This window comes from Brassica rapa, unplaced genomic scaffold (assembly GCF_000309985.2).
Source record: "Brassica rapa cultivar Chiifu-401-42 unplaced genomic scaffold, CAAS_Brap_v3.01 Scaffold0766, whole genome shotgun sequence".
Classification (NCBI taxonomy): domain Eukaryota; kingdom Viridiplantae; phylum Streptophyta; class Magnoliopsida; order Brassicales; family Brassicaceae; genus Brassica; species Brassica rapa.
In genome coordinates, this window is record NW_022610706.1 from 110,952 (window position 1) to 183,040 (window position 72,089).

General features: G+C 47.5%; 1 protein-coding gene, 1 long non-coding RNA gene, 1 other non-coding gene and 2 pseudogenes across 3 annotated transcripts; 4 read left to right on the forward strand and 1 right to left on the reverse strand.

Moving 5' to 3' along the window:
- Positions 1-13,505: 13,505 nt before the first annotated feature.
- On the forward strand, positions 13,506-13,611 carry LOC117130996. Its single transcript, XR_004454236.1, has one exon. It is a non-coding gene; the product is annotated as a small nucleolar RNA R71 (small nucleolar RNA).
- A 16,955-nt stretch (positions 13,612-30,566) lies between these two features.
- LOC117130992 lies at positions 30,567-32,487 on the forward strand (annotated as a pseudogene).
- Positions 32,488-32,562: 75 nt separating this feature from the next.
- LOC117130991 lies at positions 32,563-33,112 on the forward strand (annotated as a pseudogene).
- A 2,593-nt stretch (positions 33,113-35,705) lies between these two features.
- On the forward strand, positions 35,706-36,693 carry LOC103874874. The gene is made up of 3 exons (XM_009153300.2): positions 35,706-36,046; positions 36,158-36,305; positions 36,433-36,693. Exons 1-3 carry the CDS (start codon positions 35,706-35,708, stop codon positions 36,691-36,693), a joined length of 750 nt encoding a protein of 249 aa, XP_009151548.2.
- Positions 36,694-44,127: 7,434 nt separating this feature from the next.
- Positions 44,128-44,781, reverse strand: LOC117130990. The gene is made up of 2 exons (XR_004454232.1): positions 44,742-44,781; positions 44,128-44,407 (listed from the first exon to the last, which is right to left on the reverse strand). It is a non-coding gene; the product is annotated as an uncharacterized LOC117130990 (long non-coding RNA).
- Positions 44,782-72,089: the final 27,308 nt, after the last annotated feature.

Genomic DNA, 72,089 nt, shown 5'->3' on the forward strand with positions numbered 1-72,089 from the left:
GGTCAAGCCAAGGAGCCGTGAAGGCTCGGTCAGTGAGAGGCTGTGTAACGTGTGGTTAGATGATGCTAGGGATGAACTAGTGATTGTCTATGAGACTGTTAAGAAGTTGTGTATTGAATCTCATGTTTCTAAGTAATACAAAGTTTACACATCGTTATTCCGCTGTACAATCTGTTCCTTTGTTTATGAACCTCATATTCGAATATGACTTAGTAAATAAAAGACTTAAAATGGATCAAACAAGCAAAAAAATTAATAAGTAAGCATTTGTATCCAGTTGGGTCGAGATACCAGGAACGGGTCTTACAGGGCGGGTTGTCACAATGCGTCCCTGGGACAAGTCCAGGAACTGGGACTCCAGGCGGTCCCAAGCTTCAGCTGGAAAGTACTTGTGGTTGAAGTGAACCTTAAAGTCTGAAAAATGCTCAATAGTCCCATTGGTGCGTTTGTCCAAAGCCAACCACCAGTTGTGTGCGTCACCTTCCAGGAAGTGAACTGCAATGTCTTTCTTGCACTCCTCCGGACAACGAGTTAAACTGAAGTTTCGAGCCAATCTGCTCCTCCACTCGTCTGCCTCAATGGGATCGGAACTACCAGCAAACTGCTTCGTACCCAGCTTGGAGATGTTAGCTAGCAAGCTCAAGTAATCCACTCTCCTAACTGGACGAACAGGAGGATCGATCTCCATCACATCAGTCGCAACTGTTTTAGCAGCTGTCCTAGCTACATGTGCGGCTGCTCGAGCTACACCAGCTGTGGTCCCAGCTGTCTGAGATGCCCTCCAAGTAGCCTGAGCTGTGGCCTGAGCTGGTGTGACCTGGCCCACAGTAGAGTTCACCAATGGGGTGAATGCTTGAGTGAAAGCCAACATCTGAGTGCCCATGGCCTTAACCACGTCCAACACCTCGCGCATGGACGGGTCGGCCGTCTCCAAGGCACCAGTTCCCCGACTGGTCTGGTCTCCTGCATGGGAGGATTCACCTTCCTCCTCACGTCCCATCTCCTGTTGTTCGCCCAGGTTATCAACCTGAACCTTCGTAGGCAAGATTGGCGCCATGGGCTCCCCGGTCTCATTGTTAACCAACCCTACTTGGATAGGCAACACTTGGGTAGGATTGACTCCCTCTCCCACAACCGGTCCAGAAGCACCAGCCGCCTCCTTGCCCTTCCGGCCTTTAGCCCTCTTTGCTCCCTTAGGAGTTGAAAACACAAACCAGTTAGTCCCATCAACTTATACAAACCTCCGAGAACATACAAGGTTAAGCAAACAACCCTTTCTACCAACCTTACCGGGAGACCCAAAGCCAGAGGTTTGGTGAACACATAACCCAACCAAATCCTAGAATCAAGCATGCTCTGAAACCAACTTGTAAGGCCCGTTCCCGGCTCTTAAGCCCAACCATGAACCGCGGTCTTAACATCCATTCTTATACAAATGATTCTGGTCTTTTAAGGTCTTTTAGATGTTAAGTTCAATTTCGCTTAGGTGAGGTTCAAGTTTAACAATCAAGACAAGTGAACATAAAGGGCAAATAGATTTTATATATAACATAATGAGATCCATACATCATTCATAAGTTCATACTACTAGTTTACACACTTAGTCTATCATAAGTTCACAAGTTGCACAATAGGCTATCAATACTACACACTTATCAACAATGACCCATTCACCACACAACTTCCGATGGCCTGAGTCTTCACGGTACCTTTCCTTTACCACGGTCAAATTCTGGTCCTGAAACCACATAAATCACGTCATAAACACATGTGGCCGATAACCTAAGCAACAGGACTAGAATGGCATGGTTCGGCCCTTAAGAACTAGGATCTGTCCAGTTTGGACATACACAAATAAATTCCAAAAAACTAAGTAAAATCCATGACACTTCATGATAATTCCCAACTAGGAGATTTCCATAGTCAGATCTCAACAAAACCGACCCGGAATGTGAGATCCGACCATAGATCATTCCGGCCAATGCCTAGGACTTTACCCCTGGACCGGCCATGGCCTTGGTCCAGTGTTCCCTGTCTGAATCAATCCAATAACATCACAAAATACTATAGAACAGGCGATCCAGAAGAAGTAAAGAGAATGGATGCATCGGCCAAGAGAACCGGCCGCAAGGCCGCACGGATCATCTGCAGGCCTGGGGCCGTTCCTTGCAGTCTACACCACTAACCTTAGGCGTTCTCTCCCCTGGAGGCAAGTCCTTCTCCTTCTCCTTCTCCTTGTCTTTCTGTCTGGTATCCATCTTCACGGCCTGGCCTTCCCACGCTCAGAACACGCCGGCAAGCCAACACCACCACACATGGTTCTCTTTTCTAACCGCCGGTCTCTCTCTTTCTTTCTTTCTGTTATGAGTTTGGAAGAGCTTTGCCTAAGGAATTTCGTGCCATTTTCTGTGCCAGGGACTCTCCATTTATAGAGAAACCCAGCCCCAACTTGCCTGGAGAAACCGGCCAAGCAGTTAGAGAGAAAAGGCACAAAACTGCCCCTTTTGCACCTCTTCGGGAGTCACTGCCCAACTGCTCTTCCCTTCCTCTGGGCGGTCCGAAAATCAGGCCCATAACATTGTCCAGAGTCCCTTGTCGAGGGCCAAGACCCCACGGACCCTTGGTGGATCAGGCCAAGACCCCACCAGCCCATAACCGCCCATGACCCGGCCACGCCGGCCCGGACCATAACACTCCACTGAGCTGAGTTGAGCTGGTCACTAACTGGCCTCAGCTGAGTGAGCTAACCTATCAGCTCCAGTGAGCTACCAAGGACTGAGTGAGCTGGTTTCACACTGTCCCCAGCTGGTAGAGCTTGTTCCCGACCCTGTCCAGCTGCTAGATCACTCGGCCAGCTTCCCTAAGCTTCCTTCCGTTACATCCTGGTGAAGTCTCAGCTCCCTGATACCCTTAACCTTATTATTTGAGCCATGATACGCTTGTCCTTAGACCAAATGACCTGTCTGGTGCGTCTCCTCGCACCATGGCTCGTCCCAACGATCCTATCTAGGATCGGGGATGCTGCATCCTGTGTGTGCTGACGGACACCCACAGACGTCCTGTGTGTGCTGACGGCCACCCACGGATGTCCTGTGTGTACGGAACAGTCCATGCGAAGGGCCAGCGTGCTGAGTCCAAGGACCAGCGTGCTGATATGTGTATTGATGGACAGCCACGAAAGTCCTGTGTGTGCTGATGGACACACACAGACAGCCACAGATGTCCTTTGTGTGCTGGCGGACACCCACGGACGTCCTGTGTGCTGACGGACACCCACGGACACACACAGACAGTCACAGAAGTCCTGTGTGTGCTGACGGACACCCACGGACGTCCTGTGTGTGCTGACGGACACACACGGACGTCCTGTGTGTACTGAAAGAACAGCCCACGTGGGCCTAAATAACCCAAACAGTCCACGGGAAGGGCCAGCATGCTGAGTCCAAGGACCAGCGTGTTGATATGTGTACTGATGGACAGCCACGGACGTCCTGTGTGTGCTGACGGACACACACGGACAGCCACAGACGTCCTGTGTGTGCTGGCGGACACCCACAGACGTCCTGTTTGTACTGAACAAACAGCCCACGTGGGCCAAAATCACCCGAACAGTCCACGGGAAGGGCCAGCGTGCTGAGTCCAAGGACCAACGTGCTGAGTCGAAGGACCAACGTGCTGATATGTGTACTGACGGACAGCTACGGACGTCCTGTGTGTGCTGACGGACATGCACGGACACACACTGACAGACACAGACGTCCTGTGTGTGCTGCCGGACACCCACTGACGTCCTGTGTGTACTGAACAGACAGCCCAAGTGGGCCAAAATTACCCGAACAGTCCAAGGGAAGGGTCAGCATGCTTAGTCCAAGGACCAACGTGCTGATATGTGTACTGATGGACATCCACAGACGTCCTGTGTGTGCTGACGGACACACACGGACACATACGGACAGCCACGGATGTCCTGTGTGTGCTGACGGACACCCACGGACGTCCTGTGTGTGCTGACGGACACCCACGGCCATCCTGTGTGTACTGAACAGACAGTCCACGTGGGCCAAAATAAACCGAACAGTCCACAAGAGAGGCCAGCGTGCTGAGTCCAAGGACCAGCGTGCTGATATGTGTACTGATGGACAGCCACAAACGTCCTGTGTGTGCTGACGGACACACACAGACAGCCACGGACGTCCTGTGTGTGATGACGGACACCCAAAGATGTCATATGATTGCTGACGGACACCCACGGATACACACAGACACACACGGACAGCCACGGACGTCCTGTTTGTGCTGACGGACACCCACAGACGTCCTGTGTGCACTCAACAGACAGCCCACATGGGCCAAAATCACGCGAACAGTCCACGGGAAGGGCCAGCGTGCTGAGTCCAAGGACCAGCGTGCTGATATGTGTACTGATGGACAGCCACGGACGTCCTGTGTGTGCTGACGGACACTCAAGGACACACCCGGACAGCCACAGACGTCATGTGTGTGCCGGACGTGCTGTGTGTGCTGGCGGACACCCATGGACATCCTGTGTGTACTGAACAGACAGCCCATGTGGGCCAAAATCACCCGAACAGTTCACGTGAAGGGCCAACGTGCTGAGTCCAAGGACCAGCATGCTGATATTTGTACTGATGGAATGCCACAGACGTCCTGTGTGTGCTGACGGACACACACGGACACACACGGACAGCCACAGATGTCCAGTTTGTGCTGACGGACACCCACGGATACACACGGACACACATGGACAGCCACGGACGTCCTGTGTGTGATGACGGACACCCACGTACATCCTGTGTGTACTGAACATAAAGTTTACGTGGACCAAAATCACCCGAACAGTCCACGGGAAGGGCCAGCGTGCTGATTTCAAGGACCAGCGTGCTAATATATGTACTGATGGACAGCCACAGACGTCTTGTGTGTGCTGACGGACACACACGGACACACACGGACAGCTACGGATGTCACGCCCCCAATCCTGAGTAGGATTGTTGGGACGGCCATAGTTCGAGGAAACGTACAAGCCAGTCTTAGGACATCAAGGCAAGCGTTCCATGGTCGAGAAAGAAGGTTAAGGACATAAGGAAACTTAGACTTAACCTTACACAAGCTAAGAGACAGCTAGGACGAGTAAGACGGTAATTGGACGAAGTGGAAGAGTAGCTCGGCCAGCTCAATGAAGCTAGGTTTAGCTCACTCCAGCTCAGTCCCTACTAAGCCAGCTCCACTAGTTGGACTACTAGCTCACCCAGCTGAGGCAGCTGAGAACCAGTTCACCTCAGCTAGACGGACTGTTCGGGCTTTAGGCCGATGGTCCGGGTCTGGGTCAGTGGCGGGCTGTTAGGTCCGGCCATGAGGCCATGGGCTGTTGGGTCTATGGGCAAGGCCGTGGGCTATTTCCAGGAGGCTTGGGGCGTGGGTTGGGCTTATGACCGACCCCATACCCAATCAGAAAGGGCGAAGGGATGCAAGTGGCCGAAAGGGGACAACCCTTGGCCGATGGTGTCCATTCGCTAGCAAGTCGTGCCTGTTCGTGGGGCAAGACTTACCGCCTTGTTTTCTATAAATATGGGGGTCTCTGGTCTATTTCATTATCCAGTTCCAGCGTAAAATACTCAGAGAAAAACGTAGAGAGAAAGAAAGAGAGAAAGAGAGAGTTCCGGCCAAGAGAAAGGCCGAGTGTGGTGGTGTTGTGTTCCGGCGACTCTGATCGTTTGGGAACTAACTCCGGTCAAGAATGGGAGATCAAGACAAGGAGAAGAGCATGGAGAACCCAGACGTGGTTCACAAGGTATGTGATGGGATGTGGCTCCATCAGACCGAACGGACGGTCCATGCGACCGCACCGCGGCTCTGCTCGGTTCCGAAGTCCCATCCGGCTCTCCTTATCTGTTTCAATTCGTTTCTCTTCTCTTCTCTCTGGTTAAACACGAAAGGTTGTGTTGGTTGAGACCAAGGGACACGTCCCTAGGCTTTGGTCGAACATAATCAAACCGCTAGCCTAGACACGGGTCGGTTAGTCGGATGATCCGATCGCACCAAGACTGAGCGGTGAGGACGAACGGTTGGGAATGACCCAAAGGGTACGAGTTGTCAAGAGTCATGAGTGTCCAAAGGTTGTGAGTTGCCAAAGGGTGTCAGTGACCAAAAGGTACGAGATACCAAAGGTTACGAACATCAAAAGGTACGAGGACCAAGAGGCACAAATGACCAAAGGGTGCATGTTCCAAACGGTGTCTTTCGGGACAGGTTATGACCGATCCTTATTGATGAGCCTCTGGCTTGTCTAGTTAAGACAAGGTCACGGTTTGTCTAAGCCAACGTAGAGTCGCAAGGTCTGACCGGTTGCTAAGCTTTCCAGATTAGGCTTGAGGCCTACTCGGCCGATTGGATCCAGGCCTAAGGCCGGATAAGGGAAGGAAGTCCGTTGGGCCATTGAGCTGGATATCATTGGCCGGTCGCACCTAGATTCTATCCGGTTACACGGATCGGTCTTTGGGGACAATCCGGATCTGTTCGTGTGTTATGTTTATCTATTCTGGACTATCTATCTCATTCTAAGTCAAGGACCAACGTGCTGATATGTGTACTGATAGACAGCCACAGACGTGCTGTCTGTGCTGACGGACACACTCACACAGCCACGGACGTCCGGTGTATGCTGACAAACACCCACGGATGTCCTGTGTGTGCTGACGGACACCCACGGACGTCCTGTGTGTGCTGACGGACACACACGGACACACACGAACAGCTACAGACGTCCTGTGTGTGCTGACGAACACCCACAGACATCCTGTGTGTGCTGAAAGATACCCACGGACGTCCTGTGTTTACTGAACAGACAGCCGACATAGGCCAAAATCACCCGCACAGTCCACGGGAAGGGCCAGCATGGTGATTTCAAGGACCAGCGTGCTGATATGTGTACTGATGGACAGCCACGGACGTCTTGTGTGTGCTGACGGACACACACGGACAGACACGGACGTCCTGTGTGTGCTGACGGACAGCCACGGACGTCCTGTGTGTGCTGACGGACACACACGGACAGCCACGGACGTCTTGTGTGTGCTGACAGACACCCATAGACGTCCTGTGTGTGCTATCGGACACCCACGGACGTCCTGTGTGTACTGACGGACACCCACGGACGTCTTGTGTGTACTGAACATACAGCCCACGTGGGCCAAAATCACCCGAACAGTCCACGGGAAGGGCCAGCATGCTGATATGTGTACTGATGGACTGCCACGGACGTCCTGTGTGTGATGACGAACACACACGGACAGCCACGGACGTCCTGTGTGTGCTGGCGGACACCCACGGACGTCCTGTGTGTACTGAACAGACAGCCCACCTGGGCCAAAATCACCCGAACAGTCCACAGGAAGGGTCAGCATGCTGAGTCCGAGGACCAACGTACTGATATGTGTACTGATGGACAGCCATGGACGTCCTGTGTGTGCTGACAGACACACACAGAAGGCCACGGACGTCATGTGTGTGCTGGCGGACACCCACGGACGTCATGTGTGTACTGAACAGCCAGCCTAGGTGGTTTAAAATCACCCGAACAGTCCACGAGAAGGGTCAGCGTGCTGTGTCCAAGGACCAACGTGCTGATATGTGTACTGATGGACAGCCACGGACGTCCTATGTGTGCTGACGGACACACACGGACAGCCACAGACATCTTGTGTGTGCTGACGGACACCCACGGACATCCTGTGTGTACTGAACAGATAGCCCACGTGGGCCAAAATCACCCGAACAGTCCACAGGAAGGGTCAGCGTGCTGAGTCCAAGGACCAACGTGCTGATATGTGTACTGATGGACAGCCACGGACGTCCTGTGTGTGCTGACGGACACACACGGAAGGCCACGGACGTCATGTGCGTGCTGGCGGACACCCACGGACGTCCTGTGTGTGCTGACGGACACCCACAGACGTCCTATGTGTGCTGACGGACACCCACAGACGTCCTGTGTGTACTGAACATACAGCCCACGTGGGCCAAAATCACCCGAACAGTCCACGAGACGTCTTGTGTGTGCTGACGGACACACATGGACACCCACAGATGTCCTGTATGTGCTGACGGACAGCCACGGACGTCCTGTGTGTGCTGACGGACACACACGGACAGCCAGGGACGTCTTGTGTGTGCTGACGGACACCCACAGACGTCCTGTGTGTGCTGACAAAACCCACGGACGTCTAGTATGTGCTGACGGATACCCACGGACGTCCTGTGTGTACTGAACATACAGCCCACGTGGGCCAAAATCACCCGAACAGTCCACGGGAAGGGCCAGCATGCTGATATGTGTACTGATAGACAGCCACGGATGTCCTGTGTGTGCTGACGGACACACACGGACAGCCACGGACGTCCTGTGTGTGCTGGCGGACACCCACGTACGTCCTGTGTGTACTGAACAGACAGCCCACGTGGGCCAAAATCACCCGAACACTCCACGGGAAGGGTCAGCGTGCTGAGTCCAAGGACCAATGTGCTGATATGTGTACTGATAGACAGGCACGGACGTCATGTGTGTGCTGACGGACACACACGGAAGGCCACGGACGTCATGTGTGTGCTGGCAGACACCCACGGACGTCCTGTGTGTACTGAACATACAGCCTAGGTGGTCCAAAATCACCCGAACAGTCCACGAGAAGGGTCAGCGTGCTGAGTCCAAGGACCTACGTGCTGATATGTGTACTGATGGACAGCCACGGACGTCCTATGTGTGCTGACGGACACACACAGACAGCCACGGACATCTTGTGTGTGCTGACGGACACCCACGGACGTCCTGTGTGTACTGAACAGATAGCCCACGTGGGCCAAAATCACCCGAACAGTCCACGGGAAGGGTCAGCATGCTGAGTCCAAGGACCAACGTGCTGATATGTGTACTGATGGACACACACGGTATGCCACAGACATCTCTGCACATTTTGGACCAAGATGCAATGAAAATTCTTGTGGCCTCATCATTTCTTGTCCATTTGTCATCCATCATTTCAAGTACATTGGAGATGTTCTGTAGCCTATCTTGAACGTTGTCAATGCTGACCTTGTGCCAGCCTATGTTTTCATAGGCGTATGCTGAAAGTTCTGTCAGTTCCTTTTGCATTGACTCTTATCGTTTTTTGTATCAGCTGCTCAACGGCTGGTGTAGACTCGTCGTCGATCGATGCGATTATGTGTTCGTCGGTCGATATCGGTGACTTACCATCGAGCGATTTCGCTCGCTTCTTGTCGATCGATGCTGGTATCTGGTGCTGGGCTGCGAGTTGACTTCTCTCTGTTGCCATTCTGCGTGGCTGTCTAATCCACTGATTCTGTTGTCGAATGGAAAGTAGATGTCATCGCAGCGTTTGTCAAGTCATTCCTCCATGGTGTCTATAGCTGTGTAGATCTTGGATGTGATCTTGTCAACCTCTGCTGCTGTTTTGGGAAGTAACTCCACAGGAATCTTGCCATCGATCCATGGCCATTGTTGCCTGTCGATCGAAGATGAGTTTGCCTGGAAAACATTTTGATTAGTAATGTTATCAATGTCCCTTTGGGCATGAAGTACTTGACTAGACAATTTGTTTAAATTTATCATGATTGGTGATATGAAGCGGTCATGCATGTCCTTGTAGGTCCTCAGCCTCTCATTCATGGCTGAGACCTTAGCGTCGAGCGATGTGATGTTACACACGTCGATCGATGTGGCTGGTTGTTGGTCCTTCTTGCGAATGGTGTCCAGATCTTGCTGCAGTAGCTCGATTTTAGTGCTCAGCCAGTCCACGTTGTTGTTGGGAGGGTAGTACACGTCATTTATCCTTGTGTCGATGTATGAGACTTCCCATTCATCCTTGTGTTTTGCTGAACATTGCGGTTCTGCAGGGATCTGGGCTGTAGGAAGACTGACGTCGATCGATGGTGCATGTGGTGCGTCGATCGATGCTGAGGTCGTGGCTTCCTTCTCAAGTTGCTGACGTAAACTCTCAATTTCTATCCTCATTTCTACCATACTTCTGAAAAGCTCATTGTAGCATCTATCTAAAGGTTGATGTGTATCTTCTATCAATGATTTGAGCTCCTCTCCCAGTTTTTCTTGAGCTCCACAAATACCAGTCACCATCTCGTTGATTTCATCTTTGGTGTAGAGTTCTAATGCCAGTCTTGTGAGTGTGAAGGAAGTGGCATCCTGAAAGACAGATCTGGCTCTCTTCAAAAAGAGATGCTCTTTCCAGTAATTTCCTGATGTCTTGCTTTGTGACAGGTATCATCTCACCAGCTACGCCTCGTGCATGTCCACACTCATCTCTGTAGACTCCATACTCGTCCCTTTGTTCCCAAGTGAACTTTCTGGCTCCGTACATGTCAAAAGCGCGGTTTCCAAATTCATAACGGCTGTCGATCGACGTCGGGTCATCCTTATCGATCGACGTTGGTGTTACCCTGTCGATCGATGTCTAAGTTGTCTCGTCGATCAATGCTTGGCCTTTTGATTGGTGTGATAGATCTAGATTGATTTCTCTTGCGGCAACTCCTACGTGGTTGTTAGGATCTGTTTGAATGACGTCTGGAGTGCCACGTTGATGTGAGAATAGGTTGTCAGGTCCATTGGCCACTTGAAGGATAGCTGCTATGTCCTCTCTGGACACTTGTAAGATCCTTCCATCTATTGCACATGTGTTGCCATCTGGGTCCCTGAAAATACCAAATTCATCAGGTGTTAGAAAACCGTAATCAATGTTTGCATTATCATTCAATTTAGAAATAGAAAGATTAGGGTTAAGAGAAGTATCGATCGATGTAGATACAGTTGCATCGATCGATGGCAGAGTAATTTCTGCAGAACTTGTGTTCTTGAGATGATTGCTCTTCATGGATTTTCTTGTTGATGTAGATGGAAGAGTGTTCATCTTTTCTGCTTGTGTATCTTCTCTGGAGTTTGGAGGTGGTTTTAGGGGTGCAAAACATTTTATATAGGTATCTATAAACCTAGTTGGAGAGGGAATATTCTCCTGCTCCTGAATTTTCGCTGCGGCGCGAATATCGATCGATGGTTCTGTATGGGTGTCGATCGACGTGAGCAGTTGCTTTGCTGGACGAGGGTGGGTATCGACCAATGTGGAGTGCACTTCGTCGAACGATGTTGGAAACGTGTTGGTGAACTTATGTGTTTCAAGTCTTTCATCCTGCAAAGACATTTCTATTGCACGTTCTTTCCAATAATCCTCATCGTATTCCTCTGTATGTTCCTTGATAGGTGAAGTAATTACAGTGTCAACTACAAAACTTTCATGCAAACCACTGTCTGCCCAACTGCCTATGGAATAATCATCACGTCCTCTCTTGCTTGGAGGTTGGAAGGCAAAGTGTGGGTAACAATGATTAGGTGGAGCGAAATGGTCAACCGGCTGCTTTACGACGAGCGACGTGTTGTTGTGGTCATCGGTCACCGTTGACTCATTGGAATCAATCGATGGAAAAGTGGGGGTGTCGATTGATTCCAAGTACTCTGTTTCGTACTCCGATTTGTACTCTGCTCCACAATGGCATGCGCCAATGAAGCCAAGTTCTTTCCCTTAATCCACAGAATTAATAGGGTCGTAGTGGATATTGGGATCTATCAGCGTCAGACAGAATTTGTTATTGTTCATGTCACATACAGCTCCTACTGTAGCTAGGAAAGATCTTCCAAGCAGAAGTGAAGAGTTCCAGTTAAGCTCGATGTCTAGGAAATGAAAATCTACCGGGACGAGGGCATTAACAATCTGTACCTCCAGATCTCTTATGATACCTCCTGATCGTTTTTCTAAAAGATCCACGAAGATGAAGGATTTTATTGAAGGTTCGATGGTCAAACCAAGCTGGTTTGCCATGATCCTAAGGAGGATACTAACTGATGCTCCTGTGTCACACATTGAATGGGAAATTCAACACCCTTGACTACGCATGGTATTGCAAACTTCCCAGGATCACTCTTCTTCGTCAATGTGATCCTGTGTTTCATCTTCTCTCTGACTTGATGAAACATTCTCCTAATGTCCTCCTCAGTTACCTTTGTTTCTCTGAAGAACATCCACAACCGGTGTGTGAAGTAAGCTTCATCAAAAGCTTTTTCGATTGGGATTCTGAGGATTCTTTTAGTGAAACCATCCATCTCCTTATCGTTAGCTTCCCTCTTAAGGTTCTTAGGAATTTTCTCCTTTCTTTTCCCTAACCTTCTCCCTTCAGTTTCCTGATCTTCTTGAACTGGTTCTGGTGAAATATTTAAAGCGTTGGGTTTTGGTTCGAGTGGGCTAGCTAATGGTTTAGGTGGTGGTCTGAGTGCGTTGATATAGTCATTATCGATTGAGGGTAACCGCACTCGGTATGTCAGAGGTGCCTGTCGATCAATGGAGGGTGTGTTGTGACGATCGACGTCAGACTCACTCTGTCGATCGATGGTTGACTCAACCGATCGATCGATTTTATCATAGAAAGGGGAGGGTGGGTGAGGATGCTTAGCTGCGAATTCCTCATGAGTTAGAATTCGAACCGCATTGCATTCAGTCATTTCAGCAGACGACGTCGATCGATGACTGGAGTAATCCGTCCATCGATCTTCGTCATGGTCTGTCGATCGATGCGAGTTCATCGACATTGGTCGACACCATTGGGATCCGCCGAGACTCATGGAGCTTTCGATCTCGAAGTCTCCTTCATAAAGCTTTTCATGTCTCACCACTTGCCAGAAATCATCATCTATGATGGCATTTATGTGGTGTTTTCCTTTATCGGCTCCTGCCTCTCTAGCGAAATCTTCTTGCCTCTTTATAGTCTCGCCAGTCTGAATTACTTGTGTTTAAAGTTTTCTCACCTGAGTCCCTAAGGTCTCGATTTTGGTGTTCAGATTGTTGTAGGCGGAGTCTATTTTACCATTGAAATCCACGGTGATTTGTTGTTGTCCCAACAGTACTCGATGAAGCATCTCTTCGATCTTGCTTTCCTGAGTCTGGGGTGGTGGATTCTGGTAGTAGGAGTTCAAGTAGCTTTTGCTGTTGTTGAAGGGTTTTTGAAATTAGGAACTCTGGTTACTTCTTTGACCATTTCCAAAGAAGTTTATGTTTCCGCCTTGGTTTCCAAATTTCTGGAATCCGGTACCTCCGATGTAGTTCACATTTTCTTCTCCTTCCGTATCTGCTACTTCTCCTTCAGCTGAACAGACTTGCTTCCTAAGAAGCTCGTGCACCATATCTAACTTAGCTCTTACTTCATCCATCTGTTCCTTCCCGATAGAGGCTACAGACTTCTTTCGTTCAGAGTCAGTGTTTTTGGTGCTGCTGCTGTTAGCAAGGTTTTCGATAAGTCTCACAGCTTCCAACGGATTCCGAGTAGTGAAGTTTCCTTCACTCGCCGTATCAAGAGCCATTTGATACTGTAAGGCGAGAACTCGGAATAATGTGCTTAGCAGCTGCACTTCGTTAAATCCGTGGTGTGGACAGTCTCGCTGGAAGAACATAAATCTAATCCACGCATCTTTGAAGGACTCTCCAGCCTCCTGCGATAATGTGGAAATTTTGTTCCGAAGTTCTTCAGCGCGCGCCTCATCAAAGAAGTTTCGTAAGAAAGCATTCTTGATGTCGGCCCAGGATGTTAAGGATCATGTGGGTTGCTGCCTAAGCCAGTGCATCGCTTCTCCATTCAGCGTGTATCTGAAGAGCTTGCACAGCAGGTAATCTTCGGGGACTCATTCCATCCGAATAGCAGCGATTAAATCCTCGAACCGTTCTAGATGGTCCATAGGACGGGAGTGTAATATTGAGGATTCAGCTCGAAATTCTGCTTCTGGATCTCCGGAAGTCTAATGGCTGATCTGTTGGAATAGTACTCATCTGGGCGATTGTATTCGGCCAGTGGTTTCGATCGAGCGTCCTCGTTTACAGGTTGAGCAGCTCCTGTAGCATCAGCATCAGGGATTACAGTCCCTTAAGTGTCTATTTTCTGACCTGTTGCATTACGCTGATGACCGTCATGGTCATACAGGTTTCCGTTCTCGTCCTGTGTTAGAATAATAATGTTTATCATTTTTGACGACACGGTATTGATCGACGTACGCGGTGTAGTATCGATAGTTATCGAACGATTTGGATCGATCGACGATGAAGGTCTGGTGTCGGACGACGGTTGGTTGTGCGTATCGATCGACGACGAAGTTGTTGCATCGAGCGATGTGGAACGTTGACCTCTACGGATGGTGCGTTCCAAGTGAGCAGGATCGTCTGAGAACAGCAAGTCTTTCTCCTTGTTGCTTTTGGTACCACTGCGCATGCACCTGAAAAGACAAGAAAAAGATTATGTTAGAAAGAGGGTAGAGAAAAGAATAAGAATCAATAAAACTAAATCTAATAGCGATCAAATCTCCCCGGCAGCGGCACCAAATTTGATACCACTCAAATTACCCTAAGGAGTGTTACTCTGATCAAAAGAGGTTCAAATGTAGTACTTATGGATCGAATCCACAAGGAGCTAGGGAACAATTAAATCTAGTGTTTATTAATTCAAAGAGTTGTAAATGTTTAAATGAAATAGCAATAGTAACAAGCAAAGTAAATAGTAAATGTAACTTGGTTGGAAATGATATTAGATGCAGGGCCACCATTCAGGTGTTGGAGATTATAATATCTATAGATGCCTATTTGTTGCATGCATGATATGTTAGAGCTCAACCGCTTAACTCAGTGATCAGCTGTCGCATGTTTAACTGGTTAGTATGTCGACAACGAAAGAGTGTCGATCGATGGTCCTATTGGGACGTCGACCGATACACCTTTGCCTACGTCGATCGATAGTCAGTTGAGGACATCGATCGACGGGTTCTAGCCAGGCCTATGCGCGAGTATGATATGCCCTATTAAGATACTAAATTGGCGGTTAGCCCTCTCTAGCAGTCCTAATATGATAGATAGAGGTCAGGATGGGATAACAAGGGTGCTTGAGTATGCAATCCTATGATCAAGTTCTAGTTAGCAAGGCTAAAACAAGCAATGAATACAAATCTATCATGAATATCACAACAAGGCTGATCTATAGTTTGGGGCTAATCCCACAAACCTATCTGAACCCTGGATCTAATAAGTGAACTACTCAGACATAGCAAAGCAATTCATAACAATGAAGAAATAGAAATTCATTGAATAGATGAAAAGAAATGAAAACAAGGAGTTCCAATCACAAGTGATCTTCTCTCCAAAACTCTCTCTTCTCTCTCAAAATCAAACTGTAACAAAAAACTCTCTTCTGCCGTCAAAACACTTAGGCAGTATATAATCTACTAGGTTAAAAACTCGTCAGAGAATTTTTGTAATTTGGCTTGGCCTTGGGTTTTAAGTCCGCTGGATCCAAAATGTCGCGTGTCCAATGTCTCGACATCGATCGATGGTACTTGTGTACATCGATCGACATTAATCCTCATCTGTCGAGGCATCTCTTGGTGTCGATCGACAGCACTGGATGCAAATCGATCGATTGTTCTTCCTCTCGTCGACCTCTACATGGTCAGCTCGGGTGAAATGTCCTTTAAGCTCCAAAATGCTCCAAAGTCATAGCTTTACTCCGAAATGCACCTGAACCTGAAAACATACCTAGAAGAGTAGAAAACATAGATATATAAATAGTAAAACACCTATATACCATGGATGAAAACGGGTCAAATCCAAGGTATATCAACTATCTCCCAAAGACCGTAGCAAACTCATTTCATGTTTTCCGCCATTCTATGTAATCAATCAAACTTTGTGGTAAAAACCACGGAAAGTTCGTTCTTTATCGAAAGAAGCCGAAGTAAACGTGTCGAGTCTGAAGACGGCCCAAAGGGACCTAGGACATGACTCGAGGCCCAACTTACGATTTCTTAACCAACAGCCTATAAGCCATATGGCGGTTTAAGCTTGGTCCGTAAGAAAAGATAAATGTCAAGTTTCCGCGGATAAATACGAAGTTTTAAAGATAATCACAAAGATCGGAAAAAATGGAATATCTCCATTTTTATGCTAGGACAGCTTAGGGGCAGAAGAGGAAAAGCGTAAACCGACCTAGGAGCGAGTATATAAGGAGTCCAAGGCGAGAGGCATGTGGAGCAACTTTTTTCAGAGAAAACTTAGCACTTAGAGCAATGTAGGCATATTTCCTTTTTTTCTATTCGAGCTGCGACTCAATTAGGTTATTGCTGCCTTAGGGTTTTAGAACTAGGAATCTCGCCGACAGCTCACGTAGCCCAGGCACTTACCTTGTTGTAACTCTCAAACGCGAATTCGGAATAAGATCTACTTTGCTCTATTTTCGATTTCTTATTTTTCTCGTCTTTTATTTCGTGGTCTGATTGCTTAGCGTGTGGTATTAACAGATCTCCGAGACGTGTGGGAAATTAGGGTTTTCCTAGTTTCCTAATTTAGACGGAAATCGACAGTGCGAATTTCGGTTCCCACAGTTTGGCACTAGAAGGACGGGGAGGTACAGATCAATCTAACTCGCAAAAGCCACTCAAGAATCAGGAACGATATGCAAGATTCGACGTGGGCGAACGTCATCTTGTTCAAGGTGGGAGCAACGGTCAATCGAGCCAAACCTCAGAACGATCTCCTTGTTATCGAGCTGACGATTCGGGATATCGATGTCGCTAGGGTGCTAATCGACACCGGGAGTTCGGCCGATATCATCTTCAAGGATACTCTCGAAAAAATGGGGATCAATCAATCTGAAGTCGCGAAATACCCTAAGCTACATCTGTGGCTTTCGGGAGAAACAACCATGGCCTACGGATCGATTAATCACGCAGTCAAAGCCGGAACCGTGACAAGAGTCACAGAGTTTCTAGTCGTTGACTGTCCCGCATCTTGCAACGTTATCATGAGAACGCCATGGTTAAACGCCATGCGTGCCATCCCGTCAACGTACCTACTTTGCCTCAAGTTCCCAACCCCTAACGGAGTCGAGGTAATATGGGGAATCCCGAGAGTATCACAGGTGTGTTTCGCCGCAGAACTAAAACGAAAAAGACCGGAGCTCGAGACCACTCCTAGAAAAGCGGAGAAAAATAACTCCAGCGAAGATCCGCGAAGTCAAGATTCAGCGGAATTCTTCTGGCAGACTCGTAACACCGCGGCCCTAGAGGAAAAACGCGACCCAACTTGCGAACCTGTAGTGACAGGTTGTCTCGACGAACCATTCCCGGGATGCTGCGTCGAGATTGGAGCCAATCTCTGTGAGCCTTTGAGGACAGAACCCGTAACCTGTCTAAAAAAGAACTCGTAACCTGTCTCCGCGTAGCCTGCGGAAGATATGCCAGGGATCGACATTAACATAACGTGTCACGAATTGAACATCGATCCGACTTTCAAACCCGTCAAACAAAAAAGGCGGAAGCTAGGACCCGAACGTGCTTCTGCGGTAAACGACGAGGTCGAAAAATTGCTTAAATTCGAGTTAATAACGGAATTGAGGTATCCAAACTGGCTCCCCAACCCTGTAGTAGTAAAAAAGAAAAACGGGAAATGGCGAGTTTGCGTGGATTTACGGACCTAAACAAAGCCTGTCCGAAGGATAGTTTCCCTCTACCACATATCGATCGATTAGTAGAAGCAACAGTGGGCAACGAACTTCTCAGGTTATAATCAGATTATGATGAACCCTGACGATCGCGAGAAGACTGCGTTCATTACCGATCGCGGAACCTATTGCTACAGGGTAATGCCCTTCGGTCTCAAAAACTCAGGCGCGACTTACCAACTACTCGTGAACCGAATGTTCTCCAAACAACTCGTAAAAACGATGGAGATTTATATTGACGACATGCTCGTCAAGTCCCTCCAAGCAAAGGATTACGTGTCACATATCGAGGAATGTTTCATGCAGTTAAATTCCCATAACATGAAGCTCAACCCGACAAAATGCTGTGGCATCAGGGGAATTCCTCGGTTACCTAGTCACATACCGCGGCATCGAAGCTAATCCAAAACAGATCAACGCATTGATCGAGATGGCTTCACCAAAGAATAAGCGGGAAGTCCAAAGGCTGACCGGTAGGGTCGCGGCACTTAACCAATTTATTTCACGATCAACAGACAAGTGCCTGCCCTAGTACGATGTCCTGCGGGGAAATAAAACATTCGGATGGTTGGAAGAATGCGTAAACGCTTTCCAACAGCTGAAGCGGTATTTGGCTTCTCCTCCCGTCCTCGCAAAACCCGTGGAAGGGGAACCTTTGTTCTTATACATCGCTGTGTCAGCAACAGCCGGGAGCGGCGTCCTGATCAGGGAAGAATGCGGCGAACAGAAACCTATTTTCTACATAAGCAAAACCTTGCTGGATGCCGAATCTAGGTACCCGCTGATGGAAAAATTAGCATGCGCTGTCGTAACATCGGCCCGAAAACTTAGACCATATTTTCAATCCCACACGATCTTCATCCTCACAACTCTTCCCCTTCAAACGATTCTGCATAGCCCGAGTCAGTCGGGCCGACTGGCCAAGTGGGCAGTCGAATTGAGCGAGTACGATATCGAGTACCGACCAAGGACAAGCGCAAAATCACAAGTGCTTGCAGACTTCTTGGTCGAACTACCAACGGGGACCATAACCAACGAGGAACCAAATTCCACCTGGCTCCTCCACGTCGACGGATCCTCATCCAAGCAAGGATCAGGTATCGGAATTCGCCTCACATCTCCAACGAGCGAAATCTTAGAGCAATCATTCAGGCTAGAATTCCACGCCTCGAACAACGAGGCCGAATACGAAGCACTCATTGCAGGGCTGCGTTTGACTCACTGCTTGAAGATACGCAACATCCATGCTTACTGTGACTCCCACCTAGTGGCCAGTCAATTCAGCAGAGAGTACGAAGCCAGAGACGAACGGATGGACGCGTACCTTAAACTGGTCCAAAATCTAGCTCAAGAGTTTGACTGTTTTGCCCTTACGCGAATCCCCCGTTCCGAAAACGTCCAGGCAGACGCCCTCGCGGCCCTAGCATCAATCTCTGACCTGGGCCTTAAAGAGTAATTCCGGTCGAATTCATCGAACATCCGAGCATCGGGCCACCCATCGTCGTCAACCTTATAGAAGGTCAAGATGACGAGGAAGAAGAAGTTACGATACAACCACAATCACAGCAACCTGATTACGGCTGCGATACCCCATGGCTGCAGACAATTCGAGACTACATTATCGATGGGCAATTGCCCACCGAGAAATGGGCAGCCCGCAAAGTCCGAACACAGGCCGCATGCTACGTTACAGTGGACGGTGAAATTTTTAAATGGACATTCTCCGGACCACTTATGACGTGTCTGGAAGGGGAAAAAGAAAGAAAAGTAATGGAGGAAGTACATTTTGGTTCCTGCGGCAACCATTCCGGTGGAAGATCGCTGGCAGTGAAAATCAAACACCATGGATACTACTGGCCAACGATGATCGGAGATTGCAAGATGTTCGTGCGAAAATGCGAAAATGCCAAAGGCATGCTCCGACCATCCGACAACCAGCCGAAGTTCTTTTTTCCATCACATCGTCCTATCCCTTTATGCGCTGGGCCATGGATATCGTTGGACCTCTTCATAATTCAAAGCAGAAGTATTTCCTTCTAGTTCTCACCGACTTCTTCTCAAAATGGGTAGAGGCAGACTCGTACGCAAGTATAAAAGATGTCCAAGTCAAAAATTTTGTATGGTAAAACATCATCTGTAGGCATGGAGTTCCTTACGAGATCGTAACCGATAACGGGTCTCAGTTCATCTCCACCCGGTTCGAGGCATTCTGCAAAAAATGGAAGATACGACTCAACAAGTCAACGCCCAGATATCTGCAGTGCAACGGACAGGCTGAAACAATCAACAAGACCATTCTCGACGGACTGAAGAAACGCATAGAGGCCAAAAAAGGTAGGTGGGCCGACGAACTCGAGGGAGTCCTCTGGTCTCACCGTACCACCCCAAGGCGAGCAACGGGAGAAACTCCCTTCGCTAGCAACGGGAGAAACTCCCTTCGCTCTAGTATACGGCACGGAATGCATGATTCCCGCAGAAGTAGAGTTCCCGGCGTTCGAAGAAGGTTACTACCCGAACGAGAGGAGCTCAACGACGCCATGCTCTTGGTTGATCTCGACCTCATTGACGAGCACCGAGATCTAGCGCTCATCCGAATACAAAATTACCAACACGCAGCTGCAAAGTACTATAATTCCAACGTACGAAATCGCAGGTTTAATCAAGGAGATCTGGTCCTTCGCAAAGTCTTCCAAAACACCGCTGAACAAAACGCAGGAAAACTTGGAGCAAACTGGGAAGGTCCCTATAAAATCGAAAAAGTCGTCCGACCAGGTTCTTACGAAATAGCCAACATGCAAGGCGTAAAAATTCCTAGGACCTGGAACGCGATGCATCTCAAAAAATACTATCACTAAACAAACCAACTCGCAATCACTGAACTACGAGACAGCTTAATCTCCATAAGGAGTACGTAGGCAGTTTGTCAAAAGGCAAATTCAGCTGTCCCCCCTCATTAAAAAAGGGGGGGAGTGGGTACGTATACTCCTATACTCCCAAAATCAAAAAACACCTTACCACGCTCTTGGTGTTTTCGACTTATCAGATCATCTTCACTCGTAAAATCGTTTTTGATTCTCGAAAATTTAATCAGCTGTTTAAGAGAAGCAACCTTTGGCATCGCAAGACGTCGCAAAAGTTGTCTCAAAGATTACTTCTTCCGAACGAACGAAACCTCCGTCACAAAAAAGACATATATATGCACACATTTATTTTGCGCAAAAACTCGAAACCACGGCACGCACCACCAAGTCCGTTGCTGATCACATCGAACTCACAAACGTCCTAAATAGACATAGCAATCTCACGAAGATGACTCTCTTATATCTGACACAATGATAATAGCGCTATAAAAGAAATCCGAAATTTTGGTCCAGCACTTCCGATCTCCGGAGAGATGCTCGATTCTTATCAAACAAGTCGTATAAGCCGAGAACCTATTGCGGACATTAAATCGATACGAATCAGGAAGAAATCACAACAGGAAAAACGATAGCCGGCTAGGCACCGCACAATCCTTAAACCGAAAGTAAACCTAGGTCTTGCCCTAAACCCAGCGCACTGGTCTCTAACATCTCAAGGCATTATATCGAAAGATAAGAGATTCCTAAAACATGCCTCTATGTTTATATTTGACATCTTCAGCGCCTCCACAGAGCTCACATCTCGCGGAAGAACTCTCGAAACAGATCTCGAATGAAACATTTCACAATCGAAGAAGGATATGAGACGACAACTCATCACCTTCCTCCCCACTATACACAAACTCATAAAAGTGCCATTTGATTATTTTATCATAAAAAAACCGCAGAGCGGCAGGGATTCAAAGCCACACACGGCCAGTCCCGAAATACAAAACAAGGCCATTCAAGGCCGAAACATAAAAACATAAAAAAAATCTCTCGCAAGAGATCTAACCTAAGTCATCCTCAGAGCTCACGCCCCCTCTTCACTCAACGCCTCGTCCGAGCCTGGAGACGCATCACCTCCGTTTTCTCCAACCATCGGGTCTTTCCCCTCTGGGTCTTCTGAACACGTCGGAAGGGAGCATGCGGATTTCAGGTCAGCAAGGATGAGATCGAAATCTACATCCACGGCCGCCATATCTCCCTTGCAACCGGACAGTCGGGCCTCTTCGGCCTCCAAGGTCGGGGGAGTCCCACTTTGAAAACCATCATCTGTAGGCATGGAGTTCCTTACGAGATCGTAACCGATAACGGGTCTCAGTTCATCTCCACCCGGTTCGAGGCATTCTGCAAAAAATGGAAGATACGACTCAACAAGTCAACGCCCAAATATCCGCAGTGCAACGGACAGGCTGAAACAATCAACAAGACAATTCTCGATGGACTGAAGAAACGCTTAGAGGCCACAAAAGGTAGGTGGGCTGACGAACTCGAGGGAGTCCTCTGGTCTCACCGTACCACCCCAAGGCGAACAACGGGAGAAAATCCCTTCGCTCTGGTATACGGCACGGAATGCATGATTCCCGCAGAAGTAGAGTTCCCGGTGTTCGAAGAAGGTTACTACCCAAACGAGAGGAGCTCAACGACGCCATGCTCTTGGATGATCTCGACCTCATTAACGAGCACCGAGATATAGCGCTCATCCGAATACAAAATTATCAACACGCAGCTGCAAAGTACTATAATTCCAACGTACGAAATCACAGGTTTAATCAAGGAGATCTGGTCCTTCGCAAAATCTTCCAAAACACCGCTGAACGAAACGCGGGAAAACTTGGAGCAAACTGGGAAGGTCCCTATAAAATCGAAAAAGTCGCCCGACCAGGTTCTTACGAAATAGCCAACATGCAAGGCGTAAAAATTCCTAGGACCTGGAACGCGATGCATCTCAAAAAATACTATCACTAAACAAACCAACTCGCAATCACTGAACTACGAGACGGCTTGATCTCCATAAGGAGTACGTAGGCAGTTTGTCAAAAGGCAAATTAAGCTGTCCCCCCCACATTAAAAAAGGGGCGGAGTGGGTACGTATACTCCTATACTCCCAAAATAAAAAAACACCTTACCACGCTCTTGGTGTTTTCGACTTATCAGATCATCTTCACTCGTAAAATCATTTTCGATTCTCGAAAATTAATCAGCTGTTTAAGAGAAGCAACCTTTGGCATCACGATACGTCGCAAAAGATGTCTCAAAGATTACTTCTTCCGAATGAACGAAACCTCGGTCACAAAAAAGACATATATATGCACACATTTATTTTGCGCAAAAACTCGAAACCACGGCACGCGCCACCAAGTCCGATGCTGATCACATCGAACTCACAAACGTCCTAAACAGACATAGCCATCTCACGAAGATGACTCTCTTACATCTGACACAAGGATAATAGCGCTATAAAAGAAATCCGAAATTTTGGTCCAGCACTTCCGATCTCCAGAGAGATGCTCGATTCTTATCAAACAAGTCGTATAAGCCGAGAACCTATTGCGGACATTAAATCGATACGAATCAGGAAGAAATCACAACAGGAAAAACGATAGCCGGCTAGGCACCGCACAATCCTTAAACCGAAAGTAAACCTAGGTCTTGCCCTAAACCCAGCGCACTGGTCTCTAACATCTCAAGGCATTATATCGAAATATAAGAGATTCCTAAAACATGCCTCTATGTTTATATTTGACATCTTCAGCGCCTCCGCAGAGCTCACATCTCGCGGAAGAACTCTCGAAACAGATCTCGAATGAAACATTTCACAATCGAAGAAGGATATGAGACGACAACTCATCACCTTCCTCCCCACTATACACAAACTCATAAAAGTGCCATTTGATTATTTTATCATAAAAAAACCGCAGAGCGGCAGGGATTCAAAGCCACACACGGCCAGTCCCGAAATACAAAACAAGGCCATTCAAGGCCGAAACATAAAAACATAAAAAAAATCTCTCGCAAGAGATCTAACCTAAGTCATCCTCAGAGCTCACGCCCCCTCTTCACTCAACGCCTCGTCCGAGCCTGGAGACGCATCACCTCCGTTTTCTCCAACCATCGGGTCTTTCCCCTCTGGGTCTTCTGAACACGTCGGAAGGGAGCATGCGGATTTCAGGTCAGCAAGGATGAGATCGAAATCTACATCCACGGCCGCCATATCTCCCTTGCAACCGGACAGTCGGGCCTCTTCGGCCTCCAAGGTCGGGGGAGTCCCACTTTGAAAAACATCATCTGTAGGCATGGAGTTCCTTACGAGATCGTAACCGATAACGGGTCTCAGTTCATCTCCACCCGGTTCGAGGCATTCTGCAAAAAATGGAAGATACGACTCAACAAGTCAACGCCCAAATATCCGCAGTGCAACGGACAGGCTGAAACAATCAACAAGACAATTCTCGATGGACTGAAGAAACGCTTAGAGGCCAAAAAAGGTAGGTGGGCTGACGAACTCGAGGGAGTCCTCTGGTCTCACCGTACCACCCCAAGGCGAACAACGGGAGAAAATCCCTTCGCTCTGGTATACGGCACGGAATGCATGATTCCCGCAGAAGTAGAGTTCCCGGTGTTCGAAGAAGGTTACTACCCAAACGAGAGGAGCTCAACAACGCCATGCTCTTGGATGATCTCGACCTCATTAACGAGCACCAAGATCTAGCGCTCATCCGAATACAAAATTATCAACACGCAGCTGCAGAGTACTATAATTCCAACGTACGAAATCACAGGTTTAATCAAGGAGATCTGGTCCTTCGCAAAATCTTCCAAAACACCGCTGAACGAAACGCGGGAAAACTTGGAGCAAACTGGGAAGGTCCCTATAAAATCGAAAAAGTCGCCCGACCAGGTTCTTACGAAATAGCCAACATGCAAGGCGTAAAAATTCCTAGGACCTGGAACGCGATGCATCTCAAAAAATACTATCACTAAACAAACCAACTCGCAATCACTGAACTACGAGACGGCTTGATCTCCATAAGGAGTACGTAGGCAGTTTGTCAAAAGGCAAATTAAGCTGTCCCCCCACATTAAAAAAGGGGCGGAGTGGGTACGTATACTCCTATACTCCCAAAATCAAAAAACACCTTACCACGCTCTTGGTGTTTTCGACTTATCAGATCATCTTCACTCGTAAAATCATTTTCGATTCTCGAAAATTAATCAGCTGTTTAAGAGAAGCAACCTTTGGCATCACGATACGTCGCAAAAGATGTCTCAAAGATTACTTCTTCCGAATGAACGAAACCTCGGTCACAAAAAAGACATATATATGCACACATTTATTTTGCGCAAAAACTCGAAACCACGGCACGCGCCACCAAGTCCGATGCTGATCACATCGAACTCACAAACGTCCTAAACAGACATAGCCATCTCACGAAGATGACTCTCTTACATCTGACACAAGGATAATAGCGCTATAAAAGAAATCCGAAATTTTGGTCCAGCACTTCCGATCTCCGGAGAGATGTTCGATTCTTATCAAACAAGTCGTATAAGCCGGGAACCCATCGCGGACTTTAAATCGATACGAATCAGGAAGAAATCGCAACAGGAAAAACGATAGCCGGCTAGTCGCCGCTCAATCCTTAAACCCAAAGTAAACCTAGGTCTTGCCCTAAACCCAGCGCACTGGTCTCTAACATCTCAAGGCATGATATCGAAAGATAAGAGATTCCTAAACCATGCCTCTATGTTTATATTTGACATCTTCAGCGCCTCCGCAGAGCTCACATCTCACGGAAGAACTCTCGAAACAGATCTCGAATGAAACATTTCACAATCGAAGAAGGATATGAGACGACAACTCATCACCTTCCTCCCCACTATACACAAACTCATAAAAGTGTCATTTGATTATCTTATCATAAAAAAACCGCAGAGCGGCAGGGATTCAAAGCCACACATGGCCAGTCCCGAAATACAAAACAAGGCCATTCAAGGCCGAAACATAAAAACATAAAAAAAATCTCTCGCAAGAGATCTAACCCAAGTCATCCTCAGAGCTCATGCCCCCTCTTCACCCAACGCCTCGTCCGAGCCTGGAGCCGCATCACCTCTGTTTTCTCCAATCATCGGGTCTTTCCCCTCTGGGTCTTCTGAACACGTCGGAAGGAAGCATGCGGATTTCAGGTCAGCCAGGATGAGATCGAAATCTACATCCACGGCCGCCATATCTCCCTTGCAACCAGACAGCCGGGCCTCTTCGGCCTCCAAGGTCGGAGGAGTCTCACTTTGCAACGACCAAACCAAGGCCATCCCGCCCTAAATCGTCGCCAAAGCTAGGTCCCTGCTCCGGATACACTCAAGAGAACCCAAGGAAGCAGAAATATTCGCCAAGCGAGCCTGAAACTCTGCACGAAGAGCATCCGTGGCTCTTGGATCCTGCGGCTCGCTAGTCCCGCATCACCCTCGATCTGACGCTGGAGCCAACGCACCTCCGAGGATTTGGTCTTCCTGGCCTTCTTTTCCTTAAGCAAGGAACTCGCCGTCTTCCCAAGGTCCCTCTCGAGCTCCCCTATCGCGACATCGAGCTTCGACACTTTCGTGGAGTGAGAATCCTTGACAGCCGTCAGCATGGGCTCGGTTTCAGACCATCTGCCCTGAAGCTACACCAACTCCCCGGCAAGGCGACTGGTCTCAGAACCACACTCGCTGATCATCCCATCGATCAACGATATGAACTACAAACAGTAAAAATTCTTAAAAATAAGTCTGAGAAAGAATGTTCATAAGACGATCGAGAAATCAAACAAGAGACAAACCTTTCCGCGAAGTCCCGATGCTAGGCTCGATCCACCTTGCTGCAAAGTCTCCCCGTCACCACACTTAGACTGAGCAACCGGAACAGCGCTAGGAGCGCGCAACGCGAGAACGATTTCTTTCCTGGCTGGAGGAGAAGGCATAGAGTCAGCGGCCTTCTCATTGTCTTCAACGAGGATCGGAGTCGTGGACGATCGCGCAGGTAGAGCTTACGGAAGAGGAGCCATGACCTCGGTCCCATGACCTCGGTCCCATGACCCGGGGCAACAACCCGCGTAGAAGAAGACAGGAACTCGGAGCCATCTTGAGCCAGTTCTTTCTCGGCTTGGCGACGAACTAGTTTCTCTCGAAAGGAGAGATGAGCGGCAACGCAAGCCAGCGCTTCAGCCAGAGAAGTCAGAACCGGAGCCGGAGAAGTGGCCTCGCCCATCTCGACGTCGGAATCTCTCTTATCACCTTGGGAGGAAGACATGTTGAAAGGAAGAGGTTTTGGAACTAGAGAGGTTTTTGAAGGTATGAAGAAGGGAAGGTGTGAAGAAAATGAATGACAAGAGCTCACTACTTATAGAAGTATGGGTTCGGAATTCATAACACATATACTGTCTCGATAACTTTTCTTCCGCGGAGTTTAAAGTGTGAATTTCGTCCAATACGCTTAACCTAGTCAAAATCATCTATCCGCCCGCTAGAGTCAGGATTCTAACGAGCTAGGGGGCTAACTGTTGGGGCCAAAAACGGTTGCGACAAATTTAACATTTAAAACGTCCGAGGAAGAGAATAAGAATTTCTCCGATGAATACTTTTCGAAATAGATTATTTCTTACGAAATGGCTTTGCGGAAGAAAGAACGAGACGTCTGATGAAAGCTCAATACAGGTCGTTACGCAGTGACTAAGCGCGCCACGACCGGTCACTACGTAGCGACCGAGCTCGGTCAAGCTCGGTCAAGCTCGGTCGCTACGTAGCGACCGAGCATCCGTCCCGCTCGGTCGCTATGTAGCGACCGAGCTCGAGCCAAAGCTCGGTCGCTACGTAGTGACCGAGCGTCTTTCCTTCTCATAGCGACCGAGCTCGGCCAAGCTCGGTTGCTACATAGCGACCGAGCGACCGAGCCCGAGCCAAGCTCGGTCGCTATGTAGCGACCGAGCATCCGTCTCGCTCGGTCGCTACGTAGCGACCGAGCCCAGGCCAAGCTCGGTCACTACATAGCAACTTAGCGTCCATCTCGAGCCAAGCTCGGTCGCTACGTAGTGACCGAGCCTGAGCCAAGCTCGGTCGCTACGTAGCGACCGAGCCTCCGTCTCGGTCGGTCGCTACGTAGCGACCGAGCTCGGCCAAAGTTTGATCGTTGCATAGCGACCGAGCTCTTTCGAACATCGATACGACACCAGTCCATGCATTCTTGTCAAACCTTCAAATTCTATCTCCCGAAGACCGTAGCGAGCTCAGTCCATGTTTTCCGCTATTCTAAATCATCGATCAAACTTCGCGGATTAGAAACCGCGGAAAGTTCGTTCTTTATCGAAAGAAATCGTAGTAAACGCTTCGAGTCGGAAGACAGCCCAAAAGGACCAAAAACATGACTCGAGGCCCATCCTACGATTTCCTAACCAAAAGCCCGTAAACGACAGCACGGTTTACGCTTGGTCCACAAGGAAGGATAAATGTCAAGTTTCCGCGGATAAATACAGAAGTTTTGAAGATAATTGTGAAGATATGGAAAAATGGACTATCTCCATTTTTATGCTATGACGGTTTAAGGGCAGAAGAGTAAAAGCGTAAACCGACCTTGGAGCTAGTATATAAGGAGTCCTAGGCGAAGAGCATGGAAGAGAACTTTTTCAGAGCAAACTTAGCAGTTAGAGAAATTTAGGCATTTTTTCGTTTTTGTTAGGTTTTGCCGTCTTAGGGTTGCTAGAACTAGGAATCTCGCCGACAGCTCTCGAGCCCAGGCTTATACCTTGTTGTAAACGCTCATACGCAGATTCGGAGTAAGATCTATTTTGCTCTCTTTTTCGATTTCTTATTCTTATCGTTGTTATTCTCGTGTTCTAATTGCTTCAGGTGTGGTAATTAGCAGATATCTGGGTCCTCTGGAAAATTAGGGTTTTCCTAGTTTCCTTATTTAAACGGAAATCGACAGTGCGAATTTTGGTTCCCACAACGCCTCTAAGTCAGAATCCAGGCTAAAAGCGACGCATGCGCCTGCCGCCCGATTGCCGACCCTCAGTAGGAGCTTCGGCTCCCAAAGGCACGTGTTGTTGGCTAAGTCAGTTCGGCGGAAGCACCCTTCGGACCGCCTTGAATTATAATTACGACCGAGCGGCGGGTAGAATCCTATGCAAACGACTTAAATACGCGACGGGGTATTGTAAGTGGCAGAGTGGCCTTGCTGCCACGATCCACTGAGATTCAGCCCTTTGTCGCTAAGATTCGACCCTTTCCCTTTCCAATCACAGGTTCCGCCCAAAAACGTTAATAACAAAAAACCTAAAGAAAATTCAAGTATATAAGAAGACGTCGTCGGAGGTTCGAGATTTTTACTTGGTGAAATTCACTCTCACCCTAATATTTCAGATTGGCCGATGAAATGCAGCCCGCATGTGCACAAGTCTCGGCCAAAAGCATCCTGATGGGAGAATTAAACCCCAAAAGTGTTTTCATTCATCCCTTCAGTACGCTTGCCCTTCAGTACGCTTTGCCTCGATCATACCACAATAAAAACCAAGGGAAAAATGTTAACACTTGGTGGGATTATGAAAAGTCAAGCCAGCATAAGTACACTTGGACCATCGGTTCATTAGAACTCGGGCTAGCATCAATCAGACTGACTTGGACAGTCCAGTCCATCAAAACTTGAGCTCATGTCCAGATCAGTACACGAACAGTTCACGGAAAGGGCCAGTGTGCTGATATGTGTACTGACATGGTGCATCAGTTGTCCAAAATCAGTACACGAACAGTCCATGGCAAGGACGAGCATGCTGATATGTGTGGTTAGCGTGCTTATATGTGTACTTATGGGCAGTCCACAGACAGTCTATGGTTGTCCAAAATCAGCCAAGGGAAGCGCCAGCGTGCTGAGTCCAAGGACCAGCGTGTTGATATGTGTACTGATGGATAGCCACGAACGTTCTGTGTGAGCTGACGGACAGCCACGAACATCCTGTGTGTCCTGACGGACACACACAGACGTCCTGTGTGTGCTGACGGACACACACGGACGTCCTGTGTGTACTGAACAGACAGCCCACATGGGCCAAAATCACCCGAACAGTCCACGGGAAGGGCCAGCGTGCTGAGTCCAAGGACCAGTGTGCTGATATGTGTACTGATGGACAGCCACAGACGTCCTGTGTGTGCTGACGGACACACATGGACAGCCACGGACGTCCTGTGTGTGCTGGCGGACACCCACGGATGTCCTGTGTGTACTGAACAGACAGCCCACGTGGGCCAAAATCACCCGAACAGTCCACGGAAAGGGCAAGCGTGCTGAGTCCAACGACCAACGTGCTGATATGTGTACTGATGGACAGCCATGGAAGTCCTGTGTGTGCTGACGGACACATACGGACACACACGGACGTCCTGTGTGTTCTGGCGGACACCCTCGGACGTCCTGTGTGTACTGAACAGACAGCCCACGTGGGCCAATATCATCCGAACAGTCCACGAGAAGGGTCAGCGTGCTGAGTCCAAGGACCAACGTGCTGATATGTGTACTGATGGACAGCCACGGATGTCCTGTGTGTGCTGACGGACACACAAGGACATACACAGACAGCCACAGACGTCATGTGTGTGCTGACGGACACACACGGACGTCATGTGTGTGCTGACGGACACCCACAAACGTCCTGTGTGTATACACGGACACACAAGGACACACGGACAGCCACGGACGTCATGTGTGTGCTGGATTATGACTCAACACCTCTAAGTTAGAATCCGGGCTAGAAGCGACACATGCGCCCGTTGCCCGATTGCTGACCCTCAGTAGGAGCTTCGGCTCCCAAAGGCACGTGTCGTTGGCTAAGTCCATTCGGCGGAAGCGCCATTCGTACCGCCTTGAATTATAATTACCACCGAGCGGCGGGTAGAATCCTTAGCAGATGACTTAAATACGCGACGGGGTATTGTAAGTGACAGAGTGGCCTTGCTGCCACGATCTACTGAGATTAAGCCCTTTGTCGCTAAGATTCGGCCCTCCCCCTTTCCAATCACACGTTTCACCCTAAAACGTTAAAAACAAAAAAACCCAAAAAAAATTCATGTATATAAGAGGATGTCGTCGGAGGTTCGAGATTTTTACTTGGTGAAAGTCACTCTCGCCCTAATATTTCAGATTTGCCGATGAAATGCAGCCCGCATGTGCACAAGTCTCGGCCAAAAGAATCCTGATGGGTGTTATAAATCATGGAGTGGATTGCTATTAAAAAAACCAAAAGAAGGCCCATCAGGCCACGACCAAGCCCAGCCGCGGCCGCGTCCGGAGGAGAGAGTGTCGGCCACTCTTTGGCCGACCTTAGTATTAGGAGATTTTCCTTTTATATGTTTTAGTAGTTTTCATATTTTCTCTGGATTAGGATTTGTACTCTTTCCATTTATCTTTATCTTGTAACCCCTATATAAAGGGAACTTATATTCAGAAATAAGACACACGATTTCCCCATTCTTTTACAACACGTTATCAGCACGATAGCCTCTAAAACCCTGAGACAAAATAGAAACCTAAAAGCCTAAAACCAGCGACTCCTATTAAACCCTAGAGACGTTCTTCGTCCGTTCTAAAACTCAGACGATCCATTTGACGTCCCGAACCCAATCAACTCGTGTCCGTCCTCAGCTCGCATCCGAGACACCTCGCACCCGAGACAAGCTCGCGTCCATCCTCACCTCGCGTCTGACCCGATAGGAGACAGCAAGCATCCGTCCGTCTCAGCTCAAAGTTTCATCCGTTCTCTCTCTTTGGTGGTCCGATTCTAAACCCCTACAAACAAAGGTATACCGTGATCTGAGAACCTAGATAGAACAAAACCCTAATCAATTATTATGGAAACTTTGTTCTTGATGAAACCCTAGAAACTACACAATTAAAATCTACACTAGTAACAAGATTGATTCCATTAGAATATGATTGATTGTTTTGATTGTCTTGATCTGAATTTGAGAAACCCTAATATTGGAATCGAAAACCCTAAACCTAAAAAGCTAGAATCCGATTTTAAATTGTTCTTGCTTGATTGATTTTTGATTGATCTGAGGTTTAGGATTGTTAGATTGATTGAGTAATCTGATCTAAAGTTTTAAAAATCCTAAAGGCCTTGAAACCTTGAAAATCGATTTCTACTAAATTTCTAAATCAAAACCCTAGTTTTAAAAAGTAGAAACATATTGTTTAAGGTTGCTTACATATCATATGAATCTGAATATGAAATTGCATTCGTACTGTTTAAAATATCGACCAGCATGTAGATCACACAAACTTAAGATTGTTTGCATTAGTAGACCTACATGGTCGTGTGGCCTTATTATTGATTGCACCATGGTCGATTAGGATTGATTGTTTTTCATGAATGCATAAGACTTGTTGTGGCCGAGCTTGTTGATTATCTTGCGGCCACATGATCATATTGTGAACCTAAATTTCGAATGTTAATGTGATTCAGATGTCGAAAATCGCAAATAGAGACTATGCAGCCCTTAATCTCTCTGGATATAACTTCTTGCAGTGGGCGCTAGATACAAAGATCAGCTTGAGGTCAAAGGGACTTGGTGATACTATCACCAAGGACAACAATGAGAATGATAAGAATAGATACATGGCTATAAGTTTTATACGCCATCATCTCATTGAAGGTCTAAAAGATCAGTTAATGACAATAGAAAATCCACTAGACCTTTGGAATGCTTTACAGCATAGATATGATCACCAGAAAACGGTGTTACTATCAAAGGCTAGAGATGACTGGAAGAATCTCAGATTCTTAGATTTAAGTCAGTGGATGAGTACAATTCAGCCTTGGTTAAGACAGTCTCAATGCTAAGGCTTTGTGGTGAAGAAGTAATGGAAGAACAGTTACTTGAGAAGACCTACACTACATTCCATGCTTCAAACATGATACTGGAACAGCAGTAGAAAGTGAAAGGCTTCCCCACATACACTGATCTGATCTCGTGCCTACTACTGGCCGAGGCAAACAATGAGCTTCTGATGAAGAACAGTGAAGCTAGACCTGTTGGAACAGCAGAATTACCATAAGCCAATGAGGTTGAAAAGAAAGATCCCAATGAGTGCAACTACGTCCAGAGTAATAAGAGATCACACGGCAAAGGCCGAGGTGGATACAAATGGCGTGGCCGTGACAACTACTCGAACGGCCGAGACAACCACTCGACCGGCCGGAAAGGAAACCACAATAACCGTGGTCGTGGTTCGAACTATGGCTGTGGACGAGGCAGTTATGGCCGAGGTTGAGGCGGCATATCCAAACCGTCTTACTCGACCAAATCCGTTTGTCTCAGATGTGGGATGGACAACCATTGGGCCAAGAATTGTAGAACTCCTAAGCACTTATGTGAGCTTTATCAAGAGAGTCTCAAGAACAAGAACCCGGAGGCTCACATGGTCCATGATTCCAGATATGATTCTGATGATGATTCCGACATTGCTAATGATGACCTAATGAATTTTGAGACTTCTGATTGTCTCAAAGACTAGATTTCGACATAACTAGTCTTATTGCTTTATGATTGCTTTGGTGTTTTTATTTTTATTGTTGTTTGGTGTTATGACTTTTATAATAAGAAAGTTTTAAAGTTTTATAAAGTCTCTGAGATTAGAAATCTTATTACTTATAGAATGAAAGATGAAATGCATATACTCGTGGTGGATAGTGGCACAAGTCACACAATACTTAGAGACAAAAGATACTTCATGATTCTCAAAATGCAAAGTGCAAATGTACACACCATTGCGGGTGTAGCCAGCCTGATTGAAGGTCACGGCCAGGCCTATGTATTGATGCCTAAGGGCACTCATCTAGAGTTCAAAACTGCCTTGTATTCCCCAAGCTCTAAAAGAAGCTTATTGAGTTTCAAAGACATAAGATTGAATGGTTTCCATCTTGAAACATGGGAAGAAGGAAATAAAGAATTCCTTAATATAATTTTGATCACCAAAGGCAATAGAAAGATCCTAGAGACCATACCTGCAATGTCTACTGGTCTATACTATGCAAAGATCAGTATGATCGAGGCTAATGCCTGCAAAATTTTCACTCTATGGCGTAACCGGCTTGGCCATCCCGGTACTAGTATGATGCGAAAGTTGATGATGAATTCACAAGGGCACACATTCAAAGGAGTTGTCCATACAATCAATCTCACATGTGCAGCATGTGCACAAGGGAAACTCATAAAAAGGCCATCACTAGCCAAAGTTAATAAAGAGATTATAAACTTTCTGGAAAGGATTCAGGGAGACATATGTGGACCAATACACCAACCTAGTGGGACGTTTAGTTACTTCATGGTCCTGATTAATGCATCGACCAGATGGTCGCATGTTTGGCTACTATCCACGCGAAACTTGGCTTTTGCACGCCTTCTTGCTCAGATAATAAGACTGAGAGCACACTTTCCAGATTTCCCTCTAAAGACTATATGTCTAGGCAATGCTGGTGAGTTCACGTCCCAGGCGTTTAATGAGTACTGTATGTCCATGGGGGTAAGTGTAGAACACTCTGTCGCACATGTACATACACAGAACGGCTTGGGCAAATCCTTCATTAAATGTATCCAGCTGATAGCCAGACCATTACTAATGAGGTCTCAACTCCCGGTATCAGCATGGGGACATGCGGTTTTACATGCAGCAGAACTGATTCGCATCAGGCCATCTAGTGAGCATAGATATTCACCATCCCAATTACTTACAGGTCATGAGCCAGACGTGTCCCACATCAAAACTTTTGGATGTGCCGTTTACGTTCCAATTGCTCCACCACAGAGAACTAAGATGGGACCACCGAGGAGGATGGGAATATATGTTGGATATGACTCCCCAACTATTATAAAGTATCTTGAGCCAACAGCCGGTGATTTGTTTAAGGCCAGATATGCAGACTCACGGTTTGATGAGTCCACATATCTGACCTTAGGGGGAGAGAATAGCCGGTTGATTAAAGAAATAGAATGGTCTCGACCATCAATATCTTGGCAAGATCCTCGGACTAAAGAATGTGATATGGAAGTTCAAAAGATTGTACATCTTCAAAAGCTAGCTAATCAACTCCTAGATACATTTGCTGACCCAAATAGAGTGACAAAGTCATACGTGCCAGCTTGTAATGCACCCATAAGAATAGAAGTCCAGAAGGAACAATGTCAAGTGGCTACAGAGTCTAAACAACGTTTGAAACGTGGTAGACCAATTGGTTCCAAAGATAAACAGCCTCGGAAGTCTAAGAGAGGTGCTGGATCCGAGAGCATCAAGGAAACCGTCCAGGACATTGATGGGCCAGCCAAGCCGACCAGAACGGTCGAGCTGAGTGGGCAGGCCACACCAAATGATCCGGCCGTTCCGCATAGTGAGGATCGGGATGCTGAACTTCATAGGACGTCAGGGCCGGACAATCAAGATATCTCTATAAACTATATGATGTCTGGAACACAATGGAACAGAAAAGATATCGACGTCGATGATATATTTGCATACAAGGTAGCACTTGAGATCATGGATATAGATGAGGATCTAGAACCCACATCCATACAAGAATGCATGCAAAGATCAGATTGGATCAAATGGAAAGAAGCTATAAACGTGGAGTTAGAATCATTGAGAAAGAGAGGCGTTTTTGGCCCTATAATCCTGACAACAAGTGATGTCAAACCAGTGGGATACATATGGATCTTTGTGAGAAAGAGAAATGAGAAAGGAGAAGTAGTGAGAAACAAAGCACGGCTTGTAGCACAAGGATTCTCACAGAGACCAGGAATATATTATGAGGAGACTTAGTCCCCTGTGGTGGATGCAACTACATTAAGATATCTAATCAGTCTGGCCGTAAAAGAGAAAATTGATTTACGCCTAATGGATGTAGTGACTACATATTTATATGGTCCACTAGATGATGAAATTCATATGAGAGTTCCAGAGGGTATTGAGCTCAAAGATAAGAAAGTTCTCGAGAACAGCATTGTATTAAGCTGAATAAAGCCTTACATGGTTTGAAACGATCAGGTCGAATGTGGTACAACAGATTATCAGAGTACCTAGTGAAAGAGGGTTATAAGAACGATCCAATAAGTCCATGTATTTTTATAAAGAAATTCGACAGCAAGGGCTTTGTGATTATGTCGGTTAATGTGGACGGCCTGAATATTATAGGAACCTCTGGAGAGATTTCCCAAACAGGCGAATGTCTACAGAAAGAATTTGAGATGAAAGACTTAGGAAAAACTAAGTTCTGTTTGGGACTACAGTTTGAGTATGTAGAGAAAGGAATCCTTGTGCATCAAAAGACTTATAAAGAAACGATACTCAAGCAGTTTAATATGGACCAGGCTCATCCCTTGTCGAGTCTTATGGTCGTGACGTCCTTAGACCAAGAGAGAGATCCGTTCGGGCCAAAGAAGCCGGACGAAGAGACACTTGGGCCGGAATGTCCTTACCTAGGTGCCATTGGAGCCTTAATGTATTTGGCTAGTCATACTTGACCGGACATCAGCTTTGCCATGAGTTTACTGTCTAGATTCAGTTCATGTCCGACTCTTAGGCACTCGAATGGAATAAAACATCTGTTCAGATATCTGCAAGGAACAAAAGACCTCGGGTTGTTCTATACCGGCCGGCCAGGAGAGAGTTTGGCCGGATATGCTGATGCTGGGTACTTATCTGACCCACACAATGCTAGATCTCAGACAGGATATGTGTTTATGCACAGTGGGGCTGCAGTATGTTGGCGGTCCACGAAAAAATCCTTAGTGGCCAAATCCTCTAATCATGCCGAGATCATAGCCATGTAGGAAGCAAGCCGAGAGCTTGTTTGGTTGAGGAACATGACCGGCCACATCCTTAAAGAGAGTGGTCTGGCCGTGGGAAAGGAAAAGGAAGAGTCAACTATCACAGCTCAAAGATGGATACATCAAGGGAGATAGAACGAAGCACATCTTGCCTACGTTCTTCTTCACCCATGATCTGCAGAAGGCAAAAGAAGTTCATGTGGTTCAAGTTCAGTCCAGTGACAATTCAGCCGATCTCTTCACCAAGTCTCTGCCAACCACAACATTCAAGAAGCTGGTTCATCAGATAGGAATGCGCCAGTTGAAGGATCTTAACTGATGCCTTCATCAGGAGGAGTGTCGTGCGTTGTACTCTTTTTCCTGTCTACGGTTTTCATTTTTCCCACCTTGGGTTTTGGTTTTTCTAGAGAGGTTTTAATGAGGCCACCTCATGCATGATACAAACCCATATGGTTATAGTATCCAAGGGGGAGTGTTATAAATCATGGAGTGGATTGCTATTAACCAAGCCCAAGACAAGGCCCATCAGGCCACGACCAAGCCCAGGCGCAGCCACGCCCGGAGGAGAGAGAGTCGACCACTCTTTGGCCGACCTTAGTATTAGGAGATTTTCCTTTTCTATGTTTTAGTAGTTTTCATATTTCCTCTTGGTTTAGGATTTGTACTCTTTCCATTTATCTTTATCTTGTAACCCCTATATAAAGAAAACTTATATTCAGAAATAAGACACACGATTTCCCCATTCTTTTACAACAATGGGAGCATTAAAACCCAAAAGAGTTTTCATTCATCCCTTCAGTACGCTTGGCCTCGATCATACCACAATAAAAACCAAGGGAAAAATGTTAACACTTGGTGGGATTATGAAAAGTCGAGCCAGCATAAGTACCCTTGGACCATCAGTTCATTAGAACTCGGGCTAGCATCAATCAGACTGACTCGGACAGTCCAGTCCATCAAAACGTGAGCTCATGTCCAGATCAGTACACGAACAGTTCACGGAAAGGGCCAGCGTGCTAATATGTGTACTGACATGGTGCATCAGTTGTCCAAAATCAGTACATGAACAGTCCATGGGAAGGACGAGCATGCTGATATGTCTGGTCAGCGTGCTTATATGTGTACTGATGGGCAGTCCACGGACAGTCTATGGTTGTCCAAAATCAGCCAAGGGAAGGGCCAGCGTGCTGAGTCCAAGGACCAGCGTGCTGATATGTGTACTGATGGACAGCCATGGACGTTCTGTGTGTGCTGACTGACAGCCATGGACGTCCTGTGTGTGCTGAAAGACACACACAGATGTCCCGTGTGTGCAGACGGACACACACGGACGTCCTGTGTGTACTGAACAGACAGCCCACGTGGGCCAAAATCACCCGAACAGTCCAGGGGAAGGGTCAGCGTGCTGAGTCGAAGGACCAACGTGATGATATGTGTACTGATGGACAGCCACAGACGTCCTGTGTGTGCTGAAGGATACACACGGACACACACGGACAGCCACGGACATCCTGTGTGTGCTGACGGACACCCACAGACGTCCTGTTTGTACTTAAAAGACAGCCCACGTGGGCCAAAATCACTCGAACAGTCCACGGGAAGGGCCAGCTTGCTGAGTCCAAGGACCAACGTGCTGATATGTGTACTGATGGACAGCCACGGACGTCCTGTGTGTGCTGATGGACACACACGGACAGCCACAGACAGCCACAGACGTCCTGTGTGTGCTGGCGGACACCCACAGACGTCCTGTTTGTACTTAAAAGACAGCCCACGTGGGCCAAAATCACTCGAACAGTCCACGGGAAGGGCCAGCTTGCTGAGTCCAAGGACCAACGTGCTGATATCTGTACTGATGGACAGCCACAGACGTCCTATGTGTGCTGACGGACACACACAGACACACACGGACACACACGGACAGCCACGGACGTCCTGTGTGTGCTGGCGGACACCCACGGACGTCCTTTGTGTACTGAACATACAGCCCACGTAGGCCAAAATCACCCGAACAGTCCACGAGAAGGGTCAGCGTGCTAAGTCCAAGGACCAACGTGCTGATATGTGTACTGATGGACAGCCACAGACGTCCTGTGTGTGCTGACCGACACACACGAACACACATGGACCGCCACGGACTTCCTGTGTGTGCTGACGGACACACACGGACGTCCTGTGTGTGCGGATGGACACCCACAGACGTCCTATGTGTACTGAACAGACAGCCCACGTGGGCCAAAATCACCCGAACTGTCCACAGTAAGGGCCAGCGTGCTAAATCCAAGGACCAGCGTGCTGATATGTGTACTGATAGACAGCCACGGACGTCCTGTTTGTGCTGACGGACACACACTGACACACACGGACAGGCACAGACGTCCTGTGTGTACTGAACAGACAGCCCACATGGGCCAAAATCACCCGAACAGTCCATGGGAAGGGTCAGCGTGCTGAGTCCTAGGACCAACGTGCTGATATGTTTACTGATGGACAGCCACGAACGTCCTGTGTGTGCTGACGGACACACACGGACAGCCACGGACATCATGTGTGTGCTGACGGAGACACACTAACAGCCACGAACGTCATGTGTGTGCTGACGGACACACACAGACAGCCACGATCGTCATGTGTGTGCTGACGGACACATACAGCCGTCCTGTGTGTGCTGATGGACACCAACAGACGTCCTGTGTGTACTGAACAGACAGCCCACGTGGGCCAAAATCACCCGAACAGTCCACGGGAAGGGCCAGTGTGCTGAGTCCAAGGACCAGCGTGCTTTTATGTGTACTGATGGACAGCCATGGACGTCCTGTGTGTGCTGACGGACACACACGGACACACAAGGACAGCCACAGACGTCCTGTGAGTGCTGGCGGACACCCACGGACGTCCTGTGTGTACTGAACAGACAGCACACGTTGCCAAAATCACCCGAACAGTCCACGAGAAGGGTCAGCGTGCTGAGTCCAAGGACTAATGTGCTGATATGTGTACTGATGGACAGCCACAGACGTCCTGTGTGCGCTGACGGACACACACGGACAGCCACTGACGTCCTATGTGTGCCTACGGACAAACACGAATGTTCAATGTGTGCTAACGGAAACCCACAGACGTCCTGTGTGTATTGAACAGACAACCTACATGGGCCAAAATCACCCGAACAGTCCAGGGGAACAGCCAGCGTGTTGAGTTCAAGGACCAGCGTGCTGATATGTGTATTGATTGACAGCCAAGGATGTCCTGTGTGTACTGACGGACACACACGGACAGCCACGGACATCCTGTGTGTGCTGGTGGACACCCACGGACGTCCTGTGTGTACTGAACAGACAGCCCACGTGGGCAAAAATCACCCGAACAGTCCACGGGAAGGGTCAGCGTGCTGAGTCGAAGGACCAACGTGATGATATGTGTACTGATGGACAGCCACAGACGTCCTGTGTGTGCTGAAGGATACACACGGACACACACGGACAGCCACGGACATCCTGTGTGTGCTGACGGACACCCACAGACGTCCTTTTTGTGCTGACGGAAACCCACAGACGTCCTGTGTGTACTGAACAGACAGCCCACGTGGGCCTAAATCACCCGAACAGTCCACGGGAAGGGCCAGCGTGCTGAGTCCAAGGACCAGCGTGCTGATATGTGTACTGATGGACAGCCACGGACGTCCTGTGTGTGCTGACAGACACAAACGGACACACACGGGCACACACAGGACGTCGGACAGCCACAGACGTCCTGTGTGTGCTGGCGGACACCCACGGACGTCCTGTGTGTACTGAACAGACAGCCCACGTGGGCCAAAATCACCCGAACAGTGCACGGGAAGGGTCAGCGTGCTGAGTCCAAGGACCAACGTTCTGATATGTTTACTGATGGACAGCCACAGACGTCCTGTGTGTGCTGACGGACACACATAGACACACATGGACAGCCACAGACGTCCTGTGTGTGCTGACGGACACACACGAACGTCCTGTGTGTGCGGATGGACACCCACAGACGTCCTGTGTGTACTGAACAGACAGCCCACGTGGGCCAAAATCACCTGAACAGTCCACAGTAAGGGCCAGCGTGCTGAATCCAAGGACCAGCATGCTGATATGTGTACTGATAGACAGCCACGGACGTCCTGTTTGTGCTGACGGACACACACGGGCAGGCACAGACGTCCTGTGTGTACTGAACAGACAGCCCACGTGGGCCAAAATCACCCGAACAGTCCATGGGAAGGGTCAGCGTGCTGAGTCCTAAGACCAATGTGCTGATATGTTTACTGATGGACAGCCACGAACGTCCTGTGTGTGCTGACGGACACACACGGACACACACGGACAGCCACGGATGTCATGTGTGCGCAGACGGACCCACACAAACAGCCAGGAACGTCATGTGTGTGCTGACGGACACACACAGACAGCCACGATCGTCATGTGTGTGCTGACAGACATATACAGCCATCCTGTGTGTGCTGACGGACACCCACAGACGTCCTGTGTGTACTGAAAAGACTGCCCACGTGGGCCAAAATCACCCAAACAGTCCACGGGAAGGGCCAGTGTGCTGAGTCCAAGGACCAGCGTGCTGTTATGTGTACTGATGGACAGCCATGGACGTCCTGTGTGTGCTGACGGACACACGGACACACAAGGACAGCCACAGACGTCCTGTGAGTGCTGGCGGACACCCACGGACGTCCTGTGTGTACTGAACAGACAGCACACGTTGCCAAAATCACCCGAACAGTCCACGAGAAGGGTCAGCGTGCTGAGTCCAAGGACCAATGTGCTGATATGTGTACTGATGGACAGCCACAGACGTCCTGTGTGCGCTGACGAACACACACGGACAGCCACTGACGTCCTATGTGTGCTTACGGATAAACACGGACGTTCTATGTGTGCTAACGGAAACCCACAGACGTCCTGTGTGTATTGAACAGACAACCTACATGGGCCAAAATCTCCCGAACAGTCCACGGGAACAGCCAGCGTGTTGAGTTCAAGGACCAGCGTGCTGATATGTGTATTGATTGACAGCCAAGGATGTCCTGTGTGTACTGACGGACACACACGGACAGCCACGGACGTCCTGTGTGTGCTGGTGGACACCCACGGACGTCCTGTGTGTACTGAACAGACAGCCTACGTGGGCAAAAATCACCCGAACAGTCCACGGGAAGGGTCAGCGTGCTGAGTCGAAGGACCAACGTGCTGATATGTGTACTGATGGACAGCCACAGAAGTCCTGTGTGTGCTGAAGGATACACACGGACACACACAGACAGCCACGGACATCCTGTGTGTGCTGATGGACACCCACAGACGTCCTGTGTGTGCTGACGGAAACCCACAGACGTCCTGTTTGTACTGAACAGACAGCCCACGTGGGCCTAAATCACCCGAACAGTCCACGGGAAGGGCCAGCATGCTGAGTCCAAGGACCAGCGTGCTGATATGTGTACTGATGGACAGCCACGGACGTCCTGTGTGTGCTGACGGACACACACAGACACACACGGACACACACTGACAGCCACGGACGTCCTGTGTGTTCTAGCAGACACCCACGCAGGTCCTGTGTGTACTGAACATACAGCCCAAGTGGGCCAAAATCACCCGAACAGTCCACGGGAAGGGCCAGCGTGCTGAGTCCAAGGACCAGCGTGCAGATATGTGTACTGATGGACAGCCATGGAAGTCCTGTGTGTGCTGACGGACAAACACGGACAGCTACAGACGTCCTGTGTGTACTGAACAGACAGCCCATGTGGGCCAAAATAACCCGAACAGTCCACAGGAAGGGCCAGTGTGCTGAGTCCAAGGACCAGCGTGCTGATATGTGTACTGATGGACAGCCACGGACGTCCTGTGTGTGCTGACGGACAAACACAAACAGCTACGGACGTCCTGTGTGTGCTGATGGACACCCACAGACGTCCTGTGTGTGCTGACGGAAACCCACAGACGTCCTGTTTGTACTGAACGGACAGCCCACGTGGGCCTAAATCACCCGAACAGTCCACGGGAAGGGCCAGCATGCTGAGTCCAAGGACCAGCGTGCTGATATGTGTACTGATGGACAGCCACGGACGTCCTGTGTGTGCTGATGGACACAAACGGACACACACGGGCACACACAGGACGTCGGACAGCCACGGACGTCCTGTGTGTGCTGGCGGACGTCCTGTGTGTACTGAACAGACAGCCCACGTGGGCCAAAATCACCCGAACAGTGCACGGGAAGGGTCAGCGTGCTGAGTCCAAGGACCAACATTCTGATATGTTTACTGTAGGACAGCCACAGACGTCATGTGTGTGCTGACGGACACACACGGACACACTCGGATAGCCACGGATTACCTGTTGGTGCTGACGGACACCCACGGACGTCCTGTGTGTGCTGACGGACACCCACGGATGTCCTGTGTGTACTGAACAGACACCCCACGTGGGCCAAAATCACCCGAACAGTTCACGGGAAGGGACAGCGTGCTCATTCAGAGGACCATCGTGCTGATATGTGTACTGATGGACAGCCACGGACGTCCTGTGTGTGCTGACGGACACACACGGACAGCCACAGACGTCATGTGTGTGACACCCCCGATCGTAGATAACCGGAAATGACACGGTCGATGTTCCCTGATGGTCGACCCGAGGTTCTCGAAATAAATCCGATCACCTTAGACCAACAACCAAAGAACACAGACACTCCTATCGGATATTAGTCTAGGCTTTTCACCCCGATAAAGCAATATTCGATAGTTAGTTCGTCCCGGACAGGGACTAATATCATATGAGAACTCGTGATTTATAAACTTCTTTTATACATTATTTATTTGCTTTAAACATCTTACAAACTGTTACAGTTTACCCTACGGCCTATCGCCCAACAACGTTTTAAGTAAATATACATCAAAATGTACGTTGCAAGGACAACAAAATACTACCGCTGGTTGGCCGCTCCTTCCGTCCAAAAGATTTAAGTGTCTCCCGCCTAAGGGTTACCTGAACACACAAATGAGTCATGAGCAACTAGTTTACTCAGTGAATCTAGAATCACAACACAATCAATAATAAATCAAGCAATTATCAAATGCATATACATGATCAGGCAAGTACTAGTACTATACGTTAATATCGATCATCATTGTGAATTCTTATTTTTAAACATCACTTCCACAACACCCGCCCGTTACCATAGTCATATAATACAATATATATACTAGACCCGAGAAACCACTAAGGCTTACCGAGACTAGTGAGTTAGCATCACCATCATTGTCGAATGTCCGGTATGAACAATCCGACACTGCATCGTCATGCAGTACACGGTCTCCAGGGAGCTACCCCATCATCGTGTCTTCATGACCTTGTTCCGTTCGCAGGACCAAGTCACGGTAATGCGGGGGCTTTAGGGATAGTGAATATAACAAGACTTCACATCATTTTACTTCACATTATTTTACTTCCATATTTATTTCAAATTAATCTATAATTAATCCTTAATTAATCATAATTAACTCTTAATTAATCCTAGATTAATCCTTAATTAATATCATATTAATCTTTAATTAATCCAAGATTAGTACTTAATTAATCATGATTACTCCTTAATTAATCTCAGATTACATTCTTAATTAAACCAAGATTAATTCTTAATTAAACCAAGATTAATCCATAATCAAAACCATGATTATTTCATAATTAAGATTAGTACTTGGGAACAAGTACTATGATTATGATTAACCTCACTTTAACCTTTTGATTAATCTTTAAGTGTAAGTGTTTACACTGAGTAAACCCATACACTTCTTAAAGGATTCAAAGACTTTACTATCTAATTGAGATACTACAATTTAAACTCAATCATGTACACATTCATGATCTATCTCATCTTCTCTCTAGACTCACCTAAAGATTAGTCTTGAAACTGGCTTGGACAAGACTTGAGTTCCACTTGAACAAGGCTGAATGGACAGGACTGGATACTTCAAGCTTTACTCTACCTCTGACCTGAAACAGAGTGGTATGATCACAAGATCAGTTCGGTTCATGCCTTAACACCTTAGATCAGATCAGTTCAAGCTTGGTTCTGCTCAGACAATACAAGTTCAGCTCGGTTCTAGTCAGTCTACCAAGGTTCAGGACAAGATCAGACTGAGTTCAAATCGGTTTACTCAAGGCCAGATCAAAACATCATAGCTGGTGATTCTAAGAGGTTGATTCAAACCGAAATAAATCAAAATCTGAACTATATCACCACTTAGAGAACTGATCCGACCAAGTTCTTATGTAAACATCAACTAGCTCTGATCAACACATGACTGAGGTAAGAGACCAAAGTTACCAAGATGAACCAAAGGATTAGATGGCCTCAGCTGATCCTCTTTTCCAAAGTAAGCTTGTGGCTGGACTGATCAAAGAGAAAGATCAAGGTCGGATCATGATCTGAACTCAACTAGGTCTAGGGTTTTATTTAAAAATCTCACCTTCTGATCTTTCTCAAGGTAACAAACTGAGCTAAGGTTGAAGATTAGGTCACCACCAATTTTTTCTTGATTTATTTTCTTGATTTTTCTCACTGATTTTTCTGTTCTTCTTTCTCTCTTTCTCACTGAAATTCTCTAGGTTTTTCTGCAGGGTTCTGAACCTGGGAAGCAGCTGGAGAGGGGTTAAATGTGAGGTGAGCTTGCTTCAGGTGAGGGTTTCACTCAGGACAAAGCTAAGCTGAGTGGGGACAGCTGGCCAGCTGCTTCAGCACTCTCAGCACAAGCTGCTGTCCTTTCCTTAACCTGAAGAAACTCCACCCCTTTCATGTGCTTCTCACATGACAATCTAAGAAACAAGGCAAGCAGGCAGCTTGTGATTGTCATGTGACAGTTACTGAAGAAGCTAGGCAAGCAGGCAGGTGCAAGTCATGTGATTAAAGACTGAGCAAGCAGGCTGGTGGAAGACATGAGTCTGGTCCAAAATTAATTGTAGCAGTTGGTTGATAATTTTCAATAATTTTTCAACCAAATATTCCTTGTCTTTGGCTCTCGTCTTGTTCTCGGAAAATCTCTTCCAGTTTAATAAAAATTCGACCAAAATATTTAAGACTCGACCAAACTATCAAGTGAAGGTCTTTCAACCACAAGACAGTCCCTTCGAGAAATTAATCTACCGGGTCGATCTTTATTTTTATTAATCCTTGTTGAACCAACTAAAAACTGGTCGAGCGGGATTTTTCTCGACCAAAAATTTATTGGCTCATGAGGGTTATTACACTCTTCCCCCCTTAAAAGAATTTGTCCCCGAATTCTCAAAATACAAGTGTACACCCTTTATTGGACGACTGGGGTATCTGAGAAGAGTTCTGGATAATCAACTCGGAACTTATCTTCATCCTCCCATGTTATAACAACTCTCTGTCGCTTTCCCCAAAATACTTAAACTTGCAAAATTTCCCTATTCTTCAATTTCTTGATACGACGCTCGCCTATTCGCAAAGGACCTTCAGGATAAGTGAGGTTAGGTTGCAAGTTCTCTGGTCGCTGCGGCTCGACCATATTCGGATCTGGTATATGCTTACGCAGCATCGACACATGAAATACCGGATGCATAGGCATATCGTGTGGAAGTTCTAGTCTATAGGCTACTTCTCCAACTCTAGCGACAATTTGGTACGGCCCAATGTAACGAGTAGCTAGCTTCCCAATTTTTCCAAATCGATCCTTTCCTTTTTGTGCAGCTACTTTCAAGAAGACTAAATCATTTACTGCAAAAATGACTTCTCTTCTACCGCGGTCTGCATACTTCTTTTGTCGGTCTTGAGCCTTCTTCATATTGGCTTGAATTATCCTTACTTTTTCTGCAGCCTCATCTACTATTTCTGGACCAAGAATTCTTCTCTCACCAACTTCTGCCCAACATACTGGCGTTCTACAAGGTCGACCATACAATGCTTCGTATGGTGACATACCAATACTAGAGTGGTAGCTATTGTTGTAGGAGAATTCTATCAGCGGCAAAAACTTTTCCCACGGACCATTCCAGTCTAAGATACACAACCTTAACAGATCTTCCAGAGTTCTAATGGTTCTTTCGGTTTGGCCATCGGTTTCTGGATGAAACGCTGTACTCATATGCAAATCAGTTCCCAAGGCTTGTTGAAAGGCTCGCCAAAATTCAGCTGTAAAGCGCGGGTCTCGGTCTGAAACTATATTTGCTGGTACCCCATGAAGCTTTACTATTTCCTCCAAATACAGCTCTGCTAACGTCTCAACTTTGTCTGTAAGTTTCATCGGTAGGAAATGAGCAGATTTGGTGAGACGATCGACAATCACCCAAACTGCATCATTCCCACGGCCGGGTGCTCGAGGTAAACCAGAAATAAAGTCCATCGCTACTGCATCCCATTTCCATTCAGGGATAGGTAGGCTTTGAAGTAAGCCACCTGGGACTTGGTGTTCAGCTTTTATCCGCTGGCAACTCTGACACTGAGAAACCCATATGGCAACATCTCTCTTCATCCCTGGCCAGTGGTAATATCTTCTGATATCTCGATACATCTTTGTGCTCCCGGGATGAATGCTTAAGAGAGAATGGTGTGCAGTCCTTAGAATCTCCTCTTGAAGTCCTTCTCCTTTCGGAACAGTTACTCGACCATTGAGTAACAAAGTTCCATCACTTGCAACTTGATATCCTCCGAAGTTTCCTTCATTCAACTGCTCTCGTATCTTCTTCAGGTTCACATCTCTTATTTGATATTCTCGGATACGAGAAAGTAAACCAGCTTGGCTTACTGCTTGTAGTCCTAGAGGTTCTCTTTCCTCTCCTTCTAAGGCAGCCAAACTAATCATCTTGAATTCCGCTTCCAAGTTCTGGAGTTCTTTTTCAACATCTACATCAACTTTCCTTCTGCTCAACGCAGCAGCAACAACGTTGGCTTTTCCTGGATGGTATAGGATCTGCATGTCGTAATCAGCTACGAACTCCATCCATCGTCTTTGCCTTAGGTTCAAATCAGGTTGAGTGAAAAGATACTTAAGGCTTTTATGGTCAGTGAACACTTGGATCTTCTCACCATACAAGTACGATCGCCAAATCCAAAGGGCAAATACTACTGCAGCCATCTCTAGGTCATGTGTCGGATAATTCACTTCATGCTTTCTTAGTTGCCTAGATGCATAGGCGATTACCTTATCTTCCTGCATCAGCACACAACCTAAACCAACATGAGATGCATCCGTATACACGGTGTATGGTTGGTTAGGCTTAGGCAATGCTAAGATAGGTGCAGTCGTCAAAGTTTCTTTTAACTTTTCGAATGCTTTCTCGGTTTCTATACTCCATTCATAAGCAATCCCTTTACCGGTAAGACGAGTCAAAGGCTTTGATATGCCTGCAAATCCTTGGACAAACTTTCTGTAATAGCCGGCCAATCCGAGAAAACTTCGAATCTCGGTAGCAGAAGTCGGATGCGGCCATTCCTTAATAGCAGCTATCTTTTCTGGATCGACGGCAACTCCTTCTTCTGACACTCGATGTCCTAAGAAGCCAACTTCTCTTTTCCAGAAACGACATTTACTAAGCTTAGCAAAAAGCTTTTGATCTCGGAGACGCTCCAAAACTAGTCGTAGATGCCTTTCGTGTTCTTCTGCACTTCGGGAATATATGAGGATGTCGTCAATGAATATGATAACAAACTCATCCAGGTAATCCCGAAATACTTCATTCATCAGTCGCATAAATGCAGCTGGGGCATTGGTAAGACCAAAAGGCATTACTACGAACTCAAAGTGTCCATAGCGGGTTCTAAAGGCGGTCTTCATGATATCGGTTTCGGAAATCGGAATCTGATGATAACCTGAAGCTAAATCAATCTTCGAAAACCAGCTTGCGCCTTGTAACTGGTATAATAGCTCATCAATTTTTGGGAGTGGGTACTTGTCTTTTATGGTTACGTTATTGATTACACGATAATCAATACGTAACCGCATGCTTCTGTCTTTCTTCTTTACAAATAGCACGGGTGCTCCCCATGGTGATGAACTAGGACGTATGAAACCTTTGTCTAACAAATCAGCTAACTGCTGCTTCAACTCAGCGAGTTCTGCTGGTGCCATTCGGTATGGTGCCTTTGCTATTGCAGCTGATCTGGGTTCTAAGGTTATACTAAAGGGGTTACTCCTAGATGGCGGCAATCCCTCTAATGCCTTAAACACATCCTCATATTCTCTGACTACTGGTATTTCTTCCATGTTCTGCTCTTTCTCGTCTTCTACTGGTCCAGCAACTAAGGTCACTAAGTATACTTCTTCACCATTCTCCAAAAGGCTTTCAATTCTCAATGCTGACACTAATGACGCTCCAACACTTGGTACTATGCCATGGTAAGCTAAAGGGGGTTGGGTATCTCTCTCAAAAACAATCTTCCCTCGACCACAATCAAGGTGAGCTCGGTAACTTGACAGCCAATCCATCCCTAAGATTACCTCATACCTCTCTAAGGGGAGAACTAACAAATCAGCCGGAAAAACCATATCTTGGATAATGATTGGAACTCTTAGAATACAGCCTTCAGTTTCAAGAACTTGATCTCCGGTAGTTAGAACGGGAATGGATAAATTCACCTTAGTGAATTCTCCATCGAATTGGGATGCTACTTCGGGAGCTACAAAACTATGTGTTGCTCCTGGATCGAAAAGGATGTGGGCAGATATTCCACCCAAAAGCAAAGTCCCTGACAATAATTGACTTTACCGTCAATTACTTACTCAACCACTTTTATAATATTTTTATATCACTAATTCACAAATCAATTATTTTTTTATTTTTTAATAATTTATGCAACACTCAATCGGATAAGAAAACAAACCTGAAATCGGACCCTGAGGTGGTCCGGATGGTCCTGGTAACTCTAAAGCGTAAGCCCTACCAGCAGTGGCTTGACGCTTAGCAGGAGGTAAGGGTAAAGGTGGGTTAACTGGTCTGGCGGGTCGAGCACTCGAAACAACAGGCTGAGCAAGATGAGTGCGTGGACATGATGTCGCATAATGTCCTCGCTCTCCACACGTTAAACAAGTGATGTGAGATGGTACAGCCGGTTGGAACTGTCCCACGGTCGGACAATCCCTCCTAACATGGCCCAGCTGGCCACAAGTGAAACAAGTTGGGGTTCTAGGTCTAGAACCTCCAGAACGACCTCCCCGAAAAGCTCTACCTCCTCGTCCTCGCTGCATAGCAGAATGCGGCTGAGGCTGGAACGGAACAGATGGACGTCTAGGTTGTGCGGCATTGCTAGAAGAAAATTTCTCAGCAGCAATGGCCTCCTCAACGTTCACAGCACGCTCAACAAGATCAGCAAGCCGATGAAACTCTACTGCCTCAAGTCTGCTCCTGATAAATGGGTTAAGTCCTCGAAGGAACTTACGGATAATCATCATCTCGTCCTCTCGACCATAGTGGACATACTTCCTGAGACGGGTGAACTCTGCCTCATACTTCCTAACAGATAATCCTCCCTGAACTAGCTCCATGAATTTAATCTCCAATCAATCACGGGCTTCCGGTGGGAAGTACTTTCGAACGAACGCTGTACGGAAGTCAGCCCAACTCAGATTGAAGTCTCCAAAGTTCCTCTCTACGCATAACCACCAACTGATGGCGTCCTTCTCTAAATAGTAAACAGCCATGTCTTTTTTTTTAATTCTTCCGGACAACGGGTTGCAGCAAAGTTCTGCTCAAGATTGCGAAGCCACGCATCAGCTTCAAAAGGATCAGTGCCTCCCTGGTAATGCTTCGTCCCCAAGTTCTTCATAATCATGACTATCTTCAGGAAGTCCGGGTGAGAAGTGGTAGGTACTGGAGCTGGCTGAGCACTCTGTGCTTCTCGATGTGCATTCAATGCTTGATATTGCAAATTCACCATCTCAGCCATCAGTTCCAGAAGTGCTATCATAGCTGGATCGGTTGGCACTGGTTGAGGTTGGGCTGCCGGAATAGGTGCGGCAGGGGCCGGTGGAATATGAGCTGCAGGAGCCGGTGGAATATAAGCGGCAGGAGATGCAGGAGCTGCGGGATGATCTCCATGCACTGGACTATCGTGTACCACATCCACCTCGATGTCCATAAAGTACGGGTCTGGAGACAAAGGAATGTGCTCTGGTGTCTGATCATATGACCCTTCAGACGGGTCAGTCTCAAAGCTAGAGCCTGAAGGTGTAGCCTCAAAGCTAGGAGTCGGAAGTGGTGCCGGAGTAGATGGCGGCGAGGAGTCTGAAGATGATGAAATAGGTATCGGTAGATAATGTCCACCACGATGTGCCTGTCTCGGTGGCATCTGCAACAAAAGATCATGGTAAGTTTTTACCCAGGTCTATCAATTCCTAAAAGAAGGAACAAACCAGCATATCCTAATTATCCTTGCGACACATTTTTGACTCGAAAGTTTTTGAAACAAGTCCCATTCTAGCATCGTATAACAATGCTCTGATACCACCTTTGTGACACCCCCGATCGTAGATAACCGGAAATGACACGGTCGATGTTCCCTGATGGTCGACCCGAGGTTCTCGAAATAAATCCGATCACCTTAGACCAACAACCAAAGAACACAGACACTCCTAGTTAGTTTGTACCAGACAAGGACTAATATCATATGAGAACTCGTGATTTATAAACTTCTTTTATGCATTATTTATTTACTTTAAACATCTTACAAACTGTTATAGTTTACCCTACGGCCTATCGCCCAACAACGTTTTAAGTAAATATACATCAAAATGTACGTTGCAAGGACAACAAAATACTACCGCTGGTTGGCCGCTCCTTCCGTCCAAAAGATTTAAGTGTCTCCCGCCTAAGGGTTACCTGCACACACAAATGAGTCATGAGCAACTAGTTTACTCAGTGAATCTAGAATCACAACACAATCAATAATAAATCAAGCAATTATCAAATGCATATACATGATCATGCAAGTACTAGTACTATACTTTAATATCGATCATCATTGTGAATTCTTATTTTAAACATCACTTCCACAACACCCGCCCGTTACCATACTCATATAATACAATATATATACTAGACCCGAGAAACCACTAAGGCTAACCGAGACTAGTGAGTTAGCATCACCATCATTGTCGAATGTCCGGTATGAACAATCCGACACTGCATCGTCATGCAGTACACGGTCTCCAGGGAGCTACCCCATCATCGTGTCTTCATGACCTTGTTCCGTTCGCAGGACCAAGTCACGGTAATGCGGGGGCTTTAGGGATAGTGAATATAACAAGACTTCACATCATTTTACTTCACATTATTTACTTCCATATTTATTTCAAATTAATCATAATTAATCCTTAATTAATCATAATTAACTCTTAATTAATCCTAGATTAATCCTTAATTAATCTCATATTAATCTTTAATTAATCCAAGATTAGTACTTAATTAATCATGATTACTCCTTAATTAATCTCAGATTAATTCTTAATTAAACCAAGATTAATTCTAATTAAACCAAGATTAATCCATAATCAAAATCATGATTATTTCATAATTAAGATTAGTACTTGGGAACAAGTACTATGATTATGATTAACCTCACTTTAACCTTTTGATTAATCTTTAAGTGTAAGTGTTTACACTAAGTAAACCCATACACTTCTTAAAGGATTCAAAGACTTTACTATCTAATTGAGATACTACAATTTAAACTCAATCATGTACACATTCATGATCTATCTCATCTTCTCTCTAGACTCACCTAAAGATTAGTCTTGAAACTGGCTTGGACAAGACTTGAGTTCCACTTGAACAAGGCTGAATGGACATGACTGGATACTTCAAGCTTTACTCTACCTCTGACCTGAAACAGAGTGGTATGATCACAAGATCAGTTCGGTTCATGCCTTAACACCTTAGATCAGATCAGTTCAAGCTTGGTTCTGCTCAGACTATACAAGTTCAGCTCGGTTCTAGTCAGTCTACCAAAGTTCAGGAAAATATCAGACACAGTTCAAATCGGTTTACTCAAGGCCAGATCAAAACATCATAGCTGCTGATTCTAAGAGGTTGATTCAAACCGAAATTAATCAAAATCTGAACTATATCACCACTTAGAGAACTGATCCGACCAAGTTCTTATGAAAACATCAACTAGCTCTGATCAAGACATGACTGAGGTAAGAGACCAAAGTTACCAAGATGAACCAAAGGATTAGATGGCCTCAGCTGATCCTCTTCTCCAAGGTAAGCTTGTGGCTGGACTGATCAAAGAGAAAGATCAAGGTCTGATCATGATCTGAACTCAACTAGGTCTAGGGTTTTATTTAAAAATCTCACCTTCTGATCTTTCTCAAGGTAACAAACTGAGCTAAGGTTGAAGATTAGGTCACCACCAATTTTTTTATTGATTTATTTTCTTGATTTTTCTCACTGATTTTTCTGTTCTTCTTTCTCTCTTTCTCACTGAAATTCTCTAGGTTTTTCTGCAGGGTTCTGAACGTGGGAAGTAGCTGGAGAGGGGTTAAATATGAGGTGAGCTTGCTTCAGGTGAGGGTTTCACTCAGGACAAAGCTAAGCTGAGTGGGGACAGCTGGCCAGCTGCTTCAGCACTCTCAGCACAAGCTGCTGTCCTTTCCTTAACCTGAAGAAACTCCACCCCTTTCATGTGCTTCTCACATGACAATCTAAGAAACAAGGCAAGCAGGCAGCTTGTGATTGTCATGTGACAGTTACTGAAGAAGCTAGGCAAGCAGGCAGGTGCAAGTCATGTGATTAAAGACTGAGCAAGCAGGCTGGTGGAAGACATGAGTCTGGTCCAAAATTAATTGTAGCAGTTGGTTGATAATTTTCAATAATTTTTCAACCAAATATTCCTTGTCTTTGGCTCTCGTCTTGTTCTTGGAAAATCTCTTCCAGTTTAATAAAAATTCGACCAAAATATTTAAGACTCGACCAAACTATCAAGTGAAGGTCTTTCAACCACAAGACAGTCCCTTCGAGAAATTAATCTACCGGGTCGATCTTTGTTTTTATTAATCCTTGTTGAACCAACTGAAAACTGGTCGAGCGGGATTTTTTTCGACCAAAAATTTATTGGCTCATGAGGGTTATTACAATGTGTGTGCTGGCGAACACCCACGGATGTCATGTGTGTGATGGCGGACACCCACTGACGTCCTGTGTGTACTGAACAGACAGCCCACGTGGGCCAAAATCACCCGAACAGTTCACGGGAAGGGTCAACATGCTGAGTCCAAGGACCAACGTGCTGATATGTGTACTGATGGACAGCAACGGACGTCCTGTGTGTGCACACAGATACACACGTCCAGCCACGGACGTCCTGTGTGTGCTGACGGACACCCACGGACATCCTTTGTGTGCTGACGGACACCCACGGACGTCCTGTGTGTACTGAACAGACAGCCCACGTGGGCCAAAATCACCCGAACAGTCCACGGGAAAGGCCAGCGTGCTGAGTCCAAGGACCAGCGTGCTGATATGTGTAATGATGGACAGCCACGGACGTCCCGTGTGTGCTGACGGACACACAGGGACACACACGGACACACACGGACAGCCACAGATGTCCTGTGTGTGCTGGCGGACACCCACGAACGTCCTGTGTGTACTGAACAGACAGCCCACGTGGGCCAAAATCATGCCAACAGTCCACAGGAAGGGTCAGTGTGCTGAGTCCAAGGACCAACGTGTTTACATGCGTACTGATGGACAGCCACAGACGTCCTGTGTGTGCTGACGGACACACAAGGACAGCCACAAACGTCCTGTGTGTGCTGACGTCCTGTGTGTGCTGACGGACACCCAAGGACGTCCTATGTGTGCTGACGGATACCCACAGACACACACGGATACACACGGACAGCCACGGACGTCCTGTGTGTGCTGTCGGACACCCACGGATGTCCTGTGTGTGCTGACAGCAACCCACAGACGTCCTTTGTGTACTCGACAGACAGCTCACGTGGGCCAAAATCACCCGAACAGTCCAAGGGAAGGGCCTGCGTGCTGAGTCCAAGGACCAACGTGCTGATATGTGTACTGATGGAAAGCCACGGACGTCCTGTGTGTGCTGGCGGACACCCACAGACGTCCTGTGTGTGCTAGCGGATACCCACAGACGTCCTGTGTGTACTGAACAGACAGCCCACGTGCGCCAAAATAACCTGAACTGTCCATAAGAAGGGTCATGTGTGTGCTGACGGACACACTCGGACACAAACGGACACACAAGGACAGCCACAGCCGTCATGTATGTGCTGGCGGACACCCACAGACGTCCTGTGTGTACTGAACAGACAGCCCACGTGGGCCAAAATCACCCGAACAGTCCACGGGACATCCACAGACGTCCTGTGTGTGCTGATGGACACACACGGACACACACGGACAGCCACAGACGGCCTGTGTGTGCTGACGGACACCCACGGGCATCCTGTGTGTGCTGACGGAAACCACGGACGTCCTGTGTGTACTGAACAGACAGCCCACATGGGCCAAAATCACCCGAACAGTCCACGGGAAGGGCCAGCGTGTTGAGTCCAAGGACCAACTTGCTGATATGTGTACTGATGGACAGCCACGGACGTCCTGTGTGCGCTGACGGACACACACGTACACACACGGACAGCCACAGACGTCTTGTGTGTTCTGACGGACACACACGGACGTCCTGTGTGTGCTAACGGACACCCACAGACGTCCTGTGTGTACTGAACAGACAGCCTACGTGGGGCAAAATCACCCGAACAGTCCACGGGAAGGGCCAGCGTGCTGATATGTGTATTGATGGACAGCCACAGATGTCCTGTGTGTGCTGACAGACACAAACGGAAAGCCACGGCCGTCCTGTGTGTGCTGGCAGACACCCAAGGACGTCCTATGTGTACTGAACAGACAGCCGATGTGGGCCAAAATCACCCGAACAGTCTACGGGAAGGGCCAGCGTGCTGAGTCCGAGGACCAGCGTGCTGATATGTGTACTGATGGACAGCCACAGACGTCATGTGTGTGCTGAAGGACACACACAGACACTGATGGACAGCCACAGACGTCATGTGTGTGCTGGCAGACACCCATGGACGTCCTGTGTATTGTAGTACCCACGACTGAGGTTCCCATCATCCGAAAAGGGCCTACCACAAGGTCCGGCTCAAGGGTTATAAGAGCTGGATTTGCCAAACATGTCCAGGAGTTGCTTGCACAGGAACAAACCGGATTCAAGCAACTATTGATCCAGGAGTTGGCCGACTTAAAGCTTGAAGACACCAGCGAACCGTTAGAGGTTCTAGATTCCTTCCATTCAAGCCAGTTCTCCTCCATCAACCAGATTGAAGCCGGACTGAGCATTTCCACTTTCATCCTCAATCCATCCAACCAACTTGCTTCCGGTTCAGAGATATAGCCATCCATCAGAAGGAGTAGTATGAGGCAACATGCCAGCATACTATGAGTTCTGATCCGGACATCTCAATCCGGGACCGGTCTATTGTTTTCTTTAATTTATTTCGGTTAAGACTTTGGGCAATTGTCAGTCCTTTTAAGAGTCGGCCATTTGTCTAGGCCTTTTATCTTTTAGAGTTCATTAAGGAAAAACTATTTAAACACTTGTAGTGTGCCGATTTTTGACTAAGTCTTTTATGAAAATCGTTTTGCTTTAGCAAAGAAACACTAAGTCTTTCAGTTGTGTGAAACTATTGAGAGCAGCCGTCTGACATATCAAAGGGCCGATCCATTGTTCTTTGTGGAGTCCATCGATCCACTCCATCCCTTGTCCGATCTGGAGAGAGACATACCTCCAGCAAGAGCCGGATCCATATCTATCCTTCAAACCATCCTTTGATATTGTTGAGAGAGATACACGTCCAGCAACAGATCCCAACCGCCATTCTTCTCTTCTATTTATCTTTTCTGTTCTTAGATTTCCTTCATCCATATTTTAAAACCCATAAAAATCATATTTTGCTTATTTATCGTTCATCCATTTGCCTCTCTGTTTCTGTTCTTAACTTTGTAGAAAACTCATATAAAGGTTCATATTTGTTTCAGGTACAACCGCATATAAGAGAAGACCCAGCCGGAACCGTCCAGCCTAGCCGAGCCTGAACCGCAGCAACCCTCAGTCCGTATCGTCCGATCATCCCGATCCGTGCCTACAACATTTTGGTATCAGAGCTGAAGTTTCCTGTGAAACTCAGTTCTTTCTGAACCCTAGCCGGCGCACTTCAAAAAAAAAATATTTACTTTCCTTTTTTGAATTTTTTCGGATTGTTCTCCAAGTTTCAATTTTTGCATTAAAAAAAAATTAATTAGTTTTGCTTTCTTTCCAACCTTTCGAAAAAAAATTTTTTAAAAAATATTCCCACTTTCCTTTTAATCGTGATTCGATTTTCAAATTTAATTCCGCATTTATGTCTTTGCCTTGGTCGATACTCTAGTACCCAACCCAAGCCTCTGTTTAAACCCTTTTGCGTGATCTTTCTTTGAGTTTCTTTTTCGAAAAATATGGGAGATGTAGGTCAAGACCAAGCGGCCATAAACGCTCAGCTCCAAGCCGACAATGAAGAGCTGAGGGGGAATCTTAGGGCTATCAACGCCAAGCTTGCTCAGCCACGGCAGGGAGGCAGGCCCAACGGACCTCGGCCACCCAGGAGGAACCAGCCGGATCCGCATGACACTGACTCGGACACTGACAGTACTGATGATACGAGCAGTCAGGACGAGGAAAGGCTGAACCGGGGAGGAAGGAGGAACGCGCGAGGACACCGGGTCCAAGTAGGAGGAGGCCGCGGCCATAGAGGAGGTCGAGACCGAGAGGAGGAAGAGCCATGGTTAGGAGGCAAGGCGCTTAAGCTGAACCCTCCAAAGTTTGCCGGCAAGGTTGATCCGGATGCTTAAATCGTGTGGGAAAAGTGCATTGAGTACATCTTCGACTATTACCAGTATAGCGAGGCTAAGAAGGTCGCCCTGGCAGCAGCCCAGCTGACGGACAATGCTCCTTCGTGGTGGGATCGAGACGTTGCCAAGTCCGGACCAGTGTGGAGAGCGCGTAATAGGACTGAGATGGGGACCAAGCTTCGCGTGAGGCACATTCCATCTTACTACCAGTGTGATGTACTCAAACATTTTTCGTAAACTTATGCAGGGAACTAAGACCGTGGAGGAGTACTTTGAGGAGTTCGAGGCTCTTAGGAACAAGCTTGATACCGACGAGCCCGAAGAGACGATGATGTCCCAATTCCTGGAAGGGCTGCAAGACCGCATTGCCCACAAGGTGGAGAGACAACAGTATGAAGACTTCAACGACCTACTGCACTTTGCTACGCAAGCCGAGCAGCACATCAAGCGCAAGACGACCAGTGCCAGTCGCAGCAAACCCGCATGGACGCAACCGGGTGCAAAACATAGCGACAAGGGCAAGGCGATTGAGATCAAGAGCCGATTCAAGACGAACAAGGCTGACTCGTCCAACGCACCCAAACCAGACTAGGGTAAGACTCAAGCCCAAACTTTGCGTACTCGTGACATCGTTTGTTATAAGTGTCAGGGCAAGGGCCACTACGCTCGGGATTGCCCGAAAAAATGAGTGATGGTCCTAAAGGGAGATGGCGAGTATGAATCCCAAGATGAGGCAGAGGCCACGGCAGTGATCTCTGATGAGGAAGTGACCCACTAACCGGAGACAGGCGAGCTGCTGGTGACCCGGAGAGCTCTTAGCACCCTCTTTGATCCAGAGACCATTCAGCGGGAGAACATCTTTCACACAAGATGTAGTATTGATCACAAGGTATGTAGCCTGATCATTGATGGTGGTTCTTGTACTAACGTGGCTAGCAAGTATCTTGTTGATAAGCTAGTGTTGGTAAAAACTGCCCATCCTCGGCCATACCGTCTCAAATGGCTCAATGATGAGATTGAGCTCAAGATTGCCGAACAAGTTGTGTCCTTCAGTATTGGCAAGTACCATGACCAGGTCAAGTGTGATGTTGTACCCATGCAAGCCGGACATATACTTCTAGGAAGGCCATGGCAGTTTGACAAGGAGACCCTTTGTCATGTCCCTAGTTCTAGATAAGGCCATCAGGACGGGCCATGGTACGAGGAGATGCACCAGTCAGGTCAAATGATCTAAAGACAAGCGTATCATGGTCCAAACAGAAGGTTAAGTGCATCAGATGGCTGAGACTTGAGCAAGATAAGAAGGAAGGAAGCTAAAGAGAGCTGGACGAGTGGTCCGGATGGTGGAAAAGGTCCGGAGGCAGCTCATTCAGCTAGGTGGAGCTGGAAGGGTGTTCACATAGTCTGAGCTAGCTCACTGGAGCTGGAGGAGTAGCTCACTCTGATGGGGCAGCAAGCACTCAGCTCATCTCAGCTGGGTGGAGTGTTGGAGTCTTGGCCAGTCATTACGGATCATGGGTGGTTATGGTCCGGATCATGGACATGGGGGTCCGATGGGTCTGAGGGACTCTGGCAAGTAAGCTATGTAAGTGGGCAAGCTATTGGGCCAGAGATCGATCAGCCCAAACGAAGAGAAGAGCAGTTGTGAGCGGTTGGATGGTTTGGGCGAAAAGGTGCAACCGCATGTGCCTCATCGTCCAATTAATGCTTCTGTTCGCCCAGAGCAGTTGGTGGGCTCTTCTCCTATAAATACAAGTCCCTCCTGTCGACATTCATCATCGGAGAGATAAGGGGAAAACTCTGCCCAATTCATTACAGAAGTAAATGTTGGGGTCAAAAACGGTTACGACGGAATTACCACCCGAAAATCCTCGGAGATCGTATTTCCGAAAGAGATAGTAAAAGGAAAGATGTAATTTTCGTAAAAAATAACCGATACGATTTTTTTACGAAGAAGTATCCTTGGAGATTCAAACCAAACAAACCAAGCTCGAGCCAAGCTCGGTCGCTACGTAGCGACCGAGCTCGAGCCAAAGCTCGGTCGCTGCGTAGTGACCAAGCGATCGTCCCGCTCGGTCGCTACGTAGCAACCGAGCTCGGCCAAGCTCGGTCGCTACATAGCGACAGAGTGATCGTCCCGCTCGGTCGCTACCTAGCGACCGAGCTCGACAAAGCTCGGTCACTACGCAGCGATCGAGCGCTCGTCCCGCTCGGTCGCTACGTAGCGACCGAGCTCGAGCCAAAGCTCGGTCGCTACGTAGCGACTGAGCGATCATCCCGCTCGATCGCTAGGTAGCGACCGAGCGCTCGTCCCGCTCGGTCGTTATGTAGCGACCGAGCTCGAGCCAAAGCTTGGTCGCTACGTAGCGACCAAGCTCGGCCAAGCTCGGTCGTTACGTAGCGACCGAGTGATCGTCCCGCTCGGTCGCTACGTAGCGACCGAGCTCGAGCCAAAGCTCGGTCGCTACATAGCGACCGAGTGATCGTCCCACTCGGTCGCTACGTAGTGACCGAGCTCAGCCAAGCTCGGTTGCTGCGTAGCAACCGAGCGATCGTCTCGCTCGGTTGCTATGTAGCAACCGAGCGATCGTCCTGCTCGGTCGCTACGTAGCGACCGAGCTCAAGCGAAAGGTCGGTCTCTACGTAACGACCGAGCGCTTGTCCCGCTCGGTCGCTACGAAGCGACCGGGCTCGAGCCGAAGTTCGGTCGCTGTGTAGCGATTGAACTCTTCCGAACATCGATACGACACCAGTCCTTGCATTCTCGTCAAACCTTCGAATGCTATCTCCCGAAGACCGTAGCAAGCTCATTCCATGTTTCCCGCTATTCTAATTCATCGATCAAACTTCGCGGATTAGAAACCGCGGAAAATTCGTAGTAAACGTGTCGAGTCGGAAGACGGCCCAAAGGGACCTAAAACACGACTCGAGGCCCATCCTACGATTTCTTAACCAAAATCCCGTAAACCACAGCATGGTTTACGCTTGGCCCACAAGGAAGGATAAATGTCAAGTTTCCGCGGATAAATACGGAAGTTTTGAAGATAATTGTGAAGATCGGGAATAATGGAATATCTCCATTTTTATGCTATGACGGCTTAAGGGCAGAAGAGTAAAAGCGTAAACCGACCTTGGAGCTAGTATATAAGGAGTCCTAGGCGAGGAGCAAAGGGAGAGAACTTTTTCAGAGGAAACTTAGCACTTAGAGCAATTTAGGCAATTTTCCGTTTTTGTTATTTCGAGCTGCGACTCAATTAGGTTTAGCCGTCTTAGGGTTACTAGAACTAGGAATCTCACCGACAGCTCTCGAGCCCAGGCTTATACCTTGTTGTAAACGCTCATACGCAAATTCGGAATAAGATCTTCTTTGCTCTCTTTTTCGATTTCTTATACTTTATCGTTGTTATTCTCGTGTTCTGATTGCTTGAAGTGTGGTAATTAGCAGATATCCGGGTCCTCTGGGAAATTAGGGTTTTCCTAGTTTCCTTATTTAAACGGAAATCGACAGTGCAAATTTCGGTTCCCACAGTAAAGAAAGAAAAGAGAGAAGTTGGCCGCAAGGCAGTCCGTGTGAAGGTTTGGTGATTCCGGTGAGTTCTAGCCGTGGGAAAGGGAGACTCGATTGGAAATGGATACTAGACAGAAGGAGAAGACTGTGGAGAAGAGTTTGGGGACTTCCGAGCACACACCTAAGGTACAGGGTGTTAACCAAGTGGTATCGCCCAAGACCATTAATTCGGGTGGTCTGGCCGATTGATCCATGTGTTGTTGGTTGCATCTATTACTCTTTCCCTGTCAATATATCTCTTCTCTACTATATTCTTAAGTGTTCTGTGGGTTCAGTCTCATAGGCACGCCACCAGGCCTTGGCCAGATCAGTGTAATCTCTCCATGGCCTTGGTTGGGCATGTAAGGTCCGATATTATAGTTCCAAAGGGGATTGATAGGATCCGACCATGAATATCTCTTAGTGGCTATTTATCATGAATTATCATGGTGAAAGATTAGTTTTATCTCAAAGATTTAGAGGTGGTCAGTTATGGCCATATGGGCTGTTCATGGGCAAGATCAGTATGATCGAGGCCGGTTCTGAGAAATCTGACTTGACCATTCTCTTAGTCATGAATTATCATGAATTATCATGAATTTTATTTAGATTCTGGACAAGTATCAGAAAGGGTCACTTTTGGCCAGATTAGACTAAGTATCCGAACCATGCTTAGGATGATGTTTGCTAGGGTATCGGTTGTGATTTTTATGCATATGTGTTGTGGGTTTTGTTTTCAGGTCCTGACAGGGATCGTGGTAAGGCTAAGGAGCCATGAAGACCTTGGCCGTGTGGGATGTGTGATGTAGTGATAGTTTGATACAGTGAACTTATGATAGCCTATTGTGCAACTGAAGGATATGAATGATTTGTATGGATCACATTGACTTATATATATGAAATGATGTTTACCTTAAGCTTCCGCATTGTATTGTCTGACTAAATGAACCTCAATGATTGAAAAATGACTTAGAAACTATTGGACTTAAACCGGCTGAAGTACACTTAGATATTAGGTAAGGCCGCGGACTGGTTGGATCAAGGGATCCAGGTTTGGGTCTTACAAGTTGGTATCAGAGCATGCTTGATTCTAGGATCTTGTGTTAGGGCTGATCATCACACATCCGGCTGGGTCTCATGGCAGGTTTTGGTATTGGTTAACTTAGTTTTGTTCGAGGGTTGCAAACAAAAATGTTAACCTAACCTTAGCCTTGTGTTTTGTCTTTGATGTCCTAAGGGAACTAGGAAGAGGTCTCGGAAAACTAAGGATGGGACAGGGGCGTCCGGTGCTGGAGATGCCTCAGTGCTTAATCCAGTGGAGTTGTCAGTCCCACCTACTGGTCGGACCGGGGAGGCCATCCTGACTGAAACTCAGATCAATCAAACTGAGGTTCAGCTGGGTGGAGAGGACAGGCAGCTGGAAGAGACCAGAGAACAGCTGAATGGAGCTGAAAGCCAGCCAGGTGCAGCTAGTGGGCAGCTGAGAGATGAACAGGATGGTGAAGCTGAGTCCTCAGAGACTGGTAACCGAGCTGATCCAAACGTCCAGAGAGATGGGCGGACTGGTCCGGTTGATCAGATGGCTGAGCCATCCATGAAGGAAGTACTTGATGCAATCAAGGTAATGGGAAGTCAGATGCTGGCAATGACCCAAGTGTTCACACCAGTAGTGAACTCATCAGTGGGTCAGGCTACACAAGCTCAAGTGATAGCTCCTGGAGCTGGTGGACCTAGTGGTCAAGTTGCGCCTGTAGCTGAGGTGATTGAGCTGGATCCACCAGCTGGAACAGCTAAGAAGGTTGATTACCTGAAGGTGCTGGAACACATCTCTCGGTTGGGAAAAAAACACTTTGCTGGAAGTGTTGATCCTCTAGAGGCAGATAAGTGGAGGACCAGGCTGGTTCGCAATTTCAAATCCACTCGTTGTCCAGATGAGTATCAGAAGGACATTGCAGTCCACTTCCTGGAAGGGGATGCACACAACTGGTGGTTGGCCCTTGACAAGCGTACCAATGGTACCATTGATCGGTTTGCTGACTTTGAGGTCGAGTTCAACCACAAGTACTTTCCAGCAGAGGCATGGGATCGTTTGGAGTCTCAATTCTTGGACTTGGTCCAGGGAAAGAGATCAGTTCGGGAGTATAAAGAGGAGTTCAACCACCTTAGGCGCTTTGTGAGAAGGGAGCTGGAGGATGAGGCAGTCCTGGTCCGGAGGTTCATAAGAGGCCTTAGGGTCGAACTCAAGACCTACTGCTCAGTCCGTACCCTTCACACAGTGTCTGAGTTGGTGGAGAGGATGTCAATGCTGGAGACCAATCTGGCTGAAGAAAACAAGCAAAGACTGAAGAGTGTGGTGGTGTCTTCTGGTCAGAGTGGTGACCGGAAGAGAAAGAGGGATGCGGCCGAAGGGGGTAAAACCTCAAGTGGTAGGCCTGAGTCTCCCAAATGTGGAAAACACCATGGAGCCGAGTGCTGGAAGGCTATGGGAGCTTGTACCCGTTGTGGTAAGATGGATCACTCAGCTCGAGACTGTCCTGGACCGGAGAGGAACCGTGGGCAAGGCTCGGCCAGTGAGGCCAGGACTTGTCATCAGTGTCGCAAGAGAGGGCATTTCCTTGTGGACTGTCCTCAGTTTCAAACTGGACAAGGGAGGGGTCATGTTGAGAACAACCGACCAGACCACAAGCAAGGCCAAACCTCAGCGCCTCGAGTCTATGAGCTTTCAAGGGATGTGGATGAGTCCGGACCCTTCAAGGCGATCACTGGTAAAAAGTCTAACCTTATTCTTTTTAAATTAAGTAGGACTGCATGGTAAGGAATCTAGGATAGACTAGATACTTAGATGAGGTCTTATGTAGGGACCTTATGTATTGGTGGTGTGGAAACACATGTACTATTTGATACTGGAGCTACACATAGCTTTGTGAGTCTAGATATGATTGGAAAAGGTATGTTCCAAATGGGAACCAGGAATGATCTTGGCTTGGTGAGTGCAGCCGGTGGGCAAGTTATGCATTCACTAGGTCTGGTTAAAGACATTCCAGTGATGATCCAGGACAGGGTAATGCCTGTGGATCTGAATGTGGTCCGCCTGAAGAATCACGAGGTGATCCTAGGCATGGACTGGCTTGGCAGGAATCGGGCCACCTTAGACTGTCATCGAGGAAGGGTGTAGTTTGAGAGTGGGTGTGGACCCCCGATCAAGTACCAAGGTATTAGTCCGGGCTCTGGATGCTTAGTGTTATCAGCAGTCCGTGCGGAAAGGATGCTGGAACAAGGTTGTGAGGCTTATTTAGCCACAATCACCACTAAGGAGGTCGTAGGGGTTGGTGGCCCGGACGGGATACCGCTGGTCAGTGAGTTCAAGGATGTGTTTAGGTTACTACAGGGCATTCCCCCTGATAGGTCTGACCCATTCATAATAGAGCTGGAACCAGGAACGGCCCCAATGTCAAAGAGCCCATACCGCATGGCTCCGGCCGAAATGGCTGAGCTTAAGAAACAACTCGAGGAGTTGCTGGATAAAGGGTTCATACGCCCAAGTGTATCACCCTGGGGAGCACCAGTCCTCTTTGTCAAAAAGAAGCATGGTAGTTTCAGGTTGTGCATAGACTACAGAGGGCTGAACAGGGTTACTATAAAGAATAAGTACCCTTTTCCCAGGATTGATGAGTTGCTAGATCAGTTGAGGGGAGCCAAGTGGTTTTCAAAAATTGATTTGGCTTCAGGCTATCATCAAATCCCTATTGCATCAGAAGAGGTAAGGAAGACAGCTTTCCGGACTAGGTATGGTCACTATGAGTTTGTGGTCATGCCATTCGGACTGACCAATGCACCAGCAGCCTTTATGAAGATGATGAATGGAGTTTTTGAGATTTCTTAGATGAGTTTGTAATCATCTTCGTTGATGACATACTTGTATATTCTAGGACTCGAGAGGACCATGAGAGGCATCTCAGATTGGTGTTGGAACGGTTGAGAGAGCAGCAACTGTTTGCTAAGCTAAGCAAATGTAGCTTATGGCAGAAGAGCATTGGCTTCCTAGGACATGTAGTGTCTGAGGAAGGAGTCTCAGTTGATCAAGAAAAGATCAAATGTATACAAGAGTGGCCGAGACCAAAGAATGCAACTGAAGTGAGAAGTTTCTTGGGTCTGGCCGGCTACTACAGGAAGTATGTCAGGGGGTTTGCTAGTGTGGCACAACCTATGACACAACTTACTGGAAAAGATGTCAAGTTCAAGTGGTCTGAAGCTTGTGAAAAGTGCTTTATAGCCTTGAAGGACATGCTGACCAGTGCACCAGTCCTGGTGTTACCTGAGGCCGACCAACCATATGTGGTGTACACAGATGCATCCATCATTGGACTAGGCTGTGTGCTCATACAACATGGGAAGGTCATAGCATATGCCTCAAGGCAGCTCAGGAAACATGAGGGCAACTACCCAACCCACGACCTGGAGATGGCCGCAGTGGTATTTGCCTTGAAGATATGGAGATCATATTTGTATGGTGCCAAAGTTCAGATTCTCACTGACCACAAGAGCCTGAAGTACATATTCACTCAGCCTCAGTTGAATTTAAGACAAAGGCGCTGGATGGAGTTTGTGGCCGACTATGATTTGGACATTTCCTATCACCCAGGCAAGGCCAATCTAGTGGCTGATGCATTAAGCAGGCGTAGGGCTGAAGTATCAGCAGAGAAGGAAGCAGAGATCTTGGAAGGGATGGTCCGGTCATTGAATCTAAACACCTTGGCCAGTGAGAATGAGCCTTTGGGTTTGGAGGCTGTGAACCAGGCTGATCTCCTTACAAGAATCCAACAAGCACAAGGCTCGGATGAGAATTTGCAAAAGGTTGCAAGGAATGACAAGACTGAGTAATAGATCACCAGCAATGGTTCCATTTTGGTACATGGGAGAATCAGTGTTCCTGGTGACCGGGAACTAAAGGAAGAGATTATAAGACAAGCTCATAAGTCTAAGTTCTCAGTGCACCCGGGGCTAAACAAGATGTATAAAGACATCAAGAGGTATTACCATTGGATCAGAATGAAGGCTGATATAGCTGAGTGGGTGGCAAGGTGTCCTACTTGCCAACTTGTTAAAGCAGAGCATCAGGTCCCAAGTGGTTTACTTCAAAACCTCCCTATACCAGAGTGGAAGTGGGATCACATCACAATGGACTTTGTGACTGGGTTCCCTACGACCATGAACAAGAAGGATGCAGTTTGGGTGATTGTAGATCGCCTGACCAAATATGCACACTTCTTACCCATTAATAAGGGTGATGGAGTGGATGAAATTGTAAAGGTTTATGTGAATGAGATAGTGAGCCTGCATGGAGTGCCGGCCAGTATAGTCTCAGATAGAGACCCTCGGTTCACATCTTACTTCTGGAGGGCTTTTCAAAAGGCCCTAGGAACCAGAGTGAACATGAGTACATCTTATCATCCTCAAACGGATGGTCAATCAGAAAGAACCATCCAGACCTTGGAGGACATGCTAAGGGCATGTGTTTTAGACTGGGGCGATTCATGGGAAAAGCACTTGCCACTGGTGGAGTTTGCATACAACAACAGCTTTCACACCAGCATAGGCATGTCCCCTTATGTAGCATTGTACGGGCAGCCTTGCAGGACACCCTTATGCTGGACTCAAGTGGGGGAGCGCAGCATGATAGGTCCTGAGATTGTGGAAGAGACCACAGAGAAGATCAAGCTAGTCAAAGAGAAGATGAAGGAGGCACAGGACCGCCAGAAGAGTTATGCGGATAAGAGAAGGAAACATCTTGAGTTTGAGGTTGGTGATCTAATCTATCTCAAGATGATTACCTTCAAAGGTAGGGCCAGGGTTTCTGGAAGAAGGAAACTGGACCCTAGGTTCTTAGGTCCATTCAGGATACTTGAAAGAGTTGGGGCAGTGGCTTACAAGTTGGATTTGCCATCTGCAATGGATGCTTACCATAATGTTTTCCATCTGTCTCAACTAAGAAAGTGTCTAACGGATCAGGACATTGTATTGCCTGAGATTCCAAAAGATCTTGGTAAGAACCTCACCTTAGAAACAAGGCCGGTTCGGATAATTGATCGGATGGAAAAGGCAATGAGAAGGAAAACAGTCCCTATGCTTAAAATAGTATGGGAATTCAATGGCAAGGACATTATCACTTGGGAAACAGAGGCAAAAATGAAAGCTGAGTATCCTGAGTGGTATGGTCAATTTGAGGCTGGTGAACCCTCGAGTTTGAACTCCGGGACGAGTTCCTTCTAAGTGGGGGAGACTTATCATGTCCCTAGTTCTAGATAAGGCCATCAGGACGGGCCATGGTACGAGGAGATGCACCAGTCAGGTCAAATGATCTAAAGACAAGCGTATCATGGTCCAAACAGAAGGTTAAGTGCATCAGATGGCTGAGACTTGACCAAGATAAGAAGGAAGGAAGCTAAAGAGAGCTGGACGAGTGGTCCGGATGCTGGACAAGGTCCGGAGGCAGCTCATTCAGCTAGGTGGAGCTGGAAGGGAGTTCACATAGTCTGAGCTAGCTCACTGGAGCTGGAGGAGTAGATCACTCAGCTGGGGCAGCTAGCACTCAGCTCATCTCAGCTGGGTGGAGTGTTGGAGTCTTGGCCGGTCATTACGGATCATGGGTGGTTATGGTTCGGATCATGGACATGGGGGTCCGATGGGTCTGAGGGACTCTGGCAAGTAAGCTATGTAAGTGGGCAAGCTATTGGGCCAGAGATCGATCAGCCCAAACGAAGAGAAGAGCAGTTGTGAGCGGTTGGACGGTTTGGGCGAAAAGGTGCAACCGCATGTGCCTCATCGTCCAATCAATGCTTCTGTTCGCCCAGAGCAGTTGGTGGGCTCTTCTCCTATAAATACAAGTCCCTCCTGTCGACATTCATCATCAGAGAGATAAGGGGAAAACTCTGCCCAATTCATTACAGAAGTAAAGAAAGAAAAGAGAGAAGTTGGCCGCAAGGCAGTCCGTGTGAAGGTTTGGTGATTCCGGTGAGTTCTAGCCGTGGGCAAGGGAGACTCGATCGGAAATGGATACTAGACAGAAGGAGAAGACTGTGGAGAAGAGTTTGGGGACTTCCGAGCACACACCTAAGGTACAGGGTGTTAACCAAGTGGTATCGCCCAAGACCATTAATTCGGGTGGTCTGGCCGATGTATCCATGTGTTGTTGGTTGCATCTATTACTCTTTCCCTGTCAATATATCTCTTCTCTACTATATTCTTAAGTGTTCTGTGGGTTCAGTCTCATGGGCACGCCACCAGGCCTTGGCCAGATCAGTGTAATCTCTCCATGGCCTTGGTTGGGCATGTAAGGTCCGATCTTATAGTTCCAAAGGGGATTGATAGGATCCGACCATGAATATCTCTTAGTGGCTATTTATCATGAATTATCATGGTGAAAGATTAGTTTTATCTCAAAGATTTAGAGGTGGTCAGTTATGGCCATATGGGCTGTTCATGGGCATGATCAGTATGATCGAGGCCGGTTCTGAGAAATCTGACTTGACCATTCTCTTAGTCATGAATTATCATGAATTTTATTTAGATTCTGGACAAGTATCAGAAAGGGTCACTTTTAGCCAGATTAGGCTAAGTATCCGAACCATGCTTAGGATGATGTTTGCTAGGGTATCGGTTGTGATTCTTATGCATATGTGTTGAGGGTTTTGTTTTCAGGTCCTGACAGGGATCGTGGTAAGGCTAAGGAGCCATGAAGACCTTGGCCGTGTGGGATGTGTGATGTAGTGATAGTTTGATACAGTGAACTTATGATAGCCTATTGTGCAAGGTTATGAATGATTTGTATGGATCACATTGACTTATATATATGAAATGATGTTTACCTTAAGCTTCTGCATTGTATTGTCTGACTAAATGAACCTCAATGATTGAAAAATGACTTAGAAACTATAGGACTTAAACCGGCTGAAGTACACTTAGATATTAGGTAAGGCCGCGGACTGGTTGGATCAAGGGATCCAGGTTTTGGTCTTACACCCTTCACCATGGACGCACCAACGTCTATAGCTTCACCCACAACAACACGAAGCACAGCCTAGCACCTCTCAGCCCCCAAGAAGTTCATGACATGCAGAAGGCAATGGCACAGTCCGGCCAGGTAAGTAATACTAACCTTTACATGACTTCTGGACAAGTGCTTAAATCATTACAACGTGAGACACAGGTGCTACTAATGATCTTTAAGGAATGTTGTTTTGCATGATTTGAGGCTCCTGAAGTACCGGACGTAGTACAAGACCTCATGGGACGTTACAAGGATGTCTTTCCTGATGAGATTCCAGCCGGTTTACCCCCTCTCTGTGGCATAGAACATCAGATCGACCTTGTACCCGGCGCGCCCCTGCCAAACTGAGCCGCTTAACGTGTCAACCCTGACGAAGCTAAGGAGTTAGAGCGGCAGGTCCAAGACCTCATGGACAAAGGCTACATCCGCGAGAGCCTTAGCCCCTGTGCGGTCCCGATTCTGTTAGTGCCTAAGATGGATGGAACGTGGCGCATGTGTGTGGACTGCCGAGCCATCAACAACATAACCATCAAATATCGGTTCCCTATACCTAGATTAGATGATATGTTGGATAAACTGAGTGGGTCTGTTGTGTTGACTAAGATTGATCTCAGGAGTGGATACCATCAAGTCCGCATGAAGGAAGAAGATGAGTGGAAAACAGCCTTCAAGACCAAGCAAGGTCTGTACGAGTGGCTGGTGATGCCGTTTGGCCTTACCAACGCCCCTAGCACATTCATGAGGCTCATGAACGTGGTCCTCCGACCTTACATTGGTAAATTTGTGGTTGTATACTTTGATGACATCCTGATTTACAGCAGGTCCTTAACTGAACACATTGGACATCTAGAACAGGTCTTGAAAGCCTTGAGGCAAGAAGGCCTTTATGCTAACCTTAAGAAAATTTTTTTCTGCACTGATCAGTTGGTATTTTTAGGTTTTGTTGTGAGTTCACAGGGACTGAAGGTTGATGAGGAGAAGATCAAGGCGATACAAGACTGGTCGACCATGATCGGACATGTCCGCAGCTTCCATGGACTGGCTAGTTTCTATCAACGATTCGTGAAGGATTTCAGTACCATTGCCGCCCCAATGACCTCCGTGATCAAGAAGAACGCATCCTTTACTTGGGGTCCTGCCCAAGAGGAGTCTTTCAAGAGGCTTAAATACAGTTTTACACATGCTCCGGTCCTAACTCTTCCTGATTTTGATAAACCTTTTGAGATGTGTGATGCTTCAGGGACAGGAATAGGAGCCGTACTTACCCAAGGAGGACAACCAGTTGCTTTCTTCAGTGAGAAATTGAGTGGAGCCGCTGTAGCATCCCCGATTCTGAATAGGATCGTCCGGACAGGCCTTAGTGTGAGGAGACACACCAGTCAGGTCACATGACCTAAAGACAAGCGTATCATGGTCCAAAACGTGGTTAAGGGAATCCGGTAGCTGGAACTTAACCAAAATAAGGCAGAGGCAAGCTCAAAGGAGCTGGACAAGTGAGCTGGTAGCTGGACGAGATCCGGGTGAATCTGGATGAAGTGAGTGATCAGAATGGATCATGGGAAAACTAAGTCTAGTTCTGGAAATAGACCAAGGGACTTAAAAGGATTGAAGAAGATAAAGGAAGCAAGCTGGAGACAGTGGGTGGGCAATGCAGTAAGCAAGCTCGACCAGCTAGGTGAAGTGTAGTGCAGCTCGGTGTAGCTCATTGAAGTGTAGGTCAGCTCCCTGAGCTGTATGGTCTAGCTCACTCAGCTGGATCAGCTGGGGATCAGCTCAACTCAGCTGGACTGAGTGTTCAGGTCTCGGGCAGTTGGGCTGGGTCTGGACAGTGGCCGGGCCATGTGTGTTACCCGTGTGTGCCGATGGGCTTGTGGGCTCTTGGGATTGAGATAGGGGCATGGGCAGTCCGTGTGGGATTGTTTTGGACATGTCCAGGAGTGGTTTGGCAGTTATCAGAACGTCTGATAACTGCCATAGGCGAAAGGGTGCAATTTATACCATTGATTAAATCAATTGCCAGAATTGATATCGAAGGGATGCAATGGTTAAGATGTAACCACCCCTTCTTCTATAAAAGGCAGGCAAGTCCGTGCCTTCTCAGGCATGCCATGGATTCCTCCTACATCCTGAAACATAAAGAAAACCAGAGAAAAACAGAGAGATGGTCGGATTGAATAATCCAATACTAAGAGGCATTCAAAGGCATCAAAGAGGCAGTTTTGGAGGGCAATCAAGAGGGAAGTTGAGAGCGACCCTCTGGTGAGTTTTGATTCTTGTTTGCCACGCCCTGGTCTTCCTCTATATCCATAAATCACACGAAAATAGCCTGGAGAGAAGATAAGAGGCCGGATCCCACTTCCAATGGTTGAGACAGCCTCAACGGCAGATGTGTGTAGAAAGGCAGTTTCATGGGCACTGAAGGGGGAAGGGATGCACGACCCTGTGATGGTGTTTGATCATGCATGATCAAGTCCTAGGCTTCTTCTACAGCCTGTGGACACACGCAAATGGTTAGGAGAGAGGGGGGAAAGCCGGACTCCACTTCTAGAGGCCAATACAGCCTTAAAGATGGATGCAGTGTAGAAAGTGGTTTCCTGGGAGTTCCATGGAAGGGTGATTGGTGCGACCCATGAATGGACCTTCTCAATACTGGAAGTATATGATAAGGATTGATAGAGGCGTGCACTGGAGGAGCATTGACGTCCATGATAAGGGAAGGCACATGATCTAATCAGATCATGTATAAGGTAACCGGTTTATAATTACTATTCGGTTTATGTTTATGTCTCTTGTGGAACTGGTCCTGGCCACGCATGGCACGCCCTTGAAAACTACGTATAATGTGATGTGATCTAAGGATCTAGTAGTTGAGGAAGGGGCCGGATCATAGTTGGTACAACTCGTCCATATGGTGTGATGGACGGATGCAATGCATCGGCCATACTATATGGGGCGGGACATGGGAACTGGGTTTGTGTTGATCACGGGCTGATCCATCAGAGGGTGATCTATGTATGGGTATGATTGGCCATGATCATAATGCAGGGGTGAAGAGTCGTGACCTTTCAGAAAGTTAGTTATCTATGACAGTTAACCGAGTAAACGGAAACTGTTGTGGGACAGCGGTATTGGCCGCATGAGGAGAAGGCCGTGTGTCATCTGGTCTTGGGCAAGGATGGACGACCTGA

What these genes read in the sequence shown, in the direction of transcription:
- LOC103874874 (XM_009153300.2), top strand. Translation starts at nt 35,706, where the DNA reads ATGTCGGTTAATGTGGACGGCCTGAATATTATAGGAACCTCTGGAGAG. An exon ending in GGTGCCATTGGAGCCTTAAT is followed by an intron (nt 36,047 to 36,157) that starts GTATTTGGCTAG and finishes ACATCTGTTCAG; the next exon opens with ATATCTGCAAGGAACAAAAG. An exon ending in TTATGCACAGTGGGGCTGCA is followed by an intron (nt 36,306 to 36,432) that starts GTATGTTGGCGG and finishes ACATCCTTAAAG; the next exon opens with AGAGTGGTCTGGCCGTGGGA.